Genomic DNA, 72,089 nt, shown 5'->3' on the forward strand with positions numbered 1-72,089 from the left:
CACGCTTTAGGGCCCCTAAAAAGCCAGGGCAGTATAAATACCCCACATGTGACCCCACTTTGGAAAGAAGACACCCCAAGGTATCCAATGAGGGGCCTGGCAAGTTCAAAGAAATTTTTTTTTTTCGCATAAGTTAGCGGAAATTGATTTTTTTTTGTTTTTTCTCACAAAGTCTCACTTTCCGCTAACTTAGGACAAAAATTTCAATCTTTCATGGACTCAATATGCCCCTCAGAAAATACCTTGGGGTGTCTTCTTTCCAAAATGGGGTCAGTTGTGGGGTGTTTGTACTGCCCTGGCATTTGAGGGTCTCCGCAATCATTACATGTATGGCCAGCATTAGGAGTTTCTGCTATTCTCCTTATATTGAGCATACAGGTAATGAGTTTTTTTTTTCCGTTCAGCCTCTGGGCTGAAAGAAAAAAATGAACGGCACAGATTTCTTCATTCGCATCGATCAATGTGGATGAAAAAATCTCTGCCAAAAAAAAAAAATGGAGGGGAAAGGCGTCTGCCAGGACATAGGAGCTCCGCCCTACATCCATACCCACTTAGCTCGTATGCCCTGGCAAACCAGATTTCTCCATTCGCATCAATCGATGTGGATGAATAAATCATTGCCGGGATATTTTTTTTTATATATATATATATATACATACAAAGTGCTTGCCAAAGCATAGGAACGCCGCCTCCTCCTCAGCTCGTATGCCTCGGCAAACGTATCTGTCACTGCAGAGTAGAAATCTCGTCTTGCAGCGCCGCATACACCGACTTGCGTGTAATCTGACAGCAGCGCAATGCTTCTGTGAGAATGCACATCGGTGCTGCAGCTAGTAGATCGGTTGGTCCACCTGGAAGGTAAAAAGACAAAAAAAAAAAAAAAGAAAAAAACAGGCCACAACGCAATAATTTTATTAACTTTGGAACAGAACATGTAACTTTAACTTTTGGAACTAAACATTAACCTGTTTGCTTACCTGTTTTTTTTTTTTTTTTTTTTTACCTTTATAGAACAAACCTCTCCTTCCCCATGGGTCAATGTGCAAAGCGCAAATCGCCCAAAGATGTGGCGAAGTGCGTTATGCACTTTGTCCCATGTGAAAGGAGACGTTTGCAGCAGCAGTGAGTGAATAGGCCCTAATAGCCCTGTGTGCCTGTCCTGGTGAGATGATCCCTATGCTAATAGTGTACCTGTGAGTGGTACTTCCGGAAACACTCTCCAAAGCATAGGGCAGGGTGGTCCGGACAGTCAGGACAGAAATAACGGGTGTCACGCCTTATTCCACTCCTGCTACAGACACGACATCTTTTTCGGGGTGACGGTTGGGTTGAGGTACCAGGAACGACATTGGGGAAATGTCGCTCGTGTAGACGGCTAACTACACTGGTGGTTGGGGCCACGGAACCTCCTGGATACAGGAGGTTCTCAATGATCTCTTCCTGAAATTTGAGGAAGGATCCAGTTCTCCCAGCCTTACTGTAGAGAACAAAACTATTGTACAGAGCCAATTGAATTAAATATACAGACACCTTCTTATACCAGCGTCTGGTGCGTCGGGAAACTAAATACGGAGACAACATCTGGTCATTGAAGTCGACCCCTCCCATGTGGAGGTTATAGTCGTGGACTGAGAGGGGCTTTTCAATGACACGGGTTGCTCGCTCAATTTGTATTGTCGTGTCTGCGTGAATGGAGGAGAGCATGTAAACGTCACGCTTGTCTCTCCATTTCACCGCGAGCAGTTCTTCGTTACACAGTGCGGCCCTCTGCCCCCTTGCAAGACGGGTGGTAACGAGCCGTTGGGGGAAGCCCGCGCGACTAGTTCGCGCGGTACCACAGGCGCCAATCCGTTCTAGAAACAAATGCCTAAAGAGGGCCACACTTGTGTAAAAATTGTCCACATAAAGATGGTACCCCTTGCCGAATAAGGGTGACACCAAGTCCCAAACTGTCTTCCCACTGCTCCCCAGGTAGTCAGGGCAACCGACCGGCTCCAGGGTCTGATCTTTTCCCTCATAGACCCGAAATTTGTGGGTATAGCCTGTGGCCCTTTCACAGAGCTTATACAATTTGACCCCATACCGGGCGCGCTTGCTTGGGATGTATTGCTTGAAGCCAAGGCGCCCGGTAAAATGTATCAGGGACTCGTCTATGCAGATGTTTTGCTCTGGGGTATAAATATCTGCAAATTTCTGGTTGAAATGGTCTATGAGGGGCCGAATTTTGTGGAGCCGGTCAAAAGCAGGGTGGCCCCTGGGACGGGAGGCGGTGTTGTCACTAAAGTGCAGGAACCGCAGGATGGCCTCAAAACGTGCCCTGGACATGGCAGCAGAGAACATGGGCATGTGATGAATCGGGTTCGTGGACCAATATGACCGCAATTCATGTTTTTTTGTCAGGCCCATGTTGAGGAGGAGGCCCAGAAAAGTTTTAAGTTCGGAAACTTGGACTGGTTTCCACCGGAAAGGCTGGGCATAAAAGCTTCCCGGGTTAGCGGTGATAAATTGTGTGGCATACCGGTTTGTCTCTGCCACGACTAAGTCTAAAAGCTCCGCAGTCAAGAACAGCTCAAAAAATCCCAGGGCCGAACCGATCTGAGCCGTCTCAACCCGAACTCCAGACTGGGCAGTGAAAGGGAAAACTACAGGTGCGGCTGAAGTTGGGGACTGCCAATCAGGGTTTGCCAGCACCTCTGGGATTCTAGGGGCTCTACGGGCACGTCTTTGCGGTGGCTGCGACGGGGTCACTACTGCACGTGCCACCGTACCAGCTTCAACTGCCCTTCTGGTGCTCGCTACTTCACCAGGTTGTACGGCAGTGCTGGTACTAGGTCCAGGGAGGGCTGGGCTGCTGGTGTATGCCTCACCACGTAATCCGACAGCACCAGCCCCACTCTGCTGCTCTTGAAGCGGATCCTGCGCAACCTGCGGTCTAGCGACACGGGGCCGGGTACGCCTGGTGGTATCAGGGACCTCAGCCTCCTCGTCCGAACTTTGGGTCAGAGAGCCACTGCTTTCTACAGGTTCGTATTCTGACCCGCTGGATTCATCAGATGAGGGTTCCCACTCCTCATCCGACTGGGTCAGAAGCCTGTAGGCCTCTTCAGAGGAATACCCCCTGTTTGACATGTGGGCAACTAAATTTAGGGGTATTCCCTGAGACTACCCAAGAAAAAAAAAAGCAAGCCTGTCTTACAAAGGGGAGCCTAGCGAAGTACCAGAGGCCGCTGCGGTTGATAAAAAATATCAAAACTGATTTTTTTATCGCCGCAGTGCGTGTAAAGTGAATGTGCAGTGATCAAAAAAAAATTTTTTTTTTGTCACTGCGGTGGGGCGGGTGTGGGCGAACGCACGTGTGGGCGACCGATCAGGCCTGATCGGGCAAACACTGCGTTTTGGGTGGAGGGCGAGCTAAAGTGACACTAGTACTATTATAGATCTGACCGTGATCAGTTTTGATCACTTCCAGATACTATAAAAGTACAAATGCTGATTAGCGATACGCTAATCAGCGAATAACGGACTGCGGTGCGGTGGGCTGGGCGCTAACTGATCGCTAACTACCTAACCAAGGGACCTAAACTATACCTAAAACCTAACGGTCAATAACAGTGAAAAAAAAAAGTGACAGTTTGCACTGATCACTTTTTTCTTTTCACTTGTGATTGACAGGGGGTGATCAAAGAGGTGATCAAAGGGTTAATTGGGGTTCAGGGGGGGTGATCAGGGGCTATAGTGTAGTGTTTGGTGTACTCACTGTGAAGCCTGCTCCTCTGCTGGATCCAACCGACGAAAAGAACCAGCAGAGGAGCAGGCAGCCATATAACAGATCATATTTACAAATATGATCTGCTATCTGGCACTTTGATTGGATTTTTTAAAAATCAGCAACCTGCCAGCCACGATCATTGGCTGGCAGGTTGCTGACGAAATGCTTCTCGAAGAAATGCCGGCGCGAACTGCGCATGCGCGCGCGCATATTCGCGTCATCTCGCGTCTCGCGAGATGACGCGTATATGCGTGACTGTGCGCAGCGCTGCCACCTCCGGAACGCACATGTGCGTTAGGCGGTCCGGAGGTGGTTAATATTGGAGGAGGGGGAGGGGCGCCAAAATGTAGCTTCGCTTATGTTGGCAAAAATCCTTGCACTGGCCCTGCCTGGCACCCTAGCCAATAAGCTGTTTGAGGAGACCGCGATGTCCCAGTAAGCGCCGCAGCCTCTTTGCCCAGCGCTGTCCATTTGATAGCACTGCGCTTGGTATTAGCTCAGCCCTAATCACTCAGATGGAACTGAGCTGCACCTAAGCCATGTAATGGTGGATGTGATGTCATATGGCCTAGGAAGAGACTGTGGCGCTCACTAAGCACCGCAGGTTCTTTATATAGAAAAAAAATACTAAACTAAAATGGAGGAAGGGGCCCGAGTTGGATAGAGAGCCCGGGCCCATCGTGCACCTTATCTGGCCCTGCTTGCAGGTGGTTTCTGAGACCACAGGATGCACCACTAATCTCCTGTTCCTCTAGCACAGGCATGTCCAAACTGCTCTAGCATTTCACCAAATGTCCCAGAGATCAGCCAGGCCAATAGGACACGATCAGAACCTAAGAGCAATGGAGGCTCTGTGCGCATTTCTCCCATGTCCGGTCAGATAGCACCTGCCTCAGTCTTGTCACGCCAGTCAGTGAATGCCGCCGCCAGCAGTCAGGGAGCTCCATTCACATCTGCGTGCGTAACTCAGCGGCCGGCACCACGTTCCAGGGGGCGTGCCGATGACGTCACGCCACCCCTCTCCTAGGGTTTTCTTGGCGCCCCGCCCCCTCCCACTCATCCTACTGCTCCTTCTCTGTCAGTCCCCGGTAAAGCCGCAGCACCGCAGGCTCTGACACAAAGGTAAGAGCTGGCACGGCCCGGTGACGCGGGTATAGTCACAGGCCACAGAGAGGCCCGGGTGTGGGGTGCTGGGGAGGGACCGTTGTATCACGGTGTGACAGGAGCGGCCTTATCTCCGCAGGCAAGCCCTGGCTCCTTCCAGGGAGATAGGTCATGTAATATGGGCGCAGTAGCAGGCTGGTGGGCTCAGATCCTTCATCAGGGTGGGCAGGCTCTGGGCTTATGGCTTCCTAGTACTACTACATCCCCCCCGAGGTGACAGCACAAGGGGGGAGAACACGTGAGCTGCTGCCCCTGCAGAGCAGTAATGGACCACTCACCTCTGTGTGTGCCCAAGGTCATACAGGGCATGATGCCAGGGCCGATAATGCAGCATGGATGGGGCAGGGCCTGATGCCCACCATATATATAATGTCCATAATCTATGCTGTGTATTGGCATTCATCAGCCCATTGTCCATGCCCTGGGATGGTGTGAATCAAGGACAAGAGCCCATTTGTTGTGTCCCTGAAATAAGATGTCATTTGACCCTGAGCATGAAGGGCACTCCTCATATGACGTGTGGCGTGTAGGCTACACATGGCCATTGGGTTAGCAGTAATTGAACGCTACTACCTATTAGTATGAGGATTAGCTAGTAGTGGCAGGTTTTCCTCCCGGGATGCTGGTATGTGCCATGGAGCATGCCTAGGCCTGGACACATTACGGGTATAAAACCAACAGATGGCAGACATATTGTGCCCTTCTGACAGGCAACGCAGATTGTTAACCATTGATGGATCACACTCCTCAGTGATATCCAGCAGCTGTATACATACTGACCCCAGTGTGTGTCTGAGATACAGTCCGTGTACAGCTCTGTGGAGTATGGTTGTGCTATATCGGAGCCAGACAGTCCTTATAGTGTGCAGGTTCTCTACTTTTCATTGGCACCAAGTGATTGTGATCATGGCAGTGTAACTGAGAGGTACCACATGTGGCATAGATGCTGCAGATATTCCACAGAGGATTTGCATGCAAAATATCATCTGCGTGCTATAGATATTTTCCCGACATAACCTTCCGTGCGGTACACATGAATTCCGCAGCGCGTGGTTGCAGATTTCTGCTGCGGATTTCACTTGCCTGCAATGCAGAGGATGAAATCTGCAACAAATAATGCTGTCCCTAGGATCCTGTAGAAGGAGGGTCATGAAAAGATACATAGCATTATAGATCCGTGTAATGCAGTGCGCTCCTGCTAGACGAGCAGTGTGGAGAACGGAGGCCTTATAATGCTGTGTGTCTCTGCATGACCTTATTGCTACAGAAGGATAGTGAAATAATGCTGTCCCTAGGATCCTGTAGAAGGAGGGTCATGAAGAGATACATAGCATTATAGATCAGTGTAATGCAGTGTGCAGTGTGGAGAACGGAGGCCTTATAATGCTGTGTGTCTCTGCATGACCTTATTGCTACAGCAGGATAGTGAAATAATGCTGTCCCTAGTATCCTGTAGAAGGAAGGTCATGAAGAGATACATAGCATTATAGATCAGTGTAATGCAGTGTGCAGTGTGGAGAACGGAGGCCTTATAATGCTGTGTGTCTCTGCATGACCTTATTGCTACAGCAGGATAGTGAAATAATGCTGTCCCTAGTATCCTGTAGAAGGAAGGTCCTGAAGAGATACATAGCATTATAGATCAGTGTAATGCAGTGTGCAGTGTGGAGAACGGAGGCCTTATAATGCTGTGTGTCTCTGCATGACCTTATTGCTACAGCAGGATAGTGAAATAATGCTGTCCCTAGTATCCTGTAGAAGGAAGGTCCTGAAGAGATACATAGCATTATAGATCAGTGTAATGCAGTGTGCTCCTGCTAGACGAGCAGTGTGGAGAACGGAGGCCTTATAATGCTGTGTGTCTCTGCATGACCTTATTGCTACAGCAGGATAGTGAAATAATGCTGTCACTAGTATCCTGTAGAAGGAAGGTCATGAAGAGATACATAGCATTATAGATCAGTGTGATGCAGTGCGCTCCTGCTAGACGAGCAGTGTGGAGAACGGAGGCCTTATAATGCTGTGTGTCTCTGCATGACCTTATTGCTACTGCAGGATAGTGTAATAATGCTGTCCCTAGGATCCTGTAGAAGGAGGGTCATGAAGAGATACATAGCATTATAGATCCGTGTAATGCTAGACGAGCAGTGTGGAGAACGGAGGCCTTATTATGCTGTGGATTTCCAAACATATCCACCTGTACCTCATACAGATGTGGATGCAGATTTGCTGCTGGTGCAATTGAACGTACCGTAAAGTGGTATTCCGGTCTTTAAAAGGAGTCTTGTCCGCTCAAAAGTCACTTCCCAAGTAAGCTTAATGCCTTGTAGGCCTGGTTCCCTGTACAATAGGCACACCTTTTTTTTATAAAAATCCATTTCTGTAATTATGAGAATTAAAGGGGTTGTCCGGGTTCAGAGCTGAACCCGGACATACCCACGTTTTTACCCCTCCGGCCCCTGTGATTTCATACTCCGATGCGCTCCCTTGCCCTGTGCTGGATCGTGCAGGGCAAGGGCTTTCTTGTTTATAATAACACACTGCCGGGCAGAGGCTTTCACCCAGCAGTGTTCCCGGTGATGTCATCGGCTCTGACGGGTGGCCTTTAGCGCTGCCCTAGCCATTTTACAGACTAGGGAAGCACTAATACCCGCCTATCAGTGCGGGTGACGTCACCAATCTAACTTCTGGGCTGAAGCCTCCACCTAGCAGTCCTTTTGGAGGGCTCATCATGTCACCGAAACGCCATAAAATGCCTTTGCCCTGAGCAATTCAGCACAGGGCAAAGGAGAGCATCTGAGCATGAACTGTTCATAACAGGGGGGCTGCCTGGGTGAAATTGAGGGTATGTCCAGGTTCAGCTCTGAACCCGGACAACCCCTTTAATATTTTTTTCTGTAAGCAGTGCCATGCCAGTCAGTGCACCATCACTCGGCCGCTTTCACCACCAGCAGCCTCCCATTTTGCTTCCCCTGCATCTGCTTTTGAAAAGAACTTTGATTGACAGGACCAGGCAGTGCAAATGTCATCACGCCTGACACTGCCAATCAGTGTGCAGCAGTTGCAGAGAGGTCAGAACCTCTAGGTGTAAGAGCTCATGCACACGACTGTATGTATTTTGTGATCCACAAAAATACAGATGCCTCCGTGTGCATTTCGTATTTTGCGGAATGGAACAACGGACCTATAATAGAACAGTACTATCCTCGTCCGTTATGCGGACAATAATAGGACATGTTCTATTCTTTTGCTAACTGACATACGGAAACGGAATGCACATAGAGTAACTTCCGTTTTTTGTTTTTTTTTACGGACCCATTGAAATGAATGGTTCCGCAAACGGAATGGACACGGAAATAAAATGCGTTTGTGTGCATGAGCCTTAACAGTAAGAACCCTGTTGCTCCTAGAGGCTCATTTGTGCCTCTGCGTCACCTTCCTTCTAAAGCTGTTACTATGATTCTGTAGCAATACGGTCATGTAGAGAGACACACTACTATAAGTCAGTATAATGCCGCGCACTCCAGAACGGAGGATCACGCTTACACATGGAGAATGATTCCCGCACTGAACACGCATGTGTGACACCCAGGACCCCCGCCGATCAGCTATTTGAGAAGGCAGTGGCGCTCCAGCAGCGCCACGGCCTTCTCGCTGTTTACCGCTGGCCCAGTGACGTCACGACTAGTATCAACGAGCGTGGGCGTGGCTAAGCTCTGTTCACTTGAATGGAGCTTAGCCCCGCCCACGCTAGTTGATACTAGTCGCTACTGGAGCGCAGCTGCCTTCTCAACCAGCTGATCGGCGGGGGTCCCGTGCGTCGGACCCCCGCCGGTCAGATACTGATGGTCTATCCAGAGGATAGATCATCAGTTTTAAACCAAGTGCAGAACCCATTTAAGGCTGTTTTCATGGGACAATGGGTTGAGTTAAATAGATACATCCCCAGCAATTATAAATGGCCTAAAAAACAAACAAAAGAAGCACTATTTAGGCCTTGTTCACACCTCTGTTTGTGGATACTGCATAGAGCAGCCTGCCAGATCCTCCTATTCACTGCCAGATCCCCCTGCATGCAATGGTTTTGTTACGGCTGAAACCCGACATTTTGGTCAGAAATCGGCCAGATCACCGTAGGCCCCTATTGCAATCAATGGGAGTCCAGCTGTGAAATAGAGTATACGGCAGGCTTCTCTGTGCCGGATCCACAAACGGAGGTGTGAACGGCCTTACCACTTTCGCCCCTGCTGCTTCCTATGCTGTGACCAGCCTCATGTTCCATATACTTGAGGTCAGTGATAGGCTGCGTGATGACCTGTGTGCATGAAATATCCCTGCTGCAGCCAGGAAGATGACGGCATTGGTGCTCGAGGCGGCAGCTTCATTTGTTGTTTTTTTTTTGCTGGGGAAGTATATATTTAAAGAGGTTGTCCAGCCTTTCCCAGTGATGGCCTATACCAGGGGTGGCCAACCTTGCATACACAAAGAGCCGGAAAAAAAAACGTATGACTACCAGGAGCCACAAGCTATACATTTACACACAAGTCACCGTATTTTTGCCCTACAAGATGCACCTAGGTTTTAACAAAGAAAAATAAGATAAAAAAATAATATTTTTCAACCGACCTGAGGTCTGCAAAAAAATATATTTTTCTTATTTTTCATTAGCAGAGAAAAAAAGAAAAAAAAATATTTTTCATCAGACCACAGATCAGACTCCTAAATCAGATCCCCAATCCTAATCTGACCTACAATAAGATCCCCTAACCTCATCAGACCTCCAAATCAGACCCCCAATGCTCGGATCAGACAACAAAAATCAGACTCCCAGTGTCAGACCCTCAGTGCTCAGATCCCCTCCCCATGCTCAGATCTCCCCCCTTCTCAGATCTGACCCCCCATGATCAGATCTGCCCCCATGCTCAAATCTGAACCCTCATGCTCAGATCAGGCCCCCATTGCTCAGATCAGGACCCCCCATGCTCAGACAAGAACCTCCTATGCTCAATTCTATAATTTAAAAAAATCTCTTCCCTCTCCTGATCAGGCACTGGGCTCCTGCTCGGGCATCTGCTACTCTGCAGGTCTGACACGCTCTCCACTGTGACCTGATGAGCACAACATCAGGTCATAGTGCGTATCTCCACATACTACGTTCTCACACTATGTGCATCAGGATGTAGTGGAGAGTGAGCTGGAGCTGCAAAGTAGTAACAGTGCCCGATCAGGAAAAGAGATCTGAGCATGGGGCGGAAAGATAGCCGGCCTGACTGCTCCCTGGCTTCACAGCTAGAGCCTCACTTGAAGAAGCAAAGAGCCACAGGTTGGCCACCCCTGGCCTATACCGTGGATTGTCTGTTCCGATGTGGCTCTTTTGCTGGAAATACATGGCATGTTCAACCTTGTAATGGAGGGAACTGTTTTCACTCTTCGCATTGACCTCAATGGGACTCCTTCCACTACAAGGTTGACGGAGCTACATCTGAACAGCTGACGGGTGCGGGCACTGAGTGTTGGAACCCTGCCGACCAGCTAGTTAATCACTGAACAACCTTTGAACTTAAAGGGGTTATCCAACCCCTATAATGACCCCCCCCCCCTAATGTCTGGACCCCTAAGATTATACCTACCCACTCCCCGCATAGCTGCTGCTGCTGCATCTCCCAGACACGCGGATGAAAACATCTGGGAGGCAGCCAATAGCAGGCCATGACTGGGACGAGCCTCCATAGCGGCTGTGCGGGGACAGGAGTGCCGCGGGTGCTGGGGTAAGTATAACCTGTCTGAGGAGCTTGGGCATTAGGGGGGTCATTATAGGGGTTGTATAACCCCTTTAAGGGTTAAAGCTAAGAGGATGGAAAATAAACAAAGAACACGAACTCTCCCTTTTCTAGACCACCTGCTGAAATGTGATTGTAATCAGGTTGAAAATGTTTTATAGCATAAACAATAATCAAGTGACCGCATGGAATATTGCTCTATCCTGGTGCATTGATATAAGGTTTTACATATACAGTTTATACAGACATTTGTGTACCCTTTGCTTTATTTATCTAGCTCATCATGTGCTACAGCTGCATTCATAGTTCTGCTAGTTGCTATGGTGACTTCACAAATCCATGACATTTCTGCCCTAAACCTTTAACTAATATCCTATAAAATATAATTGTAGAATTTGGTAAATATTCACTGCTTGAGAAAGATCCCAGAGAGAAGGATCGAAACGTTGCTGTCTGGTAAATAAAAAAACTTTTTCATTTTACGCCTTGGAAGTGCCGCAGAATTTTTTCTTATTGTAGGGCATTCAACAGTAATATCTTTGCTGTACCCACAATGGACATCACCTATCCACAGACGGGTGGTCCCGATCCCACATGTTCCTCTTTATTGCTGGACTGCAGTGAGGCAAGCTATGAATGGAGCAGTAGTCGCGCTGCCCCCATCAAAGTCTATGGGACTCTTGGAGGCAGCAGAGTACAGTACCTTATCACCTATCCCATCACAAACAGCAACAGTCCTCCCACAGTCCCTCTCCCATCATAAAGGGCCTGTGAGTGCAGGGTCCAGCTGCCTGACAACTGTGGCCGTTTATATGAGCTGCTTCAGGTCATTCAAGTCCCGACCAAAGTGACTAAGCAGAGGGTGTGGAAAGGGCAAGGAGCTTGTATGCCCAGTGTTCACGTATCACATTCTTAGGGCCAGATTTATCATGACTCTGACAGCCACACTTTCACATATGGCTAAAGTTGGTTTTAGGGTATCACAGAAAGAACCATTTTAATTCTAAAGCTTCACTTTTAATATTTATATTTAAAATTCACGACCCATAATGTATAAGAAATATATATAAACAAGAAAAAGAAATAAAGCAAATATAAATCTATCCCACTTGACTTCTTGGATGTAGGAAATCAAGTGAATGATGAATAGGGGCAGTGTCCCTAATGGATTCCCCTACAATTATGGCCCTGCCTGAAAATACAGACGTGGACAAAATTGTTGGTACCCTTTGGTCAATGAAAGAAAAAGTCACAATGGTCACAGAAATAACTTTAATCTGACAAAAGTAATAATAAATTAAAATTCTATAAATGTTAACCAATGAAAGTCAGACATTGTTTTTCAACCATGCTTCAACAGAATTATGTAAAAAAATAAACTCATGAAACAGGCATGGACAAAAATGATGGTACCCCTAACTTAATATTTTGTTGCGCAACCTTTTGAGGCAATCACTGCAATCAAACGCTTCCTGTAACTGTCAATGAGACATCTGCACCTCTCAGCAGGTATTTTGGCCCACTCCTCATGAGCAAACTGCTCCAGTTGTGTCCGGTTTGAAGGGTGCCTTTTCCAGACTGCATGTTTCAGCTCCTTCCAAAGATGCTCAATAGGATTGAGGTCAGGGCTCATAGAAGGCCACTTTAGAATAGTCCAATTTTTTCCTCTTAGCCATTCTTGGGTGTTTTTAGCGGTGTGTTTTGGGTCATTGTCCTGTTGCAAGACCCATGACCTGCGACTGAGACCAAGCTTTCTGACACTGGCTAGTACATTTCTCTCTAGAATTCCTTGATAGTCTTGAGATTTCATTGTACCCTGCACAGATTCAAGACACCCTGTGCCAGACGCAGCAAAGCAGCCCCAGAACATAACAGAGCCTCCTCCATGTTTCACAGTAGGGACAGTGTTCTTTTCTTGATATGCTTCATTTTTTCGTCTGTGAACATACAGCTGATGTGCCTTGGCAAAAACTTCGATTTTTGTCTCATCTGTCCACAGGACATTCTCCCAGAAGCTTTGTGGCTTGTCAACATGTAGTTTGGCATATTCCAGTCTTGCTTTTTTATGATTCGTTTTCAACAATGGTGTCCTCCTTGGTCGTCTCCCATGTAGTCCACTTTGGCTCAAACAACGACGGATGGTGCGATCTGACACTGATGTTCCTTGAGCATGAAGTTCACCTTGAATCTCTTTAGAAGTCTTTCTAGGCTCTTTTGTTACCATTCGGATTATCCGTCTCTTAGATTTGTCATCAATTTTCCTCCTGCGGCCACGTCCAGGGAGGTTGGCTACAGTCCCATGGATCTTAAACTTATGAATAATATGTGCAACTGTACTCACAGGAACATCTAGTTGCTTGGAGATGGTCTTATAGCCTTTACCTTTAACATGCTTGTCTATAATTTTCTTTCTGATCTCTTGAGACAGCTCTTTCCTTTGCTTCCTCTGGTCCATGTCGAGTGTGGTACACACCATATCACCAAACAACACAGTGATTACCTGGAGCCATATATATAGGCCCAATGGCTGATTACAAGGTTGTAGACACCTGTGATGCTAATTAGTGGACACACCTTGAATTAACATGTCCCTTTGGTCACATTATGTTCTGTGTTTTCTAGGGGTACCATCATTTTTGTCCATGCCTGTTTCATGAGTTTATTTTTTTACATAATTCTGTTGAAGCATGGTTGAAAAACAATGTCTGACTTTCATTGGTTAACATTTATAGAATTTTAATTTATTATTACTTTTGTCAGATTAAAGTTATTTCTGTGACCATTGTGACTTTTTCTTTCATTGACCAAAGGGTACCAACAATTTTGTCCACGTCTGTATATATGATATAGGCACTTATGGCCCTTCTGTGACCCTATGGAATGATACCTATACATAGGGCTCCGCATACCAACATCTTGTAGGCTATAAGCTTCAACAACTCAGCGATCTGTTATGTGCATCGCTTAAGCCGTCTCCCCCTAGCTGCCGACGCAGCATGCGGGCCTTGCCTTCATGACGTCACGGCAAGTCACGTGACCGCTGTCATGTGATCACGTGTCCGCGCGTCATACCCGGAAGTGGTGCTGATTTAAGCACAGACGCCGCTCCCCAGGTGCGGCCGCGTCTTCATCTGGGCGAGCGGTCACGCCGAAACTTTGCGGCACCATCCTCTGTAGCCCCCCAGTATCAGGACATCTTTACCTACCGGAGTGGGCCAGATACTAATGGAGAAACCTTTATCATCTCCTGGACACGCAAGTCTCCATATGCTTTGTCACTATATAATAGTCTGTTGATCTGTTACAGCTCTAATATGCCGCCATAAGACAAATACAGGGGTCTGATTGTCGGTACAGCTAGAGGGGATAGATTAATCCCTATATATTAATACATCTGACCACTCTGGCTCTATGTATACTCATAATAGACCATTGTGACATGCTAACAGACCTTCTAGTATCATTATATTTAATTCCTCAGCTACAACTATAGTTGGAATAGACCGCTATCACCTGCTATACTCACACAATTGTCCATCAATATTATTAACAAATGATAGGATATGTGTCTTTATGGTGATTGTTGGTTCACTATCTTGTGATCAGTTATACTTCATCACCCTCCAGTTGCACCGCCTGGCATACCTTCTGCCTTACTGTATAACTGGAGTTTTGTATGTCTCATTCTCCAATAATTAATCATAATTAAGTGACTAGTTTATCATACTATATTTAATTATACTGTAGTCACTTGATTAATATTGTTTTCGTGGCTGTCTTGCTGTCCTTGATATTTTATGTGATACACCCCGTGTGCTATTTTGGTTTTTGTCCCCTGAGGAGCCCAATATTAACAGGGCGAAACGCGTAGGGACGCTCTATACAAACATATCACAATCACACATTGTCTTTGTCATTTTTACCTCCACTGTATGGGGGTTGGGGTGTTATTTGTACAAATAAAGCATTTCTTATTTTTGGCACACCTGTAGACTAGTACTGGTCTCCCCATAGGATTACTATCATCGGTCACCTGTATCAGGGTCCTCCAGGGCATTATAGGAGGTACGAGATACGGGATCGCCCCTATCGGGGCGGCCATTCCGTTTTCAGGCAGGGCCATAATTGTAGGGGAATCCATTAGGGACACTGCCCCTATTCATCATTCACTTGATTTCCTACATCCAAGAAGTCAAGTGGGATAGATTTATATTTGCTTTATTTCTTTTTCTTGTTTATATATATTTCTTATACATTATGGGTCGTGAATTTTAAATATAAATATTAAAAGTGAAGCTTTAGAATTAAAATGGTTCTTTCTGTGATACCCGTTTGTGAATTTGACCTAATTCTACTATAATCCCGTGAACAGGGTCGTATGTTCATTCTGTGATTCCCCCCTAAAGTTGGTTTTAGCCAAGTCAGATTTATGATCGGCCCTTTAAGACTGCAATAAATGTGGTTTGACGGTAGCAGTTTATCCGTCAGTAAGCAGCTTTACAAAAGTCGCACGTCTTTACGAAAAAGTCACATGTTCTATTAAAAAGTCTCATAAGATAAGCATGGTCCTCACTGGAGTGAAATTGCGCATTTTTTTGTGACTTTTTTTGTGACTTTAAATAGTCGCAATAGTAAATCTGTCTAGAGATTAATTTACATAAGAAAACACGCCCACTTTCAGAAGACTGGCAAGCATAGTGCAGAGCAGAAAATATTCGCAAATTTTTGCGCAGTTTTAGCGATTGCGCAAAAATTTGGGAATTTTTCACTCCATTATTCTGACTTGAGCTAATGATCAATCTGGCCCTTAGACTTTAGTAAAAATACATTTTGATGGGGAAGCTGTTGTTAAGACTGCTGCAGCAATGATGCCATCTTCCTGGCTGCAGCAGTGACATCTGGTATGCACCATGGGGGAGATTTGTCATCTCCCTCACTCCTTGAAAAGTGGTGTTAGAAAGTAACTATACTATGCCAGTAATCTGACGTAAATGAAGCCTTGTCATAAATTAGGTGTATCCTCCAGCAGTGTAGGGGGTATCCAGACCAGAGCGGAAAGTTCCTGTCTTGATAAATCTCCCTCTGTCTCTGTGCAGACAGTCTGGCCTCAGCAGTATACCGCATGTGTCTGCTGAGACCAGTCATTGGCTGCAGCAGTATTCATCATGTATGCAGGATATCGTCCCCGGAACATGGGAAAACAAATATTGGCAGGGAGGACCACCGAAGTGCGACACTGGAACCTCGCCATGTGCATTGAACTGCGAAAACTGACTGGCCAACATCAGCCAACCATGATTCCACCAAAAACAGGCAACTGTTAATTTTTTTTATTTTTATTTTTTATAGGGAATAAGTAGTCGCCAGATACAACTGGCACCAATAGGTTTGGACATGCTGAACACTGTGAGATCCTAGTTTCCTAGGATAGGTAGGAGTTCCCTGTGTGAGCTGAAAAACTGTACGACCTCTCTGATGGGGATGCTGCAGACGTGTGCTCCCATGATAGCGTGTCAGTTAGTGTCGTCATAGTGACGTGTATTCAGATCCCCTTTACATCTTTACATATTCACTGTTCCCATTCTGCCTTTCAAGCACTATAGTATTGTGGAAGCGCTATGGTATTGTGGAAGCGCTATAGTATTGTGGAAGCGCTATAGTATGCTGCCTTTCAAGCACTATGGTATTGTGGAAGCGCTATAGTATGCTGCCTTTCAAGCACTATAGTATTGTGGAAGCGCTATAGTATGCTGCCTTTCAAGCACTATAGTATTGTGGAAGCGCTATAGTATGCTGCCTTTCAAGCACTATAGTATTGTGGAAGCGCTATAGTATGCTGCCTTTCAAGCACTATAGTATTGTGGAAGCGCTATAGTATGCTGCCTTTCAAGCACTATAGTATTGTGGAAGCGCTATAGTATGCTGCCTTTCAAGCACTATAGTATTGTGGAAGCACTATAGTATGCTGCCTTTCAAGCACCATAGTATTGTGGAAGAGCTATAGTATTGTGGAAGCGCTATAGTATGTGGAAGCGCTATAGTATGCTGCATTTCAAGCACTATAGTATGTGGAAGAGCTATAGTATTGTGGAAGCACTATAGTATTGTGGAAGCGCTATAGTATGCTGCCTTTCAAGCACTATAGTATGTGGAAGCGCTATAGTATGCTGCCTTTCAAGCACTATAGTATGTGGAAGCGCTATAGTATGCTGCATTTCAAGCACTATAGTATGTGGAAGAGCTATAGTATTGTGGAAGCACTATAGTATTGTGGAAGCGCTATAGTATGCTGCCTTTCAAGCACTATAGTATGTGGAAGCGCTATAGTATGCTGCCTTTCAAGCACTATAGTATGTGGAAGCGCTATAGTATGCTGCATTTCAAGCACTATAGTATGTGGAAGAGCTATAGTATGCTGCATTTCAAGCACTATAGTATTGTGGAAGCGCTATAGTATGCTGCCTTTCAAGCACTATAGTATGTGGAAGAGCTATAGTATTGTGGAAGCACTATAGTATCTTGGAAGCGCTATAGTATGCTGCCTTTCAAGCGCTATAGTATGTGAAAGCGCTATAGTATGCTGCCTTTCAAGCGCTATAGTATTGTGGAAGCGCTATAGTATGCTGCCTTTCAAGCACTATAGTATGTGGAAGCGCTATAGTATGCTGCCTTTCAAGCACTATAGTATGTGGAAGCGCTATAGTATGCTGCCTTTCAAGCACTATAGTATTGTGGAAGCGCTATAGTATGCTGCCTTTCAAGCACTATAGTATGTGGAAGCGCTATAGTATGCTGCCTTTCAAGCACTATAGTATGTGGAAGCGCTATAGTATGCTGCCTTTCAAGCACTTTAGTATGTGGAAGCGCTATAGTATGCTGCCTTTCAAGCACTATAGTATTGTGGAAGAGCTATAGTATTGTGGAAGCGCTATAGTATGTGGAAGCGCTATAGTATGCTGCCTTTCAAGCACTATAGTATTGTGGAAGAGCTATAGTATGCTGCCTTTCAAGCACCATAGTATTGTGGAAGCGCTATAGTATGCTGCCTTTCAAGCACTATAGTATTGTGGAAGCGCTATAGTATGCTGCCTTTCAAGCACTATAGTATTGTGGAAGCGCTATAGTATGCTGCCTTTCAAGCGCTATAGTATGTGAAAGCGCTATAGTATGCTGCCTTTCAAGCACTATAGTATTGTGGAAGCGCTATAGTATGCTGCCTTTCAAGCACTATAGTATGTGAAAGCACTATAGTATGCTGCCTTTCAAGCACTATAGTATGTGGAAGCGCTATAGTATGCTGCCTTTCAAGCACTATAGTATGTGAAAGCGCTATAGTATGCTGCCTTTCAAGCACTATAGTATGTGAAAGCGCTATAGTATGCTGCCTTTCAAGCACTATAGTATGTGAAAGCACTAGAGTATGCTGTCTTTCCAGCGCTATAGTATTGTGGAAGCACTATAGTATGCTGCCTTTCCAGCGCTATAGTATGTGGAAGCACTATAGTATGCTGCCTTTCAAGCACTATAGTATTGTGGAAGCGCTATAGTATGCTGCCTTTCAAGCACTATAGTATGTGAAAGCGCTATAGTATGTGAAAGCACTATAGTATGCTGCCTTTCAAGCGCTATAGTATTGTGGAAGATGAGTTCACCGAATTATGAGTTAAGACTCTCAGCCTCCTATGCCAAGACTGTTGGCAGTGAAACAGGACCTGTTTCTCATGGGCCAGTTCCATGTCCCTGTAGCACGATTAGACTAGTAAAGCGGGGGTCTGGCATCTAGTGGCTTCTGTAAAACCAGCTCCTTACACTGGGGACAAATGTAGCTGTATTGCAGTAAATGACAATGAGAATGATTTACATGGCACATTGGGGAGAGACGCATTAATGATGTGTGCCACCATGTAATAATGGTCTATAATTTTACCAAACGAACACGTCCACAGAATTTCCCAATACAAACCCTGGAATAGGCATGTGTACATATAACCCCTACAACACCCCTGAAATAATTCACACAAAATATATTTTTTTATTATAAATCTCATAACCCAGCGCCTCCTGTTTCTAATGCTGTGCTCCACTGTAGGAGCAGAACTATAAAGATAAGGCACATAACTGAATCAAACGGTGCCTCATTGACAATAATGGAATCCATCAGGTTTCCTTTCGGGAGTACAGTCTTTTAGCAAAAAATAAGTGTTTCATGCAGAACTTTTGGTTTGATGGAATCTGCAGACGTGAACTTAACCTTAGAATTTTTTTAAAATTGTAGCAGACGTACAAGGGAGGTCAGTGTCCAAGATAGCACCATGTAACCCAACAAAATAGCCCCCTGCCGATCGGATAGGATAGGTCAGTGATGGTGAACCTTTTAGAGGCCAAGTGCCGAAACTGCAACCTAAAGCCCACTTATTTATTGCAAAGTGCCAACACAGCAATTTATCCTGAATACTACAGGCTAATATAGTATATCTTCCCTGCAGGGGTGCACCTCCAATGAGGCCAGGTGAGGCGAGGCTTAGAGACAAGTGGGGGCAGGGCTGAGTGAAACTAGTGTTTCTATTGTGGAAGCGCTCATCTCTGTGTCACAGTATGCCTTTAATATTTCACCTTAAGGACCAGGCCATTTTTTGCAAATCTTACATGTGTCACTTTATGTGGTGATTGAGTCAAAATAATAATATTTTTTTTTTTTTTTTTTTATAAAAAAAATACCAAATTAACCTAAAATTTTGCCAATGCCATTTTATTTTTTGGGTGCGTTAGAAGTTTAGAAGCAAATCTTGACATTTTTCAGAAAATTTCCAAAACCCACTTTTTAAGGACCAGTTCAGGTTTGAAGTCACTTTATGAGGCTTACATAATAGAAACCACTCAAAAATGATCCTATTTTGGAATCTACACCCCTCAAGGTATACAAAACTGATTTTACAACCTTTGTTAGCCCTTTAGGTATTCCACAAGAATTAATGGAAAATGAGATTTCAGAATTTCACCTTTTTGGCAGATTTTCCATTTGAATCCATTTTTTTCCACTAACAAAGCAAGGGTTAACAGCCAAACAAAACTCAATATATTGCCCTGATTCTGTAGTTTACAGAAACACCCCATATGTGGTTGTACTGCTGTACGGGCACACGGCATTGCACAGAACGAAGGAACGCCATATGGTTTTTGGGAGGCAGATTTTGCTGGACTGGTTTTTTGACACCATGTCCCATTTGAAGCCTCCTGATGAACCCCTAGAGTAGAAACTCCCAAAAAGTGACCCCATTTTGGAAACTACGGGATAAGGTGGCAGTTTTGTTGTTTCTATTTTAGGGTACATATGATTTTTGGTTGCTCTATATTATACTTTTTATGAGGCAAGGTAACAAAAAAACGTAATTTAGTCTTACCGGTAATTCCGCTTCCTTGAATCCACCATGACTGCCACAATGAGATTGACCCTTGACCTCTGTAGGGGCAGGAACACACACGGAGAGTTTAAATTCCCCCCACCCCTCCACCCCCTTACCAAGGTAGGTGAACAGAAAAAATAGGATATTACTTCATACCCCTGAAGAAAGGGTTCTTCCATTCCTTTCTTTCCTCTTCTTTTTTTTATCTATATATATATATATATATAATTTTTTTTTTTTTTGGGGGGGGGGGATTATATATTTTTTGGGGGATGGGGTTAGTATGGGCCGTCATAGTGGATTCAGGGAAACGGAATTACCGGTAAGATATACACTTGACCAAGTTGCGGCCCTACAGATTTGATCTAGGGGTACTCCACCTTTTTCTGCCCAAGAGGAGGCGGTGGCTCTAGTCGAATGAGCCCTAACTACCCCTGGGTAGGACTTATTTTGGATGGAATAACAGCATTCAATAGTGGATCTAATCCACCTGGCTAAGGCTACTTTCACACTTGGGTTCGAGGTTCTGCTTGTGAGTTCCGTTTGAAGGCTCTCACAAGCGGCCCCAAACGGATCCGTACTGCCCCAATGCATTCTGAGTGGATGCGGATCCGCTCAGAATGCATCAGTATGGCTCCGCTTGGCCTCCGTTCCGCTCAGCAGGCGGACACCCGAACGCAGCTTGCAGCGTTCGGGTGTCCGCCTGGCCGTGCGGAGCCAAACGGATCCGTCTAGACTTACAATGCAAGTCAATGGGGACGGATCCGTTTGAAGTTGACACAATATGGTGCAATTTCAAACGGATCCGTCCCCTATTGACTTTCAATGTAAAGTCTGGACGGATCCGTCTGACTAACAATTAGACTTAGAATTTTTTCTAAACTATAATGCAGACGGATCCGTTCTGAACGGATCCCATCGTTTGCATTATAGGAGCGGATTCTTCTGTGCGGACACCAGACGGATCCGCTCCGAACGCAAGCAAATGTGAAAGTAGCCTAAGGAGGATCTAGTAAGTTTCTTCCCGTTATTCTTACCTGAGAATTGGACCAGCAAGTTATCATCCCTCCTGAATTCTCTGCTGACCTCCAGATACTGAATAACCGTCTCGCTAACGTCTAGGAGTCTAATTTTGTCTTCCACCTCCCCATCCTGGTGATTGGGAATGGAAGGCAAGAAAATCTCCTGGTCTCGGTGGAAGGAAGAGACCACTTTTGGTAAGAAACCTGGATCTAATCTCAGACGAATATGGTCCTCCAGAATCTGAAGATATGGCTCTCTGCAAGAGAGGGCCTGTGACTCCCCAATACGTCTAGCCGAAGTAATAGCTATTAAGAAGGCCCACTTTAGGGATAGATGTTTTATCGATATGTTAGATAGAGGAAAAAAGGGGGGCATTGTTAATCCCTCAAGTACCGTGTTCAGATCCCACGTGGGAACTCTGGACCTTAGAGTAGGCCTTAATCTAACCGCTGCCTTAATGAATCTTCTTACCCACCTATGATCAGTTAGGCTAGTGTCAAAGATGGTGCTCAGAGCAGATATCTGCACCTTAAAGGGGTTGTCTGGGTTCAGAGCTGAACCCGGACATACCCTTATTTTCACCCCGGCAGCCCCCCTGAGCCTAGCATCGGAGCATCTCATGCTCCGATGCGCTCCAGTGCCCTGTGCTAGATCGCGCAGGGCACGGGCTCTTGTGTTTTCAATAACACACTGCCGGGCGGTAACTTCCACCCAGCGGTGTGTTCGGTGACGTCACCGGCTCTGAGGGGCGGGCTTTAGCTCTGCCCTAGCCGTTTTACTGGCTAGGGCAGAGCCAAATCCCGCCCATCAGTGCCGGTGACGTCACCGGGGTTCCTGTCAGCCCCATAGAGAGCCCGGTGACGTCACCGGCACTGATGGGCGGGATTTGGCTCTGCCCTAGCCAGTCTAACTCAGAAAAATGTCTTTGCCCTGTGCAATTTAGCGCAGGGCAAAGGAGAGCATCGGAGCATGAACTGCTCCGATGCTCATGTCAGGGGGGCTGCCTGGGTGAAAATGGAGGGCTGTCCAGGTTCAGCTCTGAACCTGGACAACCCCTTTAAGCGTACTGGGTCTTAGCCCTAGCTCTAGTGCGTTCTGTAAGAAATTCCTGTGAGAGTTGGTGGATGGGAATATGATAATAGGCGTATTTGAGGTCTATTGAGGACATGAATGTCCCTTTTGGTAGCAGGATTGTGGATCTGATGGATTCCATCTTGAATTTTCTGTACAGAATGGATCTGTTTAGCAGTTTTAGATTTATAATGGTATGAAAGGACTGGTCTGGCTTTTTTACTAGGAAAAGGTTTGAGTAAAAACTGTACCGTTTTTCTGGATTTGGGACTCTTTGGATTACACCTGAGCTTAAAAGTTCCTGAACCCCCTTTCATAAATTGGGTAATTCTGACCTGCTTTGAGACGAGGTTAGGAATCTTTTGGGGGTAACTGAAGAGAATTCTAACCTGTACCCCTGAGCAACAATGTTTAGTTCCCAGGGATTTGTTGTGATTTGCTTCCATGAAGATAGAAAACCTAACATTCTGCCCCCCACCTTGGCGTCATTGTTTACTAGACTGTTTTGAGAGTTGAGGATAAAACCCCTTCCTCTTCCCCCTTTGGGGTAGCTCCATCTGCCCGCTTTACCTTTTCCCCTATATGATCTCTGAGGGGGTTGAAACTGCCGAAAGGGTTTCTTCTTTTGATCCCTATCTTCCAGAAAACCCTTTTTCTTATCCGCAGCCCTCCAATATTTTGTCTAGTGTAGGGCCAAAAACGAACTCTCCTGAGAAGGGGATTGAACATAACTTAGCCTTTGAAGCCTTGTCACCAGACCAGGCTTTCATCCATAAGGCCCTACGGGCGGCATTAGCTAGAGCCCCTTCTTTGGCAGAGAAACTAATAGTTCCCGCAGAGGCATTGGCTAGGACCGTAGCAGATCTAAGTAAAGGGATAGAATCTCTGATCTCTTGGGGTTTTGTTTTTAAGATGCTCATCTAGTTCTCCCAACCAGATGTACATGGCCCTAGCTACGGATATTGCTGCTATGTCTCCTCTCCGGGTCTAACCGCTCGTCCATAATCATTTCTCTTATGTTTTCATTTATCGGGAAAACAATAGATTTTTTAGATCTAACTCCTCTGAACATCTCGTCCTGGACTGTGCATGGTTTAGGTGTGTCCTCAACTCCCATAGTGGATCTGACGGATCTTAATAGTTCCCCCCCATCTGTTCGGATGAGAAAAAATACTGGGAGTGGATATAGATGCTAAGCAGGGCTTTATTTGATCCTGAATAAAAGATCTTATCTCTGAAAAAATATTTGGTTGTTCCTCCTTCCATATCTCAGAAAGACAAGACTTGCAAAGTCTTTTCCTATAATTTTCAGGGAGTTTTTTAGAGCAGGCATTGCAGTTTATTATCTTTATCTTTTATCTAGAGTCTTTTGTGCCCTGGAATCAAAGGAACAACCAAATATACACCCAGTTAGCCAATATAGCTAGAACACTTGTCAAAAAAGAAATGTGGAGTCTAGCATTCAAAACCCCCCACAGGGGACTCACAGTACTGGCACTTGCAGAGTGATCCGGGACCTCCTGACGAGGAGTAGGTGTCTCAAACATCGCAGAGTGAACTGCAGGCAAACGCTGAGTGAAGACCCGCGATTCATTCAAATTCCGTCGTGTTGCGTCATCAAGCTGCGTCCCGGGCTGTCGGCTTGTTCATGCGCCGCACAGTCCCCTAACTTCTGCGCTTCATGTGCCGCACCTACTCCCCCTGCCGGTCACCTGTTAGCACAAGAGGACGCCAGATTCGCGCCCGTACCTCTCGGTGAGTCCGGTGCAGCTGACTGCTTCCCCCAGAGGAAGGAGGTCTGCTGTATGTGAAGGACCGCAGGCTCCAGCATAAGCCAGAACGTGGGTCCTCGATGCTCCTGCTGCCCAGCTTTAGCCCTTGCCGTGGGAGGACAGCTGGAGATCCGGTAACAATATGGATTCTTCTTTCTTTTCCTCCCTCCACAAGGAGGGCTCTCTCTACGTGTTAACCCCCGTAGGGGCAGGAAAACACTGAGGGCATGGGGGGGGGGGGGGTTGTGGCGAACTTAAACTCTCTGTGTGTGTGTTCCTGTCCCCACAGAGGTCAAGGGTCAATCTCATTGTGGCCGTCATGGTGGATGAGGTGGAAATAGTTGTTTTGGCACGTCTTTATTTTTTGTTATTTACAACGTTCATCTGACAGGTCATGTGGTATTTTTATAGAGCAGGTTGTTACTGATGTGACAATACCAAATATGACTTTTTTGGGTTGTTTGTTTCAGTTTTACATAATAATATAATTTTTTAAACAAAAAAAAATCATGTTTGAGTGTCTCCATATTCTGAGAGCCATATTTTTTTTAAGTTTTTGGGCGATTGTCTTAGGTAGGGTATCATTTTTAAGGGATGAGTTGACTGTTTGATTGGCACTATTTTGGGGTGCATATCACATTTTGATCGCTTGCTATAAAAAAATTGTGATGTAAGGTGACAAAAAATGGCTTTTTTAACACCATTTTTATATTTTTTTACGGTGTTCACCTGAGGGTTTAGGTCATGTGGTATTTTTTATAGAACAGGTTGTTACGAATGCGGCAATACCTAATATGTATACTTTTATTTATTTATTTAAGTTTTACACAATAACGACATTTTTGAAACAAAAAAAGTCTCCATATTCTGAGAGCCATAGTTTTTTTTAATTATTTGGGCGATTGTCTTAGGTAGGGGCTTATTTAGATTGGTACTATTTTGGGGGGCATACTCCCTTTTGATCGCTTGGTGTTGCACTTTTAGTGATGTAAGGTGACACCGTTTTTATTTTTTTGACGGTGTTTATCTGAGGGGTTAGGTCATGTGATATTTTTATAGAGCCGGTCGATACGGACGCGGCGATACCTAATATGTCTACTTTTATTTTTTTTCCCAATTTTTTATTTTTATTTTGGGAAAAGGATTCAATTTTTCTTTACTTGCAACTTTTTTTTTTTGGGCTGTAAGTGTATTACTAAATGTAATATCGGGCCGTCTTCCCTGCCATCGGGTCCCCGTCACAGCAGCGTGGGGACCCGATGGCAGCTCCCTCCCCATACATCGCACGTGCCTCGGTCAGTGCAGACCGCGGCACATCAAGGGTTAATGCGCCGGCAGGGGTCCGGCTATCAGTGATTGCAGGTCCTGCACCTGCCCGATCACTGCGCCTTACATGTACAGCGCTGGTCCTTAAGTCACAGACATCTACGCCGTAAAAGGAACTTGGGGGTTAACAGTCGGGCTGAAGGGGAGGCGTCATTTCAGTTTTCACCTCAGGCAGCAGAAAGGCTAGGTGCACCCCTGCTTCCCTGTACTTTATCTTTAAGGGTACTTTCACACTAGATTTTTTTTTTTTTATGCAGTTTTTGTAGCAAAAACCAGGAGTGCATTAAAAAAAAGGGAAGAAGTAGTATTTGCCCTAATACTTTCTCTCCTGTTATGATCCACACCTGATTGTGGCTTCAAAAACTGCATCAAAAAGCCTGAGCGTGTGTCTGCACCCTAACCCTGGGTTCACACCTGAGCGTTTTACAGCGCGTTCAAACGCGCTGTAAAACGCTTAAGACATGAAAACCAATGCTTCCCTATGGGAAGGGTTCACACCTGGGCGTTTTACAGCGCGTACGAACGCGCTGTAAAACGCCCGACGCTCAAACAAGTACTTGAGCTTCTTTGGGGCGTTTTGACGCGCGTTTGTGGCCATAGGACACTGCAGTCAATGACACAAACGCGCGTCAAACGCGCGTTTACTATTACAAAAAACGCGCGACAAAAACGCGCGTAAAACGCGCGTTTGAGGAACGCTCAGGTGTGAACCCAGGGTTAGGGTGTTGGCTGAGATGCAGCTCAGGCGGGTGTGGACATGTATGGTGTCAGGTTGACTGTTGATACATAATCGGTTAATAATGGATTGAAAACCATGCAGACATGCACGTCCAGCAGGTCGTCAGCCAAGGTTCTGTGCAGCTCTAGAACGGTATAATGTGTATGGATTACACAGAAGATTCACATGTGCACAGGGCTGTGTGGCAGGTGTACCCCGCACATCTGCCTTACTAAGCTCTATTTCCTGCTAGACTGTAAAATGGCAGATTACCCAGAAGGCATTAGGAGGAGCAAGCCATGCATGTGTGATGAATCATTCCTGACATTCTGCTTGGACAGAGGAGCTTTAGCTTTGCTTCATCTTCATTTCCTCTATTTTTTTTCGGTGTTTGTGCTGATTTGCAGCAGTGCTATACGTGACTTCTTAAATGTGTCTATAGGAGAATATATACACACTGTATACTTTACATGACATGCCAACCAGCAGGCGCACCGATGTGGAATGAATGTGAATAAGCTCCGCATTACAGCGCTCTGCTACCGTGTGGAAAATAGAAGTGTAGTGTGCATCCGCTATCATTACATATGTGCCACCATGTGGCCTACTGCCATCAGGGGGCTTGGGCGGCTCCCTGGGGATTGGATTTTAAAGATTTTAGGGGCTTATCTATTAATATATTCATATTTTCCCAGTTTTTTTTGTTTTTTGTTTTTTGTTTGTAGAAAATGGCCATACCTCCGTCCTATGCTGATTTGGGTAAATCTGCCCGAGATATATTCACCAAAGGATATGGTAAGTTGTTACAACAGTTCTGCTCTTTCTTTATTTTCCCTTTTTATCCCTGTGATCAGTATATTGCATGTTGAAGTCCCTTACTGGAACCAAAAAAGCTGCCATTAGGTTGAGAAAAAGGAAACAAAAAAAAAATCAAAGAAATGCCAAAATTGTGTTTTTATTCATTGCTCGTCACAAAGGGTGCAAACAAGCGGAGATTTATCATTCAGTTTGACCCCAAAATTCCAGAACACGTGTATTTGTGACTTTTAAAAAAAATGGTTGCAGAAAGCGCCGGTCTTGTTAAAAGTGATCAAATGAAAACTACAAGTTGTCCTTAAATTAAAAAAAACTAAAAAAAAACCCTCATATACCTTCATAAATGGAGAAATGAAGATGTTAATATGTTTTTTATTGGGCAAAATTAGAAAAACCATTTACAAAAACCTCTCACGACCCATTAAAGGGTTTCTACCACTTGAATATCACATATTTGGTGTTCAGACACTAGCGATCTGCTAGTGTCTGTTCTTGCCTACAAGCTAATTATCACATTAATCCGGCCTGCCGATATCTCAAAAAAAGCACTTTTATCTTTATGCAAATGAGCCTCTAGGTGCTATGCAGGCGTTTTTCATAGCACCTAGAGGCTCCGTCTACCTTGCAGTTTGCCGCCCTGCGCCTCGCTCCAGCACGCCCATCTCTGCCTGTAATCGATCCTCCCCCTGCTTCAGCCTTCCGAAATCTCGCGCCTGCGCCGTCCGTCGCGGCATTCGGAGGCATTCGGCGCAGGCGCAGTCCATGTCTGATCGCTCCGTGCTCAGACATTTCCACTGCGCCTGCGCCGATGTCATCGGCGCAGGCGCAGTGGAAATGTCTGAGCACGGAGCGGTCAGACATTGACTGCGCCTGCGCCGAATGCCTCCGAATGCCGCGACGGACGGCGCAGGCGCGAGATTTCGGAAGGCTGAAGCAGGGGGAGGATCGATTACAGGCAGAGATGGGCGTGCTGGAGCGAGGCGCAGGGCGGCAAACTGCAAGGTAGACGGAGCCTCTAGGTGCTATGAAAAACGCCTGCATAGCACCTAGAGGCTCATTTGCATAAAGATAAAAGTGCTTTTTTTGAGGTATCGGCAGGCCGGATTAATGTGATAATTAGCTTGTAGGCAAGAACAGACACTAGCGGATCGCTAGTGTCTGAACACCAAATATGTGATATTCAAGTGGTAGAAACCCTTTAATGCCTGAGGTATTTGGGAGGTGCCATAGACGAGGGCCTTTCTTTTCTGGCTGCAGTGGGGGCTCTCCTTTAGAAGAAGGCTTACCATATAAAATGCTGCCTTTACTTTCTTGACATTGATTGTCTAATCCATAAGTCATATAACTGTTTCCTAATATATTCTCTTTTAGGGTTTGGCTTCATAAGGCTTGACTTGAAAACAAAATCTGAAAATGGATTGGTAAGTTGAAATAACCATCTCAATGTGGAATTGGTCAAAGAAATAGCTGATTGGTTGCTATGGGCAACTAAGCCAGTTCGACTTTACACCAGTTTGATAAATGACCCCTATGTGTTCAGTCTGGTTTCAAGTCACGATGACTCAGGATAGACCCTTTTATGTTGAAAATATTGTATCCTGACAGTTGTAACGTGAGGGAACGCTATATATGATTTCTTAAGGCCTCTTTACACAAGTAGATAATTCATTTTGATCAAGCAACAAATGAGTCCTTATTCAAGTAGTTAAAGGTAGGGACGAGCGGACTTGTGTTTCAAGTTTGGCGTACAAGCTTGGGATTATCTAAGAAATCAGTTATGGATTCTGCTACTACGGACCATAAGTTATGATCTGTGGTAGCGGAATCCATAACTGAATGTTTAGATAAGCAGATTTGTACCTATGGCACTGGCTGACCTGTTACATGTGCGCTTGGTAGCTGAAGACATCTGTGTTGGTCCCATGTTCATATGTGCCCGCATTCCTGAGAAAAATGATGTTTTAATTCATGCAAATGAGCCTCTAGGAGCAATGGGGGTGTTGCCATTACACCTAGAGGCTCAGCTCTCTTCCCCATTGCTCCTAGAGCCTCATTTTTCTCAGCAATGCGGGCACATACGTACACGGGACCAACACCGATGCCTTCAGCTGCCAAGCGCACATGTAACAGGTCAGCCAGTTTGATTAGTACAAACCCTTTAGATATGCAGAGCATCGGGTAATAGATCAGTTGTTGCATTTCCACCCATTGTGAAATAGCCTGTGCTGTAAAGGAACCTGATGACGAGCAATCACAAGAAGACAGACTATACAATTATCACTTGTTTGATCATTCAGTGCTTTTATACTAAATAATGAATGACTTCACTTGATTTTACACCCTTCATTTTAAACAATTCTCGAGTCGTGTAACAGGGCATCTACTTAAAACCATGGTTTTTCAAAGTGACCCTGTCATGTGATGTGGTAGAGGAGGAGAGGCTGAACTCTGTGATATATAGGTTTATTTAGTTTGTAGTAGAGAGCAATATAACTCCTTACAGGACTCCCAGGAGAGATGGTGAGAGTCCTGATTACCCTGCATATGTATCCAGAAGACTGTCAATCATCCTCTATGGGCGGAGTAATCAGGATAGGATCGGTCATCAGTTATAAAGTCTTGGAAAACCCCTTTAAGTTTTTTTATTTTGGTAACAGGAATAGCTTTCTACAAATACGGATCCCATCGCAGCAAAATGACTCCAGGTAATACATTGTTGGCACTGGTGAGGACTGTAATTGTCCTGTATAAATCCAGCTGTAAGAGCTGTACAATTGAATGAATTTGAGCACTCACGGTGAGACAGGTACTAACAAGGGTGATACATTTAGGAGATGCATACCCATATGTTCACAGCAATCTTTCTTGCTTATCCAGGAATTTACAAGCTCGGGTTCAGCAAATGCAGAAACCAGCAAGGTCAGTGGCAGCCTGGAAACCAAATACAAGTGGTCAGAGTATGGACTGACATTCACAGAGAAGTGGAACACTGATAACACGCTGGGCACCGAGGTCACTGTGGAAGACCAGGTAAGGAGACCTGCCAGTAGGCGCACATTACTAATCTCTATCTGACAACTAGAAATGCAACTGGCTAACTTCTTCTCTGTTCAGCTTACTAAAGGACTGAAGTTGACCTTTGACTCCTCGTTCTCGCCTAATACTGGGTAAGAAGTGACTGTCTACACCAGGCTCCTTGCTTGCTAATATCTTTATTGATCGATGTAGTGCGTGATATCCTGGTGAGCAATGTGTCTATATTTCATAATCACAATACTAAGGTCAATATTGGTGACACTGTCATTTGATGTGCCTGCAGGCTGCCCCTTAAAGGGGTTTTCTTCATGACTAATGTAATAAATGAAAATAAGACATCATATAGTACATACCAATCTCTTTCTAAGGCAACTTTCACATTAGCGGTTTTTGCAAATCCGTCATGGATCTACAAAAACGCTTCCATTACAATATGACAAACGGATGCATCCGTCATGAACAGATCCGGTTGCATTATGTCTTATATAGTAGTTGAAGTCCCCCATAATAACATAATTATGATTTGCCGCCTCGTCTATCTCATTTAGTAGTATATTTTCTGTGGACTCTGGTATATTAGGTGGCTTATAGTAAACTCCTATTAGTAATTTATTATTGTTTTTAGCGCCATGTATCTCTACCCACAGTGACTCCACATGTTCATGTCCCTCACTTATATCTTTCTGGAGTGTGGGCTTTAGACAGGACTTTACATAAAGGCAGACCCCTCCCCCTCTCCGGTTTTGACGATCCTTTCTAAACAGACTGTAACCTTGTACATTAACCGCCCAGTCATAGCTATCATCCAGCCATGTCTCAGTTATTCCCACTATGTCATAGTCCTTCCTCACACATCACTAATTCCAGTTCACCAGTTTTATTAGTCAGGCTTCTGGCATTAGTATACATACATTTTAGAGGTTTATGTATATTTTTACCCTACACCTTTCCTTCTGAACTGTTCTAGTCCCTCCTTCCATCCCCCCCCCCCAGTCCCACTACCTTGTCCCCGGTCTCTATCTGCACTATCTTCCCCTCCGATAACGTAATTACCCTCCTTCCCCAGTCCCTAGTTTAACTCCTTAGTGACGTAAACATAGGGGGTTTAGCTAAACAGCTGGCTTTAATCAATCATTACATGTACCCAAAATGGTGCATTAAAAACTAGAACTTGTCCTGCAAAAAATAAGACCTCATACAAATACATTGATAAAAAGACAAAAAAGTTATAGCTCTTGGAATGCAATAAAAAAAATAAAAAAAAAGTTAAACACTTCTCCAACCTTCTAGCCATCTTTTCCCCCAACACAGCTGCCCCTTCCCCATTGAGGGGGATTGCATTGGTTCCGATATGGATCATATGACAGATCTCAATAGAGGAATTGAAAACGCAGATGTGAAAGTAAGTTAACAAAGCTAGAACCAGCCCTGTACCTCACAAGGATCTGTCCCCCCCAATTAATTGCTCCAGTTACTCTGCTAGATTTCTTTTCAGGCTGGCAACTCAGGGGTGTCCTTCTGCTGCAGCTATCTCTCTCTCCTTTCTCTCTCCTTTGTGTGCGGGCCGTGGAACGGCGGCCTGGATCCCTCCTGAGAGCAGGAGCGCACGGCGTCACTGGTTGCTATGACGCCGTGCGCCCCCTGCTGCCGGCACAGTACAGTAATACACTGGTATAGATCATACCAGTGTATTACTGTACTGTGCCGGCAGCAGGGAGCGCACGGCGTCATAGCAACCAGTGACGCCGTGCGCTCCTGCTCTCAGGAGGGATCCAGGCCGCGGTTCCACGGCCGTGTGCATGGGGCCTAAAGGTGTTAGAGCTGTAGTTTTGTCTGGGCTTTATCCAGTATGCTCAGTGACTTTTCCAGTAGATTTGTTTTGTCTTTTTACCCATAATAGCAGTGAGTATTGACTAAATTCAATAGGCTCTTACGCCATTCTCTAATAAGTCAAAGTCAGTGGGGAGTGGCACTGTTTGCTCCGCTCCTTGCCTAACCCTCGTAGACTTTAGTAAAGAGGGGCACGCGTACTTAAGGCCATCTGTTAAAGTCTATGAACTGTTTGGCACTTGCAAATTGAAGCCATACCCAGGTTCACCTCTAGGACCCTCACCTATATTCTGGCATATCCTCTTTTTTTACATTTAGGAGTGTGAACCTTTGCAAATTGTTCTATATACGATTCTTTCGTTTTAGCGAATGGAATCTTTGTAGATTATTACCATACCTTTCATCAGTTTGTTTCCGTCTACACGTTTAATCTGTGATAAAATTGCATGTATTGATTTTGAATGCTACGTGCTTGTTCTGTTATCATGGTTTCTTGAGCTTGCTTTATTTGTGTTTGAATTTGTCCTAACAATTGATTTCTTACTTGGTAAATAGGTGTCGAAATTGCTCCATTATAATTATGCCCAGTACACACTATTCAACTTCTAGGCGCTTTCCCATCTCGTAGTTTTTAACACAAAATGATACTTAAGTGCCGGCCACCAGGTGGCAGGGAAACAGCCAAGTGGGCTGGTGCTCCCCTATTTCCGTAGCTCCTATAGCAGTTCATGGGTACTACGCTGTTTGTGAAGCTCCCATACACTGCAATGGAAAGTATAGAAACGGCCTAGCATGCTGTGCTATTTCGTGGCCACCTGATGGTCAGCGCTTAGTTTCTAAGGCGAGATGGGACAACCCCTTTAAGGCCCCCCTACATATTTAATAGCTGTTGGCTGAACAGCTATATCTCCCAACTTCCCCATACACACATACACATACGTTTGGTTTGGCTGAATATGTATGTGTTTTCAACGGAGAGAGAGGATAAAGCTGCTACCAGACACTTCTGGCTGCGGCTTATTTCCTGGGAGAACAAAAAGCACAGATTAATACATTAGTTTTGCCTGATCCTTCTCTCCCTCAACACACTGGACTGTCGGCCGGGTTTGGCTGACAAAGGCTACTTTCACACTAGCGTTCGGGGCTCCGATTGTGAGTTCCGTTTGAAGGCTCTCACAAGCGGCCCCGAACGGATCCGTCCAGCCCTAATGCATTCTGAGTGGATGCGGATCCGCTCAGAATGCATCAGTCTGGCAGCGTTCAGCCTCCGCTCAGCAGGCGGACACCTGAATGCTGCTTGCAGCGTTCGGGTGTCCGCCTGGCCGTGCGGAGGCAAACGGATCTGTCCAGACTTACAATGTAAGTCAATGGGGACGGATCCGTTTGAATTAGACACAATATGGCTCAATTTTCAAACGGATCCGTCCCCCATTGACTTTCAATGTAAAGTCTGGACGGATCCGTCTGAAGCTACTTTCACACTTAGAATTTTTTCTACAATATAATGCAGACTGATCCGTTCTAAACTGATCCATCGTCTGCATTATATGAGCGGATCCATCTGGGAAGACCCACTCTGAACGCAAGTGTGAAAGTAGCCTAATATGTATGGGCTGCTACACAGCTGACATATACACACAAAGTACAGCTGCAAACACCCCATCACAAACACTGGTCTCCTACACAGCTGACATATATAAACATAGCACTGCTATATAGCTTTGCTACACAAAACACTGCCGTAGACTCCTAACAAACACACACCTGCCATTATCTTTATTAAAAGATCCCATTTCTCAACACTTACACCACAGTAGTCTCTTCCTGGTTCTGGCCCCTCCCACTTGTGACATCATCAGGGTGTAGACGAGAATTGTCTAATTTCATACACTTTGCTGGTACTGTATTACTTTGCGGTTTCCAGTAATCAAAGTTTTAATCCCCTTTCACTGTACCTTAGGATCTTTCAGCATGAATATAGCTGTGTTTCACCCAGATCAGGCAGGGAGAAAGAAGTGTGCAGAGGCAACTCTTTCATTGATCTAGCAGAGCGCTGCATGAGCAGTCAATGCTCTTAGTGTCACATAGTCATCCAACCACATGGTGGCAGCATTTCTGTTACAAACCGACACAGGACAACACTTAGGGAGGGGTGTGTGTATATCTATCTATCTATTATATCTATCTATCATATCTCTATTATCTCTCTCTCCCTCTCTCTAATAATGTATATATTATATATTAGATAATACAGTATATTGATATACCTGAAATTTAAGGAAAGGGGCACTAATTCCAAAATCTGTTCAGGTAATCGGAGAGTGATGGAAGCACAAGTGAAGACTTTGCCACACTGGTCTGCACACTGTGACTGCCCATCCCATGATCTATTCAGACATTATCCGCTCCTCTATATATAGCATGTATTCTTCTGACTGCTCCCTGCACCATTGTCAGTATCGTGTATGGTATGGAAAATTCTATTCTAAACTTGGCCGCGCACCTTATATCTTGACCGGCCAGGACATGGAATGGAAACGCCCAACCTGGCAGGGTTTCCCAGAATGCACACTTGCTCGACTGTCCTCAAAACTCCCCAAAAAGTGAATGTAGCATGTTAGGAGTTTAACAGCAGCTGGGGTGTTGGAGGCCGCTGACTCCTGCCATAGTCTGCCATCACGAACAATTGTTTGCATATTATTCTCAATCGATGGTTGGTGGAAAAGGTCCAGTTCGGCCATTTCTTATAGGTGTGTTGGCAGCTTGTGTGATTTTACTGTACCTTATGCTTTCCCCGTGCCTTCCTAAAGAACAACTTGACTGTCTTGTTTTCTATCACTATTTAGAAAGAAGAATGCAAAGATTAAGAGTGCCTACAAGCGAGAGCACATTAACGTGGGCTGTGATATGGACTTTGATATCGCCGGTCCATCTGTACGCGGTGCTGTGGTGTTTGGCTATGAGGGCTGGCTAGCTGGCTACCAGATGACTTTTGAATCTGCAAAGTCTAGAGTCTCACAAAGTAACTTTGCTGTTGGATATAAAACTGATGAATTCCAGTTGCACACCAATGTGTAAGTAGCTCTAAGGTTTATTATGGAAAGCTTCAGGTTAAATTCTTTGAAACAGCATTCCCTACAGTAGGGGTCTCATTTATCAAAACTGTCTAAAAAGACCACTAAAACAACCAACAAGAGCTCAGCTTTCAATTCTTTAACTGCACTAGTGAAATAGAAGCTGTCCCAGGATTGGTTGCTGTTGATTTGTTCAAAGCTGGTTTCACACGGGCGTTGCGGAAAAAGATGCGGGTGCGTTGCGGGAACATGCCTGAATTTTCCGCGCAAGTGCAAAACATTATAATGCGTTTTGCACGCTCGTGAGAAAAATCGGCATGTTTGGTACCCAAGCCCAAACTTCTTCACAGAAGTTTTGGTTAGGTGTTGTGTTGATTGGATTATTTTCCCTTATAGCATGGTTATAAGGGAAAATAATAGCATTCTGAATACAGAAAGCTTAGTACAATAGGGCTGAAGGGGTTAAAAATTGGATTTTTTGTACTCACCGTAAAATCCTTTTCTCGTAGTAGGCATTGGGGGACACAGCACCATGGGTATATGTCCAACTACCACTAGGAGGCACTAGACACAAAAAGTGTTGGCTCCTCCCAGGTGGGCTATACCCTCTCCACAGGCACGAGGCTATTCAGTTTGTACCAAAAGCAGTAGGAGAGAGAAGAAAAGCAAGGAACCAACAACTCCCGTACCGGGAAAGATCAAGAGACCAGCCCGGAGAAGCGGAAGAAAAAACATAGGGAGGGATCTGTGTCCCCCAATGCCTACTACGAGAAAAGGATTTTACGGTGAGTACAAAAAATCCAATTTTCTCGTGCATGGCATTGGGGGACACAGCACCATGGGACGTCCCAAAGCAGTCCCTGAGGGAGGGAAAAGAAGAGACGCGCCACCGGTTGGGCATACAGGTGCAGGAGAACCATGTGACCCAACGGGAAAAAACACGAGATGGGCAAGAGGTTCCATAACAAGGAAGAAACCTCAGAAGAAGCAGGGAAGACTGCCAGCACCCCAGGACAAATGACTGGAAGAAAATCCCAAATGCAAGAAGGTGGCAAAAGGAAACAGAGCGCAGCCAAGGGCTGGAGAAAAAATTAGGACAGCACCGCGTGGTGAAACTACCCAACGCTCTACATTGTTCCAGACCCAAAAAAACCTGTGGCCATCCCCTGAAAGGCCAGGGGAGAAAAGAAACAGGGAAGCACTGAAAACCAAACGAGTGGGGGAGCCATAGCAAGGCTCACATGTGAAGGGAGGGGACTCCCCTCACCGCAAGGCCAGGAAAGAAGCTAAGCGCCCCATGTAAAGGTGAAAACCCAAGGCTGCTAGAGGAAACCGCCAACCCTGGAGAAGGAGGGGGTTGTAGGTAAAAAACCAGGAAAAGAACGATAGCTCCTGCGTCCCCAAAAACAGGAGACGAGGCGCAAGCCTCCGAAAACAAGATATCACCGTGAAGCGTAAGACCAGAGGAAACACTGGGCATGTGAAGTAGCATGGAAAAAAGAAGCCAGATACAGGCCAGGCAACCTCGGCAGGACACACTGGACTGAGAGACATGGGAGTAGAAGGAGAGCACTCCAAAAAACCTAAAGAGGAAAGGTCCTACAACAGGAGGAGGTCCCTCCCGAAGGAGACCATACGGTGGAACTGCAAACCGCAGCACTAAACCACTCAATACCAGGTACTTGACGTGGGAGGCTGGAAAAAAAGACACAAATCCCAAGAGGACCTCAAATGAACAGGGACAGGGACTCCAGAAAGGAGTACCCAGTATGGGCTCACAAGGAACCAGAAACTGAACCACCAGAAGACAACGCAAGCCAGAATATCCAGGAAAGGCGAAAAGAAACCACCATAGGGGAAGGGGCATAGGCCATGGACAACTAGCCGTACCAAGAATATTGACCAGCAAACCTTAAACATTGTCCCAGAGAGGGCAAGTACAGCAGCTCGGGATGTACCACAAAACGACAGACATCCATATGCATAAGGAATGCAGAAGTCGCCATGAAAAAACCGGGGTAGCCTACATAGAAATGTAGAAACCAGCTGCGACCGGCATACAGAAAACTTCCAGGGGGGAGAAAGCACCAGACAGGTGCAGACGACGGCAAGGTCCAAGAGGACTGCCCCTCCGCCATGTAGCACAACTAAGCAGAAAATACAAGGGAATACCGAAAACACCTGGACCCAAAAGGAACTACGGGGCCCTGTCCGATACCAGAGCAAGCAGCTGAAAATTCAGACAGGTGTGTGTGGCGCTCAGAGGTCCTGTCCTTGACCCATCAGGGAGGACGTCCAGCAATGATAAAAGCCGTGGACCCAGAAGGATTCCGTGTGGCGGACATCCAGCGAAGACAGAAAACCGCAGCCGCGGCCGATGCCACCAGCTACGTGTCCAAACAAGGTAGAAGATCCAGTGGAGATCCTTGTACTTCACCAGGAATGGGCCGCTCAGCAATTAGGAAACAACGCGAGTACTCCCCTATAACATGGGGTAACGCGGAGCACAGCATACCGTAGTACCGTAAAGAGAAGGCAAGAGCAACTACAGCACGAAGGCCAACAACCACCTGGCCACGGAGTAGGGAGCGTGGTTGAATGAGGACCACCCGCCGGATCAGACAGATCAGTCATATACTGGAGCTACCAGAAGTAGCAGTAGACCGACAAGGTGGGGGTTGGGCTGGCCCACACCTGCCAGACATGGAAACCATGCACACGCTGAACGAAGGGGGCCTGGTGCAGACAGTGCCTTGAGAGGTAGAAGGAGACCAATGAGCGCGACAGTAAAGGAGTGGCAGATGTATGGAAGAACCAAATGGATGGAACCAACATCCGCAGCACAGATTAGAACCCGTGGGCAGAAAACACCCAGTGATACAGAAACTGTCTGAGCTACAGACCGCACCACAGGGCCCAGCGCTTGGGGTACTACAAACACACGCCTAAAATATGGGGAAAGTGGCTGCATGTTGCCAACTAAGGAGAGTGGAAACATAGCCACAGCATCTGGGAATGAGACAGCATACGGAGGGTACAGGTACACAACCTGTAAAGTAGAAATATGGCTGTGTTAGAGGAACTACATTTAAGATCGAAGCAATGTGGCCGCATGGTGCACCCTAGACCCAGAGAGGTGCAACAGCAACCGCGTTAACAATGGAACCCAGTAGGGCCGCACGGTACCACAAAGAACAAGACAGGTGCACACCACAATCAGGTAGGTGCAATGGCAACAGAAACAGGGCCGCATAGCACACCCTAGAAGCCAGACAGGTTGAACGGCTGCAGCATCGGAGACGGTTCAGGGACTCTACCCATGAAGGGAGTAAGATGGCCGTTTGGTGCACACTATGATGAGGTAGGTGCAATGGCCACGGCAATAGGAGGAGGCCTCAATATCTCGTCCTGTAAGGAGAGAAAATGCCACATGGAACACCATAAAGCCGGACAGGAGGAACGGCTACCGCATCCGGAGATGGCTCAGGTACTCCACCTGTTAAGGGATCAAGGCGGCAGGGAACAGACAGGTAACTGAACCGGACAGGGGCAATTCTACGGCAATTGAAAGTGGCCTCTATATTCCGCCCGTAGGGAGAAATGTTGCCGCATGGAACACAACAGAGCCCGCCAGAGGTATCGGCTACAGCACCGGTGATGGCGTAGGTACTCTACCTGTGAAGGAAGCAAATTGGCTGGGAACAGACAGGCGCAATTGCAGCGGCAATTAAAGGCAGCCTGTATATCTCGCCAGGAAGGGAGAAATAGTGTCGCATGGAACACCATAGCGCCAAGCCAGGGGAATCGGCTACAGCATCAGGAGATGGTGTAGGTACTCCACCTATGACAGGAGCAAAGTGGCTGGGAACAGACAGGTGCAATTGCAACGGCAATTGAAGCGACCTGTATATCTCACCCGGAAGGGAGAAATAGTGCTGTATGGAACACCATAGAGCCAGCCAGGAGTAATGGCTCCTGTAGGTACACTACCTAAGAAAAGGGGCAAGGCGGCTGTACAATTGCTCTGAACTCACCAACCTACAGGAGGCGATAGCCGAGCTAACCGCTTGCCCAGAACAGGAACTCCCTGTAATGAGGTAGAGTGGCGAACACCAACACCAGGATGGGAACCCCACGGAAACACTCTCAAATGTGTAGAGGATAGCCCCTGGTATAGGGGAACCAGGAAGGCTTGTCAGGGACAGCCTATGGCAGTGGTGCAGGAACCCCCCTGTTAAGGAGAAGGCGTACGTATCAGACACCGGGTAGGTGACTCAGTATGCTAAACACGGGGACGGCTGCCTTACCTGTGCGGTTGAATACCTGTGCGGTCAGGGGAGCACCATCCGAAAATCCACTAGAGGGGATACCAACCCTGTTTAGGTAGGAGAGGTTCCTCCGTGCACGTAGTCTTGACCTCCCAGAGGGCTTCTATATGGAGGAAGACCGCCTGATGCTCTGTTCCGAGGGAATCGGTGCAGAGGTGTCCCCAGAGGCAACGGATGGGGTGACAGGAAGGATTCGTCACCAGCCTCAGGCCTGTCCTGGGGGGGATCCGAGGATGCCGAGGAGGGGTGGGACCCCGTTGAGACCACCCGAGGGTGTACTGTGAGCTACCCCTCGCTGAACCCGGGTGCAGGTACCCCTAACTGAGCATGCCCCATCTGCAGGGAGGACCCTGGGAGGGCAGAGGTGGCCGCAATATGGGTTGGTAGCGTTCCAGCGACACTGCCAGGGAGAGTCGGCCAAGGTTCCCATGGCATTGACACGGAGGGACCCATTCATGGGGAACCTACACAAAAAGATTGTTCAGGGAAAACAATGGGATCTGGGAAGAGGTACTGCACACCAGCAGGGACAGGATGACCACATGGCAGCCATTGTAGACAGCGGACGCACGTGAAAACACGTGGCGACCGAGGAGCTGTTGGGAGAAGAGATGCTCAAAAAGCAGCCAGCAGAGGCTGTCTATCCTGACCCGGACGCAGTGTTCCCCCAAAGAGGTGCAGCAGCAGCTGTTCCCCAAAAAAGAGGTGGTCAGTAGGGCTGCAGGGGACATGAAGCAATCGAGGGGTTAACCACCCCCTCCAACAGAAAAAACATGTTAGCCCAGGAAAGGGTGAGGAGATAGCTCCTCCCGAGGGCCGGGCGGGGCTCAGAAAAGCCCGGGAAGCAAGGGGGAGGGGCCGGGAAGATTGCGGCCTAGCAGGCCCAAAAGCCGGGGCCTCGATTTATGAGGTGGCCGGGAATGGAGCAAGGGGGGCGGGGCGAACCGCGGCCGACAGAGGGCCCACCGAACCATAAAAATAGGTGAGTAGGGTAGGGGGGGAGAAGCGACACCTGGGGATAGGCAGATCAGGGCAAACAGAGCACCTGGGAGCCGGGGACAGGCCATAGAAGATGAGGCCTAGTCCCGGCAGAAGCCGGGGACTAAAGTAGCGGGGAAGCCAGGGAGAGACTGTGGCCAGGGAGGAGAGAAAAGACCAACCGAGGGGGAAAAGAAGGGAGGAAAAAAATGAATATAACCCCCCCAGGAGGGGGAGGGGGTTGGCTAGGAGGAACGAAGAGGCTCCCCAGGACCCCCAGCTAAGGTGGATCCCATCCCCCTGGCCACAGAAGGGAACCTAACCCTGGGGCAGGGACACAGGGACAGGGGAGTATACTCACCATCCGATATACTCACCATCCGATGTCTTCGGGCGCAGCACGGTCACCCCTTCGGCAGACTCAACACGGGAACCGTGGGAATGCCGGCAAGCCACTGCGGATGCAGTCCGTGGGGACTGGGTGACCGGCGATGGTACCGAAGTACGCGCCCGCAGGGGGGGCAACTAAAGTGGAACACGATGGAGCCCCAGCCTGCAGCAGGTATAACGGTGGAAAAAAACCGACCTGCGGAAGAGAGAAAAAAAGAATAAAAATAAACAGCAGAACCTGCAAAAAAGCAGGACAGGTCTGCCTCCTACGGACACTAGACTAAAACTGAATAGCCTCGTGCCTGTGGAGAGGGTATAGCCCACCTGGGAGGAGCCAACACTTTTTGTGTCTAGTGCCTCCTAGTGGTAGTTGGACATATACCCATGGTGCTGTGTCCCCCAATGCCATGCACGAGAAAATAACATAAAAAATAATTTAACTCACCTTAATCCACTTGTTCGTGCAGCCCAGCTTCTCTTCTATCTTCTTCTTTGAGGAATAGTACATTTGATGACATCACTGTGCTCATCACATGGTCCATCACATGATCTTTTACCACTGTGATGGATCGTGTGACGGACCATGTGATGAACGTAGTGACGTCACCACAGGTCCTTTTCCTGTGCACAGCAAAGATGAAGACAGAAGAGAAGCCGGGCTGCGCGAACAAGTGGATTTTTTTTTTTAACCCCTCCAGCCCTATGCATTATGTATTAAGTATGCTATTATTTTCCCTTATAACCATGTTATAAGGGAAAATAATGATGATCGGGTCTCCATCCCGATCGTCTCCTAGCAACCGTGCGTGAAAATCGCACTGCATCCTCACTTGCTTGCGGATGCTTGCGATATTCACGCAGTCCCATTCACTTCTATGGGGCCTGCGTTGCTTGGAAAACCCACAATATAGAGCATGCTCCGATTTTCACGCAACGCACAAGTGATGCGTGAAAATCACCGCTCATCTGCACAGCCCCATAGAAATGAATGGGTCCGGATTCAGTGCAGGTACAATGCGTTCACCTCGCCTGTGTGAAATAAGCCTAACAGTTTTGATAAATCTGCCCCTCTACTTGACGCAAAATGTCATCAATCCCTACAGTATTGACCTCATTTATCAAAATTGTCTGATAGAAAGTGCCTTGTTGCCCTTCGCATCAAGTCAGAACATTATTTTTATATTGCTATTGGTTAAAAAAAAAAAAAATGCTATTGTTTTTGGGGTTTTGTTTTTACTGTGTTCCTCTTGCAGTACAATTACAGCAATGCCAAAATTATATAGTTTTTATGCTTTATTACTTTTGCACAAAAATAAAATAAAACACTATGTGTTACTATATTCCAAGGGCTCATGCACACAAACGGGCCCCGGGTGTTTTTGCATGGCATTGGGTACACAATCCTGAAGGTTCAGAACGGAAGCACTATGAAGTCCATGCTCTATTTTTTGTTTTATTTTTTGCAGATGCATCACTGACCTTTTCAAGTTGAATGAGTCTGGATCAGTCTGCGGAAGCCGCACGGACGTTTGGCTCCTTTCACACCTGCGTTCAGGTGTCCACTCGTGAGCTCCGTTTGAAGGGGCTCACAAGCGGCCCTGAACGCAGCCATCTGGCCCTAATGCATTCTCAGTGGAGGCGGATCCACTGAGAATGCATCCGTCTGCCAGCGCTCAGCCTCCGCTTAGTGAGCGGACACCTGAACGCTGCAAGCAGCGTTCGGGTGTCCGCCTGGCCGTGCGGAGGCGAGCGGATCTGTTCCGACTTATAATGGAAGTCAATGGGAACGTATCCGCTTGAAGATGACACCATATGGCTCAATCTTCAAGCGGATCCGTCCCCCATTGACTTTCAATGTAAAGTCTGAACGGATCCGCTCAGGCTACTTTCACACTTCGAAAATTTTTCTAAGTTATAATGCAGACGGATCCGTTCTGAACGGAGCCACCGTCTGCATCAATATGAGCGGATCCGTTCAGAACGGATCCGATCGAACGCTAATGTGAAAGTAGCCTTTCCTGTGCATTGGGGACCGCAAATTGCAGTCCCCAATGCAAGGAATGGCCCTGGCAACGGCTGTGTGTATGAGCCCTAAGAGCCATAACCTTTTCCAGGACGTCCTCCATGACAGCACATGGGAGGATGTCTAATCCAATCACTGTTGGGACAGGAAGTGAAACAGATTAAAAGCCCCCCCCATCCTTCCAATCTCCAGTGTCTTCCTGTCCCTACTGGGATGAGGGTGAAGCAGGTTATCGTTTTAAGAATCGGGTGCTTACCTAGGCACCAGGGGGCCAGGTCGGGTCGGGGGTTCCGGTACTCCCCTCTCAGGCCAGGTCGGGCGGCGTCCCGTACGGCCCCGCTAGCTCCCCCTCCGGGGGTTCTCTAGCTTGTCCCGACCTGCCTGGGACGGCGGCAGGCGGGACGCTGATGCCGCTTCTCCTCCGGGAGCTCTCGGCTCAGCGGCGCGCTCCCAACGGCGTCGTCGTCGCATCATGACGTCACTTCCGGGTCAGCCGGAAACAAGATGGCGGCGCCCAGCACAAGCGCTGGAGGCCTGGAAGCCCGGCCTCGCGCTCAGGGGTTGACTCCCTCCCCCCTGGGGGGTTGAGTTCCCCTTATAAGAACGGAGCAGCGCGGCAGCAGAGGTGGAGGTAAGCCCCAGTGGGGAAGTTGTGAGCGGCTGTGTGTTTGCTTAGCCACCATGGAGCCCCAAGCGTCAGCCAAATCTGAGATTGCGTCTGACCCCTCTGCTGCAGCTCATGTAAGTGTCTTTGTCCTTATACCCTGGTGTACTCTCCCCAGTCATTGAGCGCGGTTTCTCTGATTTTTTTCTAGGATAAAAAGAGTTCTGGGCAGTCGTCTTCTCAGGACCCCAGAAGGAAACCGAGAAAGTGTGCAACTTGTGGGGAAAAGATGCATATATCTTACAAGAAGCAGCTATGTGCCGATTGCATTGCCAGGTTAATGAAGGAGGAGCAGCCGTCCTTTCTCACAGAACTTAGAAATATCGTTCGTGAAGAAGTACAGGCTACGGTTTCTTCCCTAAACCCTCCGCCACCTCCTTCTCAACCTGACTCCCCTCCCCCAAAAAGAAGGAGGACTCAGGAGGACTCTGATTCTGATAATCAGGAAGTCTCGGACGGAGAGATTAAAGACGACACCATCTCTGCTTCCGGCTCTTCAGACCACCCTAAAAGATTTTTATTTTCTACTGAGGACTTAGACGCCCTCCTCCATGCGGTTAGAGATACCATGCAAGTAGAGGAAGCTAGCCCTCCCATATCCGTTCAGGACGAGATGTATGGGGGGTTAGGGGCAAAAAAGACTCGCCTATTCCCAGTAAACTCCCATCTGAAGGAGATAATTCTGGAGGAATGGAAGGAGGCCGAAAAGAAGCTAGTTATGCCTAGGGAATTTAAAAATCGGCTGATTTTTAATCCTGAGGATACTAAACTATGGGACGAAGTTCCCAGGATAGACATTCAGGTGGCGAAGGTCACAAAGAAGACCACCATCCCCTTCGAAGATTCCTCAAACTTAAAAGACCCTATGGATAGGAAGGCGGAGGGGCTACTTAAGAAGGCCTGGGAGTGTTCATCTGCTCTTATTAACGCCAACATTACTGCCACCTCGGTAGCCAGGTCTATGGGGTTATGGCTGAATCAGCTAGAGAACCACCTTAGACTAAAAACCCCAAGGGAAGACATTCTAGAATCTATTCCCCTTCTTAAGATGGCTACGGCCTACCTGGCGGACTCCTCGGCCGAATCCATCAGGATTTCAGCTAGAAACAGCACCCTGGCGAATTCGGCTAGAAGGGCCCTTTGGCTAAGAAGTTGGTCAGGGGATGTAGCGTCAAAGAATAAACTTTGTTCAATCCCTTTCTCAGGTTCACATGTGTTTGGCCCTGTCCTAGATACAATCCTTGAGAGTGCCGCGGACAGAAAAAAGGGCTTTCCGGAAGAGAGGTCTAAGAAGACTCAGTCCTTTCGGAGGGATTCAGGCCAGGGTCAGTCACAGAATTTTCCAGGTAGAGGGAAAGGCAAATCAGGCAGGTGGAGCTACCCCAAAGGTGGTAAGGGGAGGGGGTTCCTTCTCAAACCCAACACTTCCTCTTACCAGAGTAAATGACGCCAGACCTGTGGGGGGGAGACTTCGGTTCTTCAGTCATCAGTGGCCTTTAGTAACTCAGAACCCCTGGGTACTTCAGACGGTTCGAGAGGGGTACAAGATAGAGTTCCGTCATCCTCCCCCTCAGAGATTCTGTGTTACCACTCCCCAGTCTCCGTCTCTAAAGAACCAGATGGTTCAGGACTTGGAGAAACTTTGCGCAATGGAAGCAATAGTTCCTGTTCCAAGACCCCAACAGGGCAGAGGCCACTACTCCAAACTGTTCTGGGTAAAAAAACCAGACGGTTCACTAAGAACTATCATAAACCTGAAGTTCCTGAACAATTGGATCCAATATTTCAGATTCAAGATGGAGTCAATACGTTCAACGGTTCCACTGATTCCAGCAGGGGCATTGATGTGCACCATCGATCTCAAAGATGCCTACTATCATGTCCCCATTCATCCAAGCCATCATCAGTTCCTCAGGTTCGCGGTGACGTTAGATGGCATAGTGCATCACTTCCAGTTCCAATGTCTTCCATTTGGGATTTCAAGTGCCCCACGCATCTTTACGAAACTAATAGTAGAGATAATGGCGTTCCTGAGACAACAGGGAATAACAATAGTCCCGTACTTAGACGACTTCCTCCTGACAGCATCCTCAGAGGTCCTTCTGCGGAACCATCTGCAGACGACGTTACGGGTTCTACAGGACTTAGGCTGGATTATCAACCTAGAGAAATCAGATCTTTGCATGAGCGAAAGGAAGATCTTTCTAGGCACCCTTCTGGACTCCCAGAGACAGATGTCCTTCCTTCCAGGTTCAAAACGCGACGCTTTCATAGAAGAAATATCCTCCTTCCAAAGGAAAAACCTCTGCTCCATCAGAGAGGCTATGCGGATACTAGGCCTGATGACATCCTGTATTCAGATGGTCCAGTGGGCCCAGATCCACTCAAGGCCACTTCAGGGTCTAGTCCTCACCAAGTGGGACAAAGACCAGAGGTCTCTAGACAGGAAGATCAGGATCCCAATGTCCATAAAGGAGTCCTTGAACTGGTGGATAACTCCCGACAACCTACAGAGAGGGGTTCACTGGTTGAGAAGACCTTGTTTGACGGTGGTGACCGATGCCAGCATGACCGGCTGGGGTTCACACATAGAAGATCATCTCTTTCAGGGTTTATGGTCCCTGGCAGAGAGTCAGCGCTCCTCAAACGTAAGAGAATTAATGGCGGTACTAAGGTCTCTCCAAGCAGCAGAACTTCTCTTAAAAGGGAACCACGTTCAAGTTCTGTCAGACAATATAACTACAGTCTGCTATATAAGGCATCAAGGGGGAACTCAGAACCCAGGCCTTCAGGAGGTCGCAGAAAAAATCTTCCTTTGGGCACAGGAAAATATCCTATCTATCTCAGCCCTCCATATCAGAGGGAAGGACAATGTTACAGCAGACTACCTGAGCAGAAGAAGATTCCATCCGGGAGAATGGATGCTGAACAGGCAAGTCTTTCACCAGATCTGCAGGAAATGGGGGTACCCCCAGGTGGATCTCCTAGCCTCCAAGGAAAACGCCCAGGCGTCTCAGTTCTTTTCCCTAGATCCCAGCGGGGATCCTCTGGGGATAGATGCCATGTCAAAATCATGGGACATGGATCTAGCTTACGCCTTCCCGCCAATCCCGCTTATCCCGGCCACCTTGAGGAAGATCAGCGAGAGCTCGGGGAAGTTCATTTTCATAGGCCCAGCCTGGCCGAAGAGGAGCTGGTATCCCCTGTTAGACAGGCTAAAGGTAGAAGAACCAATATCCCTCCCTCTGCAGCCGGACCTCCTCACTCAGGGGTCCCTTCCCCACCCGGATCTGGAAAAGTGGAATCTGAAAGCCTGGATCCTGAAAGGAGAATGCTGAGCAGGCAGGGCTTGTCACATGCTGTAATCTCCACACTACAAAAAAGTAGGAAACCAGTTACAAATGCTATATATAGGAAGATCTGGAACAGATTTAATTCCTGGTTGGCTGATATACATCCAGATCAACTCCTTCCATCGCGCAGATTCTTGACTTCCTACAGAGAGGCTTTGATCTAGGGCTACGCCCTAGCACGATCAAGGTGCAGATATCTGCCTTATCATTCTTCCTGGACTACCCACTAGCAGAACATCGTTGGATAAAGAGGTTCGTAAAGGCTATATCCAGACTAAAACCCACTCTGAGACAGACTGTTCCTCCTTGGGACTTATCTATAGTTCTAGATGCCCTCTGTAAGATGCCCTTTGAACCCTTGGACACCATTCCATTAAAATTGCTCTCCTGGAAGACGGCCTTCTTGGTAGCCATCACTTCAGCACGCAGAATTGGTGAACTTCAGGCCTTATCCATGAAGGAACCTTTCTTAAGAGTCTGCCCGGATCGAATAATTCTTCAGTTAGACCCAGCGTTCCTCCCTAAAGTCGTCTCTACTTTCCATAGGGAACAAGAAATATTCTTACCTTCTTTTTACGCCTCTCCTAGAGATCCGGAAGAGGAGAAATTCCATTGCCTGGACGTCCGTCGGGCAGTCCTTGAATACCTTCGCCGAACAGATCCTGATAGGAAGGACTCAAACCTCTTTGTACAATTTGGTAGAGCAGGAAGAGGGAAGAAAGTGACTAGAAGGACTCTGACACAGTGGATCAAGTCAACAATTGTGGAAGCATATCGTCTTCAGGATAGTCCCTGTCCTATCTCTATCAGAGCACATTCTACTAGGGCTGTCGCAGCTTCCTGGGCGGAGAAGGCGAACGCCTCTATAGATCAGATTTGTCAGGCAGCCACCTGGACAAGTTATAACACCTTTTGTAAACATTACAGGTTGAACCTACCGTCCAATCGTCAGCTTTCCTTTGGGCGTAAGGTTCTACAGGCTGTGGTCCCTCCCTGATGGCTAAGTTGGTAACTCTCCCATGTGCTGTCATGGAGGACGTCCTGGAAATCGGTATTTAGTCTTACCGGTAACGTTCTTTCCAGGAGTCCAACATGACAGCACTACTAATTCCCTCCCTATTATGTGATTCAGTGTGATGTTAACATTGCTTATCATATTAGTAATAAAATTGTGTTGCATCCATCCGGTGTAGTAATTTAGAAGACACTGGAGATTGGAGGGATGGGGGGGGCTTTTAATCTGTTTCACTTCCTGTCCCAACAGTGATTGGATTAGACATCCTCCCATGTGCTGTCATGTTGGACTCCTGGAAAGAACGTTACCGGTAAGACTAACTACCGATTTTTTTACTTTATGATCTGTAGAGGTTATGAGTACTATTTTGAGGCACATAACATTTTTGATCATTTATTCTATTTTTTGAGGGATGGAATGAGCATGAAAAAAAGGCAACTATGGTATTGTTTTTTCTTTTTATGGTGTTCATTATACTGGATAAATTGTACATTTGTTTTATAGTGAAGTTACTAATTATGTGTAATTTTGTTTTTATATTTTTGGACACAGCATTTTATAATGAGAAATGGGCCTCTTGCATAAAAAACAAAACAAAAAAAACAAACATAAAAACCATGTCAGTATAAATAAATTCACTAATATCTTTGATTAGCTACATATGCATTTTTATTTTATTTTATTTATTTTTTTAGGTTAATGACTGCTTCAAATTTAGATGGCCGCTGTCTATGGTCACTGTAAAGCTACTTTCACACTAGCGTTAATATTTTCCGGTATTGAGTTCCGTCATAGGGTCTCAATATCAGAAAAAAACGCTTCCGTTTTGTCCTCATTCATTGACAATGGGGACAAAACGTAACTGAACAGAACGGAATGCTTCAAAATGCATTCTGTTCTCATACCAGAGAGCAAACTGCGTCATGACCCACAATGCAATTCAATGGGGACGGTTTTCTCTGACACAATAGAAAACGGATCTGTCCCCCATTGACTTTCATTGGAGTTCCGGATCTGTCCCCCATTGACTTTCATTGGAGTTCATGACGGATCCGTCTTGGATATGTTAAAGATGCAGATGGTTGTATTATCAGTAACGGAAGTGTTCTTGCTGATCCAGTAAAACCGCTAGTGTGAAAGTAGCCTTAGAAATTCCTCCTAGAACGTAACTAGGACAGGTTATGTGCTACTGGAGACCTGTGCGTATCTCAGGAGGCCCGCAGCACTGTAGCTTGCTCGAGGCTACAGCATTAGCAGCTGATGGTGGAGCACACTTATCTCAGGCGGGATTATAGTGAAAGATCAAACCAGATTACATCATTCACAAATGTGGATGGCCAAGGTACAAACACACACATTATAGATTGGACCTTTGTGTATATATAGGAGTTTACTGAAGTTGTAGTTCTGATCCCCTCGCTGCTCAGAAGCTATGCATGTCTATTGATTAATAAAAGATGTTGCCAACAGGAACGACGGTACTGAATTTGGAGGCTCGGTATATCAGAAAGTGAATGATAAACTGGAAACTGCCATAAACTTGGCATGGACAGCAGGAAACAGCAACACGCGCTTCGGAATAGCAGCCAAATATCAAATAGACTCTGATGCTTCATTCTCTGTAAGTATGCATTGCAGTGTGTGTACTGTATAGCTGCCTCATCGTACTGCCAAGATTGGGATTGAGGGATCATTAGAACAGATGCAGGAGCTTCTAGGATATGGGCCCCTCTCCTAACTTGGGGCCATCCACCACATTTTAAGCTATATTACTGAAAATTATTGCTTACATATCTCGCGTCTGTATTTAGACACCATAACACCGTTACAAATGATATGTCTGCTCTCCTGGCAAGTTTTAGTAAATGCATGCATTCCCCATGAAATAACACTGGAGCATATTTTCTTAGAACTCATTGTTGTGCTGTTCCTCTGGTATTCCTCTTAGAAATGTATGAACAAATGGACAACTGTCTGTCACCATTTCCCTTCTCACAGAGGTGTTTCCTTACATATTGGGCTTACATGGGTCCTTATATACTAGCTGGCTGCATCACACATCCTGTTGACGGGGGGAATGGTAGCACCCGGTTGTCAATTACGCCCAGGTTACACAAAGCCTTTCTGTGTGCTTTCATATACTGTTCAAATAATGTCTTTTGGGTATAGAGCTGAGGACATGGGTTTCTAGATAGCCACTAACACATCCGCAATACCCAGTCCCCATAGCTCTGTGTGCTTTTATTGTGTAAAAAAAAACCTGATTTGATACATATGAAAATTAACCTTAGATGAGTCCTGTCCCTGAGATGAGTCAGGGACAGGACACATATGTACTAAATAGTTTTTTTTATACACAAAAAAAGCACACAGAGCTATGGGGACTGGGTATTGCGGATGTGCTAGCGGGCATGTCCTCAGCTCTATACCCAAAATCCTGGTGACAGGTTCCCCTTTAAAATGGACAGGGTGATATTTAGTTAAAATAAACTCTAAACCTTATTTAAAAATAGGTGGAAAAGCTTGATTTGACAAATCTATCAGTCAGTCCTTGACGCTGGCTGGTTGGCCCCCATCTACATATTACAGATACAGAACCATACATCTACCGGCCAGAATGGCACAAAAGCAGCACAGCTTTGATTGCCGGGCCTCTGTATATACAGCGGCCTGTCACCCATAGTGTAGTGAGGCTGGGAGGGCTCTCCTCATGGACTTGGCTGTATTCTTTTCCATTCAGAATGCATTAGGGCAAAGCCGATCCATTTTGGACCGCTTGTGAGAGCCCATGACGGATCTCACAAGCGGAAAACCAAAACACCATTGTGAAAGTAGCCTTACATACACAGCATGCGCGTACACACACACACACACAGTCTTCAGATCCTTTTACTTTTCTCACATTTTGTTATGTTACAGGCTTGTGCTAAAGGTTTGCATACCCGATTTGGGGATTTTCTATCATTTTCTGCAGATCTGCTCAAACTTTGTCAAGTTAGATGGGGAGTGTCGGTGGACAGCCATTTTCAGGTCTCTCCAAAGATGTGTGATTGGGTTCAAGTGAGAGCTCTGTCTGGGCCACACAAGGATATTCAGAGTTGTCCCTAAGCTGCTCCTGTGTTGTCTTGGCTGTGTGCTTAGGGTAGTTGCCTTGTTGGAAGGTGAACTTTTGGCCCAGTCTGCAGTCCAGAGCACTCTGGATCAGGTTTTCATTCATCTCTGTAATTTGCACCAGTCAGCTTTCTCTCAACCCTGACCACTTTCTCTGTCCCAGCCACTGAAAACCGCCCACAACATGATTGTGCCACCACCATACCTCACAGTAGGGATGGTATTGGGCAGGCGATGAGCAGTGCCTGGTTTCCCCCAGACATGATGCTTAGAATTGGAGCTAAAAGGTTCAGTCTTTCTTTTAACAGACCAGAGAATCCTGTCTGAACGTCCTTTAGGTGCCTTTTGCAAACTTTCATGTGTCTATCATGCCTCATTCACACATCAGTGTTTTGGTCAGTGATTTCCATCAGTGATTGTGAGCCAAAACCCAGACTGGAGCCTACACAGATATAAGATATAAGGTTTTGGCTTACAATCACTGATGGAATTCACTGACCAAAACACTGATGTGTGAACGAGGCTTTACTGAGGAGAGTCTTCTTTCTGGCCACACTGCCATAAAGCCCAGATTGGTGGAGTTCTGTAGTGATGGATGACTTTCTGGAAGTTTCTCCCATCTGCACATAGGATTGCTGGAGCTCAGCCGGAGTGACCACTGCATTCTTGATCACCTCTCTTACCAAGGCTCTTCTCCCCCATTACTTAGTTTAATGAAGCTGCCAGCTCTAGGAAGAGTTCTGGTTATTCCAAACTTCTTCCATTTAAGATTTATGGAGCCTACTGTGCACTTGGGAACTTTCAGCGCAAAATTTTTCTGTACCTTTTTCTAGAGATGTACCTCCACAGGTAGGTCTTTCTCCTCATGGCTCGGTTTTTGCTCTGATATGCATTGTCAGCTGTGAGACCTTATATATATGGGGGGGGGGTGTCTTTCCTAATCATGTCCAGTCAACTGAATTTACCACAGGTGGACTTCAACCAAGGTGCAGAAACATCTCAAATATGGTCAAAAGAAAAGGAAGGCTGAATTTCAAGTGTCATAGCAAAGAATCTGAATTCTTATGTCCACACACAATTTTAGTTTTTCCCTTTTAATACATTTGCAAACACTTCTAAAATTCTGTTTTCACCTTCTCATTATGTGGTACTGAGTTCAGATTCATGGGAAAAACTTGATTTTTCTTATGTTTTTTTTAGCACAAGGCCACAACATAGCAACATGTCAAAAAAGTGAAAAGGTCTGATGCCTTTCTAAATGTATTGTATATCATATATACACTCATATACACTGATGCATGGTAGAAACCCCATGTGTTTCCAAGATGGATACTTAGGAAACATACATACTATATAAACTCTTGTATACATGGCACGTTCACATATCATATATACTTTCATATATGTACCATATACACTGTGCCTGGGAAACATATTGTTATTGGAAAGTGTGGATGGGCTTTGACAAAATCCTATTCAATATGCGGTGACCAAGATCAGTACCAAGACCGGTAAAGTAATTAATTAATATTTTTTCAGTACCAGGGTTATGATTTACCATCAGCATAAATCAGTAGTGGAGATAGTTGCTCATATCTCACTATGCTAATACAGTGTCCCTTTATCGGTGTGAATCTAATATGCACATTATACATCTGTCTCATTATTGCATGAAGTGTTTCATTTGAATTGGTTAGTATTAATAATTAAGTAATGATTTCTTACAGGCGAAAGTGAATAACTCAAGTCTGATTGGATTAGGATATACTCAGACTCTTAAGCCAGGTAAAGATTCCACTACTACTGTATCATCTATTATCCTGCTAATTTTTTTCAATGTCTTTTTATTAGTTTTATAACAGTATAACAGTATTGAGTAGGCAAAGTCAATGTTTAAAGGGCCGCAGGGTAGCAAAAGTGATTAAGGAGATCAATGGAGGTTATCATGCCTGTTTGTAGCTCAATGGTAAACTAAAAGGTAATGCAAACGATAGCAAGTCCATTAGTGACAACAACATAGGGAGATTGATTCTAGAAAAAAGTTTGTCGCAGATCTGGGATAGGTCTATGGGGGTATGCGTAAAGACCCTTTTACATGGCCCGAGCATGCGATTATCGAAAAGAAAGCATTCCTTCCTGACAATCACCCACTCGATGTGTGGAGGAGACCACTGCTATTAAATGCAGCAATCTCCTCCACAGTAAGGGGAGGAGTGATCACGAATACCATTGCTCGTGCCCCTACAGAATCATTATTTGTCGGCAGCAGTGTGCTTTTTAGGGCTCTTTCACACGAGCAGATGCCGTGCGGGTAATCCGCTGCGTGAAAGTGCTAAGCCCCGCTCTGAACAGCAGAGACACGGAGCATTAACATGATTGATACTGCTCCGTGCCTCTCTGTGATCTCTTTACTACAAAATCACAGTGAGATAAAGTTGTCACTGTGGTTTGTAGTAAAAAGGTCACAGAGAGGCACGGAGCAGTATACAATCATGTTAATGCTCCGTGTCTCTGCTGTCTAGAGCGGGGCTTGGCACTCTCTCGCAGCGGATTACCCGCATGGCATCCGCTCGTGTGAAACAGCCCTTAGCACAATCTGCTGTCGGCAAACTAAGATTTAGGTGACTGCACGGACTCATTAGCGATCATCTGCCCAAACATTGGGCAGTGTAAAGGGGCTCAAGTTGCACAGCAATAGATAGACTTAGAACTATAGAAAATTGTGTATAGGTAACTGTTTGGAGTTGGGTACTAGGGAGGACAGGTAGGAAATATGATTACGATTGGGAGTTTGTTATACACAGGGTAGGGGGTAACTGTTAGATCAGTGGGGTATGACCGCTGGGACTCCCTCTGATCACAAGCTCAAGGTGCCCATGAGAACAGGGTAAACATGTCCTCTGTTTGAATGATCAGTGTTGAAGCATACGCACTACTCATTCAGATCACAGTGCTCCATTTAGAGTCTGTGAGATTGCTGGAAATAGGTGATCACTCCATTAAAAGGTGGGATGCTTATCTCGTGATCAGTGGAGGTTGTAGCAGTCTGACTCCCACCGGTCTAACCGTTATCTCCTGTCCAGTGGATAGGGGATAACGTGTTCTATTTAAATGGGTATTTCACTTCGGTTTTCCAGGCATCTGATATTGATGACCTATCATCAGGGTAGGTAATTAATATCCTGTCGGTGACTGTCCGACACCCTGTATCCCCTCCAGCAGTGGAACTAGCACTTTGAATGGAACAGGAAGCACAGCTCCATTAAGTGTAGTGACTGTGCTGGGTTACTGCAGCTCAGCTCTCATTCACTTCAATGGTAACTGAGCTGTAGTAACCCAGCACAACCTCTATAGTTTGAATGGCGCTGTGTTCCATTCTAAGCCCTAGTTCCAGAGCCGTAGACTGCAGGGAACAGTTGATCAATGGGCTACAGGATGTCAGACCCTCACTGACTAGATATTAATGACCTTTTCTGAGGATAGGCTAAAGTACCACAGCACTCATATAATTCTTGCTCATTCAAATGTGTTTTAGGGTCCATTCACGCAAAACACCAGGCCAGCACCCCAATAGAAATGTTTATTCTTGTCCGCAGCTGCGGACAAGAATAGGACATGTTCTATTTTTTTTGCGGTGCAGATGCGGACAGCTGTCCGCATCTTTTCCGTCTCTATTGAAAATAAATGGGTCCGCACCCGTTCTGCATAATTGCGAAACGGATCCGGACCCAAAGTACGGATGTCTGAATGGAGCCTAATTAGAAGATGAATATCCAGTGTGGTTCAGATATATAATGCATGCAAATTAACAGCCACTTATAATTGGACGTTTCGGTCATATAGAGACCTTTTTTAGCTCTGGATCTGGGGCTGTAGATATCACTATATCACTGTAGATATGATCACTGGACAACACTGGATATTCATGTCGTCATTAAACATGTTTGAGCAATTGAGTGCTGTGGTCCTTTATCCTATAGCTATCGGCTGTGCAAGCCCTCCACAGGCACTTTTAGAAGACTATCCTGAGAAAAAGTCATCGATATCAGGAGTCTGGAAACCCCTTTAACTTTGCTGTAGGCTTTGTTTTATTTTTATATACATATAAAAGTATATTTAAATAATCATATAATGGATGAATAAAATTGAAAGGTGAGTCTTTACTTCCTGTTGTCACTTTCATGAAAGTAGTAACCACTGCAACAAAACAAATATAATTACTAAACTTTGGATTGTGCTCCAACCTCTGGCTTAGGCCGCATGCACACGACCGTGATGTGTTTTGCGGTCTGCAAATCGCGGATCCGCAAAACACGGATGGCGTCCGTGCTCGTTCTGCAATTTGCGGAACGGCACGGACAGCCTTTACATATAACTGCCTATTCTTGTCTGCAAAGCATGGACAAGAATAAGACATGTTATATTTTTTTTGCAGGTTTTGCAGGGCCACAGAACGGAGCAACAGATGCGGACAGCACACAGAGTGCTGTCCGCATCTTTTGCGGCCCCGTTGAAGTGAAGTTTTGGTCCGCATCCGAGCCGCCGTTCTGGCGGCTTGGATGCGGACCAAAACAACGGCCGTGTGCATGAGGCCTTAGGCTACTTTCACACCAGTGTGTTTGCTGGATCCATCATGGATCAGAAAAATGCTTCCGTTCTGATAATACACCCACCTGCATCCCTTATGAACGGATCCAGTTGTATTATCTTTAATATTGCCAAGATGAATCAGTCATGAACAACATTGAAAGTCAATAGCGGACGGATCCGTTTTCTATTGTGTCAGCGAAAACTGATCCGTCCCCATTTACTTACATTGTGAGTTATGACTGATCCGTCTTGCGCCGCACCATATCGCGGACAGAAAAACTCTGCTTGCAGCTTTATTCTATCTGCGATGGGGACACAACCAAACGGAACTGAATGCATTTTGGTGCACTCCATTTCGTTCAGTTCAGTTTTGTCCCCATTGACAATGAATAGGGACAAAACAGAAGCGTTTTCCCCCCACTACTGAGATCCTATAAAGGAATCTCAATTGCGGAAAGGGAAAGTCCAAGTGTGAAAGTAGCCTTACTGGTGTATGGCCATTTTTATGTTTTAGGTAGAGATCCAGCTAGCTGTTAAAACCTTTAGATTAGTTGTCAAATTGTATTTTTCCAGCTCATCCCTCATGACGGCACAACAGGAGGTTGTTCCCCTTTGACCTTCTTGCAACAGGAAACAGATAGGTTAAAAGGTCCCTCCCACCTCCACCCACCAGTGTTCTTCCTAACACTACAGGGGATAGACGCAGAGAGGTTCCCTGCTCTAGGGTTGAAGAGATTCTACAAGAACTTTTAGGGCCTAAGCCTGGGACTAGGAACGGGGGGTGTCCGGCCTCTCCTTCCAGGTCTTGAATAGCTATGCTAACACCTCTCGGGGTAGAGGTCCCTTAGCAGCCCAGAACCCACCTGGCAGAGTCCGAGCCTATAGGTGGGTTCTCTGATGGCCTGGGTTAGATCGTTGAGTTCATCCTCATCCTTCCTACCCTACAAGTGGCCGTGCCAGTACCTCTTATGTAGAGGTCCCCTGGCTTGCTCCTAACACTGATGTAGTGGGAAATGCAACTGGTGGTTACCTCACTATGGACGACTATGGGTTCATGGAGCTTAGATCCGCTGTTCCTTAATTGAGTTCAGCAGGATCGCTCCTCAGTGCGTGTGAAACAGTCAGCAGCTGGAATGGGGCCTTTTCTTTTCTTCTTACCAACGCTTTGTATGCAAGTGTTGGTAGAAGCTGCATGACATATTGGTGCTTGCTTTGGCAGCACATACTCCAAGATTGGTAAGTAAACCATGCAAACTATTTGTCAGGTAAGTAAAACATGCATGTGTTTAACCAGCTGGATTGCCTCAACAGTTCTAATTACTTTAATTGAGAATCTGTGTGTGGATCTAAATCGGAACTCAGGTGATAGTAGCATCACCTGTTTCTTTAATGAGGACTGAATGTGGATTAAAAAATTAAGGCTGCATTCAATTGACAAGGTCGCAGACTTAAATCTTTCAGGTCTACAATCCTGGCTTAGTTATGTCTAACTTGATTCCTTTATCTAGGAAAAATGTATACTGTGCCTGGCATGCTGCCTCATGGCCTCTGTGCCTGGCGTGCTCGCCTCATGGCCTCTGTGCCTGGCGTGCGCGCCTCATGGCCTCTGTGCCTGGCGTGCGCGCCTCATGGCCTCTGTGCCTGGCGTGCGCGCCTCATGGCCTGAAATTTAGTAAAGATCCTACCTAGACCTGTTATAATATCTATGGCAATGAATTGGTATATCTACCTCAAGACAAGTGATTTTCAGTAAATGTCAACTTATGCTCAACTAAACTCTTCTCTGTTATTCTATCTATTTGCACCTAAGGGTGCTGATTTCACAAACATTAGGGCCCCTTCCTTCATTGCACCTAATACCCATACCCCCAAGGGCACCTCTGTCGCCTCCGGGAAGGAGACTCCCCTCGCTGCACGCCAACCCAGGGAGCTACAAAAAGGCAATAGAGACTATGCATTCCTCTGTCCACATTCACGCTTACAGCCATGCTCACACATATAAGCTGCAGCTATGTACGCTGCACAGGTCCTGTAACCTTTTGCCACTTCTCAGTCCCTGTGTCTACTGACTATTGCCATGTAAAGCTCTTGTGAAACCCTTAAGGCTGTCTCTGACCTAGAAGCTATGCAGGTAGGTGGGTTCTCGGTTGGCCTGGTTTCGTCGGGAGGATTCTTTCTCCTTTCTTCTCCCTTGAGTTCATACCAACACATCCTGGTACGGGATCCCAAGCTTGTCCTGGACCGGTGTGAAGTTAATGGTACAGTTTGGTTACCTCATGGTTGATGTCCATGCCTGCCGTGTGCCAGTGCTGTTAGCTTGGCTCAGTTTCTTACGTATACCTTGTAGACATTCTGGAGTTAGTTGTTTATCAGATTATAACAATTAATCTCTTGGTAATGAACTGCAATGGGGGTCTACAGTAAACTTTTACTCGGTGTAGTGGTTATATATAACTTTATCTGGTTTTAGAGCAAGTCGCTTTTACGCAATGATACTTACCATATAGACTAGGCTTAGAGGAAGAATGAATTGTCTTATTAGACCTCGGCCATAAAAAGGATGCACTTTACCTCTAAGTATTTAAGTCTATATAAACAGTGGTAGGTCTGTTGATCAAGGATGCAGATAAAGTGACATTTCAGATTTACGACTGGATTCACAAACTCTGTCATCAAGATTTAGTTTACTGGCAGAGTCAAAAAGTTTCTGTCTCGGGTTTATTCCTAATTCTATGAATTTGTATTTTTTATCTAATGACAAATATCTGAGATAAGTTGTCCTCAGACTTGGTCCCCCCTAAATTATAATTTGGTACGTCTCCTGTTGTGCTATCATGAGCGATGAGCTGGAAAATAGGAATTAGACTTACCGGTAATTTCCTTTTCCAGAGATTCCCTCATGACAGGCACCCTGTACATTCCCTCCCTTACTAACTACTATGTAAATATTGCATATAAGATATTCTGATGCTTTTAATAAATTGGTTGCATCCATCCTGGTGTAATAATCTGGAAAAACACTGGTGGGTGGAAGTGGGAGGGACCTTTTAACCTGTTTCCTGTCCCAAGAAGGTCAAAGGGAAACAACCTCCTGTTGTGCTGTCATGAGGGAATCTCTGGAAACCGAATTTCCGGTAAGTCTAATTCCTATTTTCTCATGACTTTGTTGGGCCTGAATGTAATGTCAGGGTATTTAATAGAATGAGAAGTAAGAAAGAAAAGAAAGCAAGGGGGCCACATGGGTGAATGATTGGGAATAAAACACGCTCGTTGATTACATGACAAACCAACAAACACTGGTTTGTCGGGTGTTCACATCACTATGCGGCACCAAAAATAATCATGTCAGCAAGACAACATCCTTTTATAAACGGGATGTGCATCCACCAAATAAAAACTGATTGGTAACACAATAGTTTGTTCCCAATCATACATTCGGATTCCAAACTTAACTGCCAGTCAACATGCTCTTATCCTGGATCAGCACTCTTTACCAGGTAGAATATCAGCCCTTTTAAAAGGACCCTAAGAAAGATCTTGGAGCTAAGGAATAACATTTTTTTTATTTTTATTTTTTATAGGTATCAAATTAACACTATCCACATTGCTCGATGGCAAGAACATCAATGCAGGAGGCCACAAACTAGGCCTGGGACTAGAATTTGAAGCATAATGGATCTCCGCACCAAATTGTCTGATGTTCTGCAGCATAGATATCCTAAGAATCTAGTGTACCTTTGTAATGTCCTGTGTCCTGGATGCAAACAACCTTCTATGTCAATGACAAGTGTTTTGATGGGAAAATGAGAATCACTATGCTTTCAAGTGTTATTGCTGAGGGAATGCCAGATTAAGAAATACAGTTTAGGGATTTTGCTACTCCAGGATAAGTTTGAAATACTTCACAGCTGCTTATTTCTACCATGCTTGTTAGACTGGAAGGTGTCATTTGCCTTTTTTACCAGAGTAGTTATAAAATTCTAATGAGAAATACAATTCTATATTTTACATTATTCAGCATAGCATTGTGAGGACCCTACACTGAAAAAAGGGATATTAAGTACACAATGAGGAACACGTATTTCATGGACTGTTCTAGTCTTATGACAGTTGTCTGACATTATAAATGTTGTCCATAGACCATCTTAAGGTATTTTTGTGTCTTAAAATTTTGCACCTTGTAATTCCCTTCGCTGACACACTACAGGAAAGCTTGATAGAGCCATATGCAAGGGAAGAGACATTGTTCCTCAAGTTCTAACAGTGACGTCATGTGTTACCACGTTTCGCTAAAAGACTGATTTTATTTCCTGCACCATTTTTACATTTTAGTTTTTTAGCAGCCAATCCATGGTGTCTTCCATTTTGTGAAACTAGACTGCCCCTTATATGCTGTATGCAACATCCACTCCAATAAATCCCAAATATGACTCTGTGATGTGTATTTTTTTTATAGTGCAGATAAATGCAGTGTGTTCAGTCCTCTCTGGCATTAGCCCTTTTAGGCTAGAGGCTGACAATAGTGTGTATTGCTGGGGTTACTGACAGAAAAATGTATTTAGCCTCCAGTAATATCTTGTAAATTAATGGTTTTGGCATTCTACCCATAACTTTCTGTTTCGAGATAAACTGTGGTAGGTGACAACTAAACAGATGAATTATCTCTGTAGTATCTTTTTTAGCATATGCAACTACCATAACATTTAGTAAATTAATTCTTAGAGGACCATGCAATTAAATTTTTTTCTTTTTTTTACGCCGTTCACTATGCGGTAAAATTGACCTATTACCTTCATTCTCCAGGTAAGTATGATTACAACAATACCACACTTGTGTAGTAGATGCCCAATGGCATAGAGACAGGTATCAAATAGAGTAAGTTCCTGCCTGACTGAGATCACCTTGCCGTGGTAGGTTGGCACAGATGTGTTTTTATCAAAATATATTTTCTAAGAATCTTATATTTAGAATGAGGTTTTAGTATGATTTTTGTATCTGATATGAGTGCAATTATTTTCAGTAATTTCTCTTCAAAGATGAGCAGAGGTTCACCAAATCTGCAGAAAACTGCATCTAAAAATTATGGAATAATTTCAGAAAAGTGTTCCTCAATGTAAATTTGCTATGACTTTGAATATCCATTCATCTACAGTAATATCAGTACTATATTGTAATATCAGTAATATCAAAAGATTCATAATCTGGAGAAATCTGTAGAAGGGACAAGGCCAACGGTTAATATTGGATGCATTAAAAACAAGCATAATTTTGTACTGGTAATCATTGCATAGGTTCAGGAACACTTCCAGAAATCATTATGAACACAGGTTGCTGTGCAATCCACAAATGCAAGTTAAAGCTGTATCACGACAAGAAAAAGCTATCTGTCAACACAATCCAGAGAAGTTTCTGTCTTCTCTAGGCCAAAGCTCATTTAATATGTACTGAGGCAAAATGGAAAACTTTTGTGGTCAGATGAATAAAAATTTAAAATTATTTTTGGAAACCACAGAGGCCGTATTCTGCAGAAGATGAGAAGGAGCATCCAGCTTATCAGCGCACAGTTCAAAAGCCTACTTGGTTCCATTAGTGCCTAAGATGTGGACAGCTTACACATCTGGAAAGGTACTATCAATGCTGAACAGTAGGCTTGAGTGAATCGCGTTCGAACCTGATTCATTTGAAAACGTTGTTTAGAATATGCGCTCCGTACTGCAATAAAATGTATTGGCTCCGCTGATGGCTTGTTCTTCTCACCACAAGTAACACAAGACTTGCTTAGTCTCGTGCCTGTGACATCATGTTACAGTTCTGCGCATAAATTAATGTTTCAAAATCTGAAGCCAAACTGAGGCACAAAACAATTTATTTATTTTTTTCGATTTTGAAACAGTAATTTATGCACAACATACAGTGGGGAAAATAAGTATTTGATACACTGGTGATTTTGCAAGTTTGTCCACCTACAAAGAATGGAGAGGTCTGTAATTTGTATTGTAGGTACATTAAAACTGTAACAGACAGAATCTTAAAAAAAAATACAGAGAATCACATTGTATGATTTTTAAATCATTTGCATTTTATTGCATGAAATAAGTATTTGATACAATAGAAAAACAGAAATTGATACTTGGTACAGAATCCTTTGTTTGCAATTACAGAGGTCAAATGTTTCCTGTAGTTCTTGTAGTTTGCACAAACTGCAGTAGTGATTTTGGCCCACTGTCGCTGTCGTTGGGTTACATTGGGCCAGATTTGTCATTACTCTGACAGCTCACTCCACTTTCACATATGGCTAAAGTCAGTTTTAGCCAAGTCAGATTTATGATCGGCCCTTTAAGACTGTAATAAATGTGGTTTGACGGTAGCAGTTTATCCGTCAGTAAGCAGCTTTACAAAAGTCGCACTTTTTATGGAAAACGTTGCACATTTTTATGAAAAAGTCGCATGTTCTATTAAAAAGTCTCATAAGATAAGCATGGTCCTCACTGGAGTGAAATTGCGACTTTTTTGCGACTTTTTAAATAGTCCCAATAGTAAATCTGTCTAGAGATTCATTTACATAAGAAAACACGCCCACTTTCAGAAAACTGGCGAGCATAGTGCAGAGCAGAAAAAAGTTGCAAATTTGTGCGCAGTTTTAGCGTTTGCGCATTTTTGGGGGACTTTTTCACTCCATTATTCTGACCTAAGTTAATGATAAATCTGGCCCATTGAGTTTTAGCTTCCTCCAAAGATTTTCGATTGGGTTCAGGTCTGGAGACTGGCTAGGCCACCCCAGGACCTTGAAATGCTTCTTAAGGAGCCACTCCTTAGTTGCCCTGGCTGTGTGCTTTGGGTCCTTGTCATGCTGGAATGCTCTTACTGAGGGAAAGAGGTTGTTAGCCAGAATCTCACGATACATGGCCCCATCCATCCTCCCTTCAATATGGTGCAGTTGCCCTGTCCCCTTTGCAGAAAAGCACCCCCAAAGTTTGATGTTTCCATCCCCATACTTCATGGTTGGGACTCTGTTCTTGGGGTTGTACTCATCCTTCTTCTGCCAAACACGGCAAGTTTAGTTGCTACCAAAAAGTTCTATTTTGGTCTCATCTGACCCCATGGCCTTCTCCCAAGCCTCCTCTGGATCATCCGATGGTCACTGGCAAACTCCAAACTGGCCTGGACATGTGCTGGCGTGAGCAGGGGGACCTAGTGTGCCCTGCAGGATTTTAATCCATGACGGCGTAGTGTGTTGCTAACGGTAATCTTTGAGACTGGTCCAAGCGCTCTTCAGGTCCTCCTGTGTAGTTCTGGGCTGATTCCTGACCTTTCTCAGAATTATCCTTATCCCGTGAGGCGAGATCTTGCATCGAGCCCCAGACTGAGGAAGATTGACAATCATCTTGTGTTTCTTCCATTTTCTAATAATTACGCCAACAGTTGTTGCCTTCTCAGCAAGCTGCTTGCCTACTGTCCTGTAGCCCATCTCAGCCTTGTGCATGTCTACCGTTTTGTCCCTTAGAAGCTCTTTGGTCTTGGCCATGGTGGAGAGGTTGGAGTGTGATTTATTGAGTGTGTTGACAGGTGTCTTTTATACAGGTAACAAGTTCCAACAGGTGCAATTAATACAGGTAATGAGTGCAGAGTAGGAGGGCTTCTTAAAGAAAAACTAACAGGTCTGTGAGAGCCAGAATTCTTGCTGGTTGGTAGGTGATCAAATACTTATTTAACATTTATATTTATTTCAATTTTTCACAGCATCCAAACTTTTTAGGACCTGGGGTTGTAGAATACCATAGACATATAGTCACAATATTATGCTCACCAGCTAATAACCAGAATAACTGCTGTGCGCAGCACAGGCAGCAGCTAAGCCGGCTGGGAATGACTCAGGTAAGGGCCCAGGTATCTGGAGCTCTGCCGACTACAGTGCATCCCATAGCTGCTGGAAGGTGCGTGGGGGTTGATCAATAGAGTGAACACAACGGTGGAAGTAATTCCACAGATGCTCAATTAGGTTCAAGTCTGGGGAATAAGGGGGCCAAGATAGTACTTGGAAGTCTTGGTCATGCTCTTCCAAACAAACTTGGACATTTTAAGCCGTGTGACATGTTGCATTGTCTTGCTGCAATATCCCATCCTCCTCAGGGAAGACAATCCGTATGTGTGGGTGTATACTATCTGCAAGGAAAGATTCCAACAATGGTTCAGATTGCCTTTGACATTGATGACTGGACCCAGAGAATGCCATGAAAACATTCCTCACATCAGAACGCTGCCACCACCAGCTTGTGTACTTCCAGCAATGGTTGCAGGGGGTTTATTCTCTGATGTTTCTTGCCTGACACTCCAAAATCCATCCATTTGATAAAGTACAAAACCTGACTCATCAGAGAAGGCAGCTCTTTATCAATTCTGAAACGGTTGCAGAAATTGAAGCCTTTTCTGCCGATGCATACACGTCTGGCAGCCCCCTGATTCATTTTGACGGTGATCTGCTCCACTCTAGTGTGTTGGTCCACCCTAGTGTACCTTTGTAGCCAATGTTCACCTTTCACACCAATGCCACATGGTGCTCCAATTTTAACGTTGCTTATTTACACTGGTGCCATTTGTCCACTCACAATACCCTTTCACCACAGCAGCACACAAACGGTTTCAGAAATACGACCACCTTTGACTGGTCAAATAATAATCCTTTTTTGCAACTATAGTAAATCGGCCCTTTTACCCATGACAGCAACGAGAGATGTGTGCAGGCAGCCTATCAAGCCAGCTCGCAACACATGGCTTCCTTCATGAGCTACACAGTGCCTACATGGAAATTAGGAAATGGTCATAATAACATTTCTTGTGTGTGTATTTTCACTCTGGTTGTATACATGAGCAAAGCACTCCCCGCCCCTTTTTCACTGTAAATAAGGGACCTTGCCCAAAACCCTGAATACCAGCCTAATGCCATTATCCCTCCTCCTTCAAGTTTTACAATTAGCACTTTGTATTCTGGTAGGTTTTGTCCTCATAGCATTCACCAACCTTTTGCAGACCACTAGACAACTTCTGAAAATTCAGCATGTCCATTCTGAGGTTATAGCCCTACCCCTGGCCCCTTCCTTATATAAACACAACCTTAAAGGGAATGTGTCATTAGAAAATGGTCTATTGTTTTTATGTTTAACATATTTTTTAAGAACCTTTGCTGTTATTTTTAATTTTCCATATTGATATCTATATTTATACAAAAAACATAGGACATTAACCTGCTTATCTCTCATTCTAATCCTGCCTGTAATGATGAGACAGGATCCACCATTCACAGTAGGTGACCTACTGTGGACCTCTGCACAGATCACAGGGCATGCCTAGAAAACTCTCCCATAGAAGTCAATGAGGCCCCCTCCTGACCATTATCTATGGACCATGGGGCTGTCGTAAAGCAATTTCCGTAAAGCTTTGTAAATGCTGTTAAGAGAAGCTTGGGCAAGATGTCAGCCCCGTCAAGCATGTTCAGGAAATACAAATAAAAAAAAACTGATGAGAAAAAAGTCGCTATCTGGTTTTAACTGGCAGATACAATTTTTGGTGACACATTAACTTTAACGCAAAAAGGACACAATTAAAAAAAAAATGGTTACAAAAATCTGAAAAACAGACAATCATATTGGCAACAGCTCTGCCAGTGAATTACTGATGTTAGTAAGATTGTACCTAGCTCCCGGAGATATGTCTGTTAGGTCTTCTTTTCAATTTGCAGTGTTATTTAGCCTTGAAATCTTTTATATCAATCTTACTGGCAGCAGCGAGAACGTTCATTTCGTTATACTGGAAGCAATTATCCAATCTTCTGCTTTCCAGGTGGTTCCCTATGTCCCTTCTACCCTCTCCATCTACTCCTTGTATTTAGTGTGTTGTTAAGGACAATATAAGACTGGGTTCACATCACGTTTTTGGCTTACATTTAACTTATACAAAAAAAGTATATGTTAAACGGTTGCATCTAATGACTTCCATACAGTGGCATCTGTCATAGAGTTCCATTGTAAAAAAAACTTATGTTAACCCCTTCAGGACCCTGCCATTTTCACCTTAAGGACCAGGCCTTTTTTTTCAAATCTTACATGTTACTTTATGTGGTAATAACTTTAAAACGCTTTTACTTATCCAGGCCATTCTGAGATTGTTTCGTCGACACATATTGTACTTCATGACAGTGGTAAAATTGAGTCAAAATATAACATTTTTATTTATTAAAAAAAATACTAAATTGACCAAAAATGTAGAAAAATTTCCAAATTTCAAGTTCTCTACTTTTATAATAGATAGTAATACCTCCAAAAATAGTTATTACTTTACATTCCCCATATGTCTACTTCAAGTTTGGATCATTTTGTAAATGCCATTTTATTTTTTGGGGACGTTAGAAGGCTTAGAAGTTTAGAAGCAAATCTTGAAATTTTTCCGGAAATTTCCAAAACCCACTTTTTAAGGACCAGTTCAGGTCTGAAGTCACTTTCTGAGGCTTACGTAATAGAAAACAGGTAATAATGCATTTAATAAAGTAGATGCAAGCATTACCGTATTTTTCACCGTATAAGACGCACTTTTTTCCCCCCAAAAGTGGGGGGGAAATAGCAGTGCGTCTTATACGGCGAATGTAGCTTATTTTGCCTAGTTTTCAATGATACACCCGCCGCGATGCCGTGCGGAGGGAGGAGGGGCTGGGGGGCGGCATCTGCATTTATAATGACAGCGGGGCCCGTGCAGTGACTATTCTACTACACGGGCCCCGCTTACTGTATAATCATATCCCTAATAGTTAATTGTGTGCATGTAATCGCATAATGAGCAATAATGATGAGCGCTATTACTTACAATTAGAAGCGCTCGCCGTTCGGAGCAGAGAGGAGGGAGGAGGCAGGCCGGGAGGACGGGCGCTGGCAACGTGAGTCATACGTCATGCGCCTGCGCCGCCTACTTTATGAATGAAGCAGGCGGCGTGGGCGCATGACTGTATGACTCACACTGCCAGCGCCCTGTCCTCCCGGCCTGCCTCCTCCCTCCTCTCTGCTCTCTGCTCCGAACGGCAAGCGCTTCTAATTGTAAGTAATAGCGCTCATCATTATCGCACATTATGCGATTACATGCACACAATTAACTATTAGGGATATGATTATACAGTAAGCGGGGCCCGTGTAGTAGAATAGTCACTGCACGGGCCCCGCTGTCATTATAAATGCAGATGCGACCCCCACCCCCATTATAAAAGCAAATGCGACCCCCACACTTATGGAGGGGATCTGTGGATGACACATAGCATAAGATGCTATATATGTGTCATCCACAGATCCCCCCCCCATAACTGTCATACACAGATCCTCATAACAGTGCCATCCAGAGAGGATCCCCCATAAGTGTCACCCACAGATCCCCCCATAACAGTGTGTCATCCACAGATCCTCCATAACAGTGCATCACCCACAGACCACAATTAGTTCAAAAGCGCACCTTTTGGTTCAAATTTTTTTTTTTTCTTATTTTCCTCCCCAAAAACCTAGGAGCGTCTTATACGGCGAAAAATACGGTATATATGGACAAAGTCCTCACTCTGATATGATAAAATCAGAGACACTTAGCCAATATAGCTTGATCAAAACACATCTGTGCCCGCCTACCAAGCGCCAAGGTGGTCTCAGGTCAGGCGGGTCCCATGCTAAACCTACCTAAGCCACTGGGCTTCTATGTTCAGGAGCTCAGACCCTGCACATATGGTGTGCTGCTTCTAGTCACCCCATTTTAGAAACTACACCCCTCAAGGTATTCAAAACTGATTTTACAAACGTTGTTAACCCTTTAGGTGTTCCACAAGAATTAATGGAAAATGGAGATAAAATTTATGAATTTCACTTTTTTGGCAGATTTTCCATTTTAATCCTTTTTTCCAGTAACAAAGCAAGGGTTAACAGCCAAACAAAACTCAATATTTATTGCCCTGATATTGTAGTTTATAGAAACACCCCATATGTGAACGTAAACTGCTGTACGGACACACGGCAGGGTGCAGAAGGAAAGGAATGCCATATGGTTTTTGGAAGGCAGATTTTGCTGGACTGGTTTTTTGACACTATGTCCCATTTGAAGGCCCCCTAAAGCAACCCTAGAGTACAAACTCCCAAAAAGTGACCCCATTTTGGAAAGTACGGGATAAGTTAGCAGTTTTGTTAGTACCATTTTAGGGTACATATGATTTTTGGTTACTCTATATAAAAAAAATTTGTGAGGCAAGGGAACAAAAAAAATTGCTGTTTTGGCACAGTTTTTATTATTGGTTATTTACAACATTCATCTGACAGGTAAGATCATGTGCTTTTTTTTATAGAGCAGGTTGTTACGGACGCGACAATACCAAATATATTTCAGTGTTACATAATAAAGCTTTTTTTTTATGATTTTTTTTTTGTGTCTCCACATTCTGAAAGCGTTTTTTTTTTTTTTTTTTCTGGGCGACTGTCTTATGTAGGGGCTAATTTTTTTCGGTATGAGATGACTGTTTGGTACTATTTTAGGGTGCATAGGACTTTTTGATCGCTTGGTATTACACTTTTTGTGATGTAAGGTGACAAAAAAATAGCTTTTTTCACCTCATGGGATTTTTTTTTTTTATACAGAAGGTTCTTACGGATACGGCGATACATAAAATGTCTAGTTTTATTTATTTAAGTTTTACACAATAATATCATTTTTTAAACAAAAAAAAAATCATGTTTTAGTGTCTCCATATTTTATTTTTTGGGTGATTGTCTTGGGTAGGGGCAAATTCATTGCGGGATGAGGTGACTGTTAGATTGGTAGTATTTTGGGGGGAATATGCCTTTTTGCTCGCTTGGTGTTGCACTTTTAGTGATGTAAGGTGACAAGTTTTTTTTTTTAGCACAGTTTTTATTAAAAACCTGTCTACTTTTATTATAATTTTTTGCTATTTTTATTTACAATTTTCTTTTTTACTTTATTTTGAGAAAAGGACTTTTTTTGTTTTTGGAACTTTTTGTAAAAGTTTTTTTGTTTCTTTTTATTTTATTTTTACACCTTTTTTTTCCCCCCTACTCTGGGACTTCAACTTTTGGGGGTCTGATCCCCTTTACAATGCATCACAATACTTCTGTATTGTAATGCATTGGCTGTAAGTGTATTACACACTGTAATACACTTACAGCCTGCTTGCCTGTGAGATCCAGGGGGCTGGCTCTCCCGGAAGGCAGCCACGATGCCTAAGGAAGGCATTGGGCTGTCTTCCCTGCCACCGGGTCCCTGTCACAGCAGCACAGGGACTCAATGGAAGCTCCGATCCCCGCACTGACATCACATGTGTCGCGGTCAGCATCGGTGATCTCATCAGTGACTGCCAGACCACTGCCGCGGATCGGGCGGGCGCGTCTTCTGCTCCTGCCCGATCACAGCGCCGTACATGTACGGCTCAAATCCTCTAGAGGTTAACATTTAACGTAGCTTTTGTATCCTTTTTTTTTTTTTTTTTCAAAACATGTACACTAAACGTAGGGCAAAAATGTAATGTGAACCCAGTCTAAGGGTCCATTCATACGTCCGTAAGTGTTTTGCAGATCCGCAAAACGCGGACCCCTTCAATGTGCGATCCGCAATTTGCGGACTGCACATCACAGACCCTATAATAGAAAATGCCTTTTCTGGTCCACAATTGTGGACAAGAATAGGACATGTTCTATTTTTTTTCAGGAACGAAATTGCAGATCCCAAAAGAACGGATGCGGATCCTGGAAATGTGAATTTGCATCCGTTCCAGCCCCATTGAAAGTGAATGGGTCCGCAAATTGCGGAAAGAATGCGGACCCAAATTATGGACGCGTGAATAGACCCTTAGTCAGAAGACAAGTATAAGTTGTCATGCTCCTTTCTAGATTAATTTAAAGGAGTTTTCTATCCTCTGGATAGTTCATCAATATCTGATTGGTGAGGGTCCAATACCCAGGCCCCCTGCTGATCAGCTGTTTTAGGCACTGGTGCTTCTCTCTGCAAACCAAGCACAGCATCATACATTGTATAGTGGCTGTGCTTGGTATCGCAGCTCAGCCCCATTCACTTCAATGAGGGAAGACCGCTGTGCTACTGCGAGTACCGCTGCCTTCTCAAACAGCTGATTAGTGGGGATCCCAGGTGTCGGACCACTATCAATCAGAGTAAATGCCAGCCTTTGCCGGTAAATGACGGTTTTTCTGTCTGATACCCAGCATTTATGCCAGAAAACGGCTCGCTCACCACCGGACCTCATTGCAGTCTGTGCTGGAAAAGCCTGCTGGATCTCCTAACGAGGATGTGAACAAAGCCAAACTCATTATCAGGTAGATGTCATTGGATGTTCTTTCTGTATTACTATTTCCTTCATATAATAAAAAATATATTTCACCATAACAAAATCGCATAACAATTGTGTTATATTCGTGATCATGATGATTTTAGACATAAAATAACTTGCACAGCTCAGACCAAAAGTGACCTCAAAGTTAATAATGAAGTATGGCTGGTATTCGCAGGCACTGGAGCTTTGCTTGCATTATTAAAAGAAGTTCTTTTGTGCAAGATTCTCATTAAAGAGGACCTGTCACCACTCCTGACATGTCTGTTTGAATAGCTTCATGCATTCCTCATGTAATAACAATTCTGCAACATCTATTCTTATGGCTCTATGTTCTGCCATTCTTGTATTATTTCTACTAGAAGTTATGAATGAATTCCTTTAGCCTTCAGTCAGGGTACAGAGGGGAGGTGTGGCATTTCATGCGCCAATGCTCACGTTTGCCCTTTTGGAGATCTGGTGATGTATCGGGCTCTCCATAGGGAAAGCTAGGCGGAGGCTTCTGCCCATCAGTGAGCCCAATGACGTCACCGGGAACACTGCTGGGCATGCTTTAGCGCTGCCCTAGCCTGTAACTCTGACGTCACCGGGAACACTACTGTGCAGTAGCCTCTGTCTAGCAGTGTGCTAATGTAAACAAAAAAGCCCTTGCCCTGTTCCATACAGTGCAGACCAAGGGAGAGCATCGGAACATGAAATGCTCCAATGCTCATGTCAGAGGGGTGAAATGGGGATATTTCCCGGTTCAGAACTGATCCCTTTAAAGGGGTCCTTTAACTCCAGAAAATAGCATTTATCATGTAGAGAAAGTTAATACAAGGCACTTACTAATGTATTGTGATTATCCAAATTGCTTGCCTTGCTGGCTAGATACATTTTTCCATCACATTATACACTCCCTTCTTATTTCCATGGTTACGACCACCTCTCAATATAGAATCTGTGGCCGTGCTTGCACACTAAGGAAAAAAGCACTGGCCCCTCTGGTGGCTGGGAGCATAGGATTGCACATAGGTAGGCACTTTTTCCTACAGTGTGCAAGCAGGTCGTAACCATGGAAACAAGAAGTGTGTAATGTAATAAAAAATGAATCCAGCCAGTAAAGGAAGCGATAAGGACAATTACAATACATTATTAAGTGCCTTGTATTAACTTCCTGTACATGATAAATGCATTTGCTCAAGTGCGACAACCCCTTTAATGTCCAACAATTTTCTTTATACATGTTCCCTCTATAGATCCAGCAGGACATGCTGGATCTATACTATTACCGTATTTATCGGCGTATAACACGCACGGGCGTATAACACGCACCTTCATTTTAGAGGGAAATTTCAGGAAAAAAAAATTACATTTCAAATAAAGCCTCTGATCTGCCCCCTCTGGTAACACAAACCCCCCCCCTCCCTCCCCAGTATTAATCATTGGTGGCAGTGGCCACAGGGTCCCCCTCCCCCCCCCCCATCATTGGTGGCAGTGTCAGTTCCTATCGGAGCCCCAGCAGTGTAATGCTGGGGCTCCGATCGCTTACCATGGCAGCCAGGAGTCACGCTACTGAAGTCCTGGCTGCCATGGTATGTTAGTGAGCAGAGAGCAGCGCATTATACTCACGTGCGCTGTGGCCGCCGGTCGCTCCTTCTCATAGGTCTGTGCGGCGCATTGCTAATGCTTACAGCATTAGCAATCCGCCGCACAGACAGAAGAAGGAGCGACCGGCGGCCACAGCGCACGTGAGTATAATGCGCTGCTCTCTGCTCACTAACATACCATGGCAGCCAGGACTTCAGTAGCGTGACTCCTGGCTGCCATGGTAAGCGATCGGAGCCCCAGCATTACACTGCTGGGACTCCGATCGGAACTGTGGGATATGGCCGGCACATTCATTGGTGGCGCAGTGGCCACAGTCCCTCCCCTCCTCCTCCTACTCTGTCCTCGTTGGTCTTCAGCGGCAGCCGCGCACAGTGGGGAGGGAGGGACTCCCTCCTCCTCCTCCTCCCTCCGCTGTGCCGGCCGGCTCAGTCCTGCCTCTCTGGCCTCCGGAGGACACGTTTCAGCCCTAATCGGCGTATAACACGCATACATCATTTGCCCCCTATTTTCAGGGGGAAAAAGTGCGTGTTATACGCCGATAAATACGGTAATTCCCGACATGTCAGTACCTGCTGTTCCACAAGTGTGAGGTTACCACGTTATCCCTTTATTCCACATAATATTAGTAATTGAATAACCTATGGTCTCAATAAAGGCATACAATATAACACAACATGAAAGGAGTGCATAACACACCAATTATGGATGACAAAAAATCTAATTTATTAATATCTTAGTTTAAAATTTTTATAATTTCACAATACATATATGTAAACAAGCAGGGACTGACCACAGTCACGCATCACCCTGCTGTCATGCTGTTAACCCTATCACAGTAATAATGATTATATCCCAGATGACCAAGGGAATGTTGGAACAACGTCCTAATGGATATA

General features: G+C 45.2%; 1 protein-coding gene across 2 annotated transcripts; it reads left to right on the top strand.

Moving 5' to 3' along the window:
- The first annotated feature begins 4,777 nt into the window (after positions 1 to 4,777).
- On the top strand, positions 4,778 to 59,670 carry VDAC1 (voltage dependent anion channel 1). Of its 2 annotated transcripts, none has more exons than XM_044280937.1 (9): positions 4,778 to 4,891; positions 26,753 to 26,822; positions 28,215 to 28,264; positions 29,721 to 29,873; positions 29,958 to 30,010; positions 34,556 to 34,783; positions 49,005 to 49,155; positions 52,373 to 52,430; positions 58,817 to 59,670. In XM_044280937.1, the coding sequence occupies exons 2-9, from the start codon at positions 26,756 to 26,758 to the stop codon at positions 58,906 to 58,908; spliced, it is 852 nt and encodes a 283-aa protein (XP_044136872.1). In that variant the 5' UTR covers positions 4,778 to 4,891; positions 26,753 to 26,755; the 3' UTR covers positions 58,909 to 59,670. The 2 variants fall into 2 exon arrangements, with proteins under 2 accessions (XP_044136872.1, XP_044136873.1); XM_044280938.1 differs by having other exon boundaries at positions 4,817 to 4,891; positions 26,723 to 26,822.
- The last annotated feature ends 12,419 nt before the right edge of the window (positions 59,671 to 72,089 follow it).

This window comes from Bufo gargarizans, chromosome 2, assembly GCF_014858855.1.
Source record: "Bufo gargarizans isolate SCDJY-AF-19 chromosome 2, ASM1485885v1, whole genome shotgun sequence".
NCBI lineage: Eukaryota > Metazoa > Chordata > Amphibia > Anura > Bufonidae > Bufo > Bufo gargarizans.

Bases quoted from the DNA above. Each gene is read 5' to 3' on its own strand.
- VDAC1 (XM_044280937.1), top strand. From the start codon at position 26,756: ATGGCCATACCTCCGTCCTATGCTGATTTGGGTAAATCTGCCCGAGAT. The intron at 29,874-29,957 runs GTAAGGAGACCT...TTCTCTGTTCAG, and splicing joins AGGTCACTGTGGAAGACCAG to CTTACTAAAGGACTGAAGTT. The intron at 49,156-52,372 runs GTAAGTATGCAT...GATTTCTTACAG, and splicing joins ACTCTGATGCTTCATTCTCT to GCGAAAGTGAATAACTCAAG.